The 72,089-nt window shown below is 32.7% G+C and overlaps 2 protein-coding genes across 2 annotated transcripts; both read left to right on the forward strand.

Moving 5' to 3' along the window:
- The first annotated feature begins 4,239 nt into the window (after positions 1-4,239).
- LOC123219708 (probable LRR receptor-like serine/threonine-protein kinase At1g56140) lies at positions 4,240-13,423 on the forward strand. The gene is made up of 24 exons (XM_044641695.1): positions 4,240-4,315; positions 4,866-5,046; positions 5,906-5,977; positions 6,062-6,133; positions 6,242-6,313; positions 7,051-7,122; positions 7,241-7,312; positions 7,412-7,483; positions 7,614-7,685; positions 7,777-7,848; positions 7,936-8,007; positions 8,436-8,507; positions 8,640-8,705; positions 9,397-9,462; positions 9,913-9,957; positions 10,057-10,118; positions 10,246-10,625; positions 10,701-10,896; positions 10,998-11,144; positions 11,334-11,452; positions 11,645-11,855; positions 11,979-12,210; positions 12,325-12,475; positions 12,583-13,423. Exons 1-24 carry the CDS (start codon positions 4,240-4,242, stop codon positions 12,982-12,984), a joined length of 3,054 nt encoding a protein of 1,017 aa, XP_044497630.1. The 3' UTR covers positions 12,985-13,423.
- A 6,395-nt stretch (positions 13,424-19,818) lies between these two features.
- On the forward strand, positions 19,819-53,189 carry LOC123219709 (probable LRR receptor-like serine/threonine-protein kinase At1g56140). The gene is made up of 24 exons (XM_044641696.1): positions 19,819-19,966; positions 44,530-44,710; positions 45,563-45,634; positions 45,718-45,789; positions 45,898-45,969; positions 46,707-46,778; positions 46,898-46,969; positions 47,069-47,140; positions 47,271-47,342; positions 47,434-47,505; positions 47,612-47,683; positions 48,114-48,185; positions 48,318-48,383; positions 49,059-49,124; positions 49,593-49,637; positions 49,737-49,798; positions 49,896-50,275; positions 50,351-50,546; positions 50,648-50,794; positions 50,984-51,102; positions 51,295-51,505; positions 51,629-51,860; positions 51,975-52,125; positions 52,232-53,189. The coding sequence occupies exons 1-24, from the start codon at positions 19,819-19,821 to the stop codon at positions 52,631-52,633; spliced, it is 3,126 nt and encodes a 1,041-aa protein (XP_044497631.1). The 3' UTR covers positions 52,634-53,189.
- The last annotated feature ends 18,900 nt before the right edge of the window (positions 53,190-72,089 follow it).

Below are 72,089 nucleotides of genomic sequence, written 5' to 3' on the forward strand. Positions count from 1 at the left end.
CTTTCTTTTTCGAGGAACAGTGTCCTTTGATCCAACAGGTCTATCACGCTTCTGGCTTGAGGTAGATGGATCAGTCACGGCTTGAATGGACTGTTCAACAGTCACATTGATTCTTGCTGGTGTATTAGCAGCTGGAACATGTGATCTTGTCACTTTTGCTGTATCAACAAATGCATTAGACATTTGGTTGGCAATAATTTGTAATCGCACTATCCTTTGCACTTCAGTTTCACTTTGGGATGTGCGAGGATCTAAATGAGACATGGTAGGTACATACCAAGTAAGTTCATGCCTAACTTCAGGAGGCATTTTCTTTTCCCCTAAAGATGGGAAAGTTGTCTCATCAAAGTGACAATCTATAAATCATGCAGTAAAAAGATCACCTGTTAATGGTTCCAGGTACCTAATAATGGATGGTGAATTATATCCAACATATATTCCCAAACGACGTTGGGGTCCCATTTTTGTGCGTTGAGGGGACGCAATAGGGACATATACAGTACAACCAAATATTCTCAAATGAGATACATTAGGTTGGTAACCAAGAACCAATTGTAGGGGAGAATATTGATGATAAGAAGAAGGTCGCAAGCGAATTAACGCTGCAGCATGTAATATAACATATCCCCACATAGAAGTAGGTAATTGACTTTTTAATAATAAAGTACGTGCAATTACCTGAAGTCGTTTGATAAGAGACTCAACTAATCCATTCTGTGTGTGGACATGCGGGACTGGATGTTCAACCTCAATTCCAGTAGACATGCAATAATCATCAAATGTTTTGGATGTAAATTCACCAGCATTATCTAGCCGTATTGACTTGATCGAATAATCTGCGAAATGTGCCTTTAATTTGATAATTTGTGCTAACAGTTTAGCAAATGCAACATTTCGAATAGGCAATAAACAAACATGAGACCATCGTGCAGATGCATCAATTAAGACCATAAAATAACGAAATGGCCCACTTGGTGGGTGAATGGGTCCACATATATCCCTTTGAATCCTTTACAGAAACGATGGGGATTCACCTCCAATTTTGGAGGGGGATGGTCTTATTACTAATTTGCCTTGAGAACAGGCGGTGCAGAATTGTTCACTAGACAATAAAATTTTATGATTCTGTAATGTATGCCCATGTGAATTTTCAACAATCCTACATATCATTGTAGATCCTGGGTGGCCTAAACGATCATGCCAAAACATAAATGCTTTTGGATCAACGAACTTCTGGTTCGATACTGCGTAGGTCTCAATTGCCTTTATGGTTGTATAATACAATCCAGATGATAAAACATACAATTTTTCTAGTATAAGCCTTCTTCCGGAGGCATTACTAGTTATACAGATGAATTCTGCACCATTTTCACTCATGGTTTCAAGATGATAACCATTTTTTCTTATATCTTTAAAACTTAGTAGATTTCTTCTAGATCTACTTGAATATAATGCATCATTGATGCTTAATTTGGTCCCATTGTTTAACATAATTATGGCTCTTTCGGAGCCTTCTATCAGATCAATTGATCCTGATATGGTGGTTACTTTAGCTTCAATTAATGCTAAAGATAAGAAAAATTTCTTTACTTTAAGAATTGTGTGCGTTGTTGCACTATCCACCAAACATATGTCTCCCACATCAGCTTTTGAAGTCAACGCTTCAATTTTGGAGTCCATTTCCTTTCATTTAAAAATTACGTTAGTTATAACGTACACAAAATATTGAAAGGAAGAGAACATGACAATAAAATATAAAATAATATGCATGACTCCAAAATAAATATATATGATGGATTTAATTATAAAAATTTTGGGCATTTCATACTCATAATAACTACTTCTGGTAGTTGCGTTCACTTCAGGGAACGATATATAACGAGAAAATATTAATTCAGAATTTTCTTTTCTGATATTGCTACTACAAGAGCAAAAATAAAATGTGGAGAATATTTTATCTTCCACATTCAGGAAAAGATTCTGAATATTACAGAGTTATACTAAATATAGAGTCATTGTATTCATATTTCGACTTGTAATCCTTCAGGGATATGATGCCAAAAGATAATAGCCTTGTATTTGTTCTTCTGGGATATTTTATTTAGTTAGTTTTTCAAGGCTCACAAATTCTAGGTGGAGACTCATGTAAAAAACCCATTTAATATTATCCATCTAATTTTAGGAACTTCAGGTTTAATTATTGTCATATTTACAAAACTTCTGGTTTTGTAGACAATATATATGAGTTAATTTTTGAAACTTCAGGTTCAAATATTATTTCATATTTACAAAACAGCTGATTTTGTAGGAGAAATATTGAGATTAATTTTGAAAGCTTCAGGTCCATATATTATCCCATATATACAAAACTTCTGGTTTTGTAATTAGTTTTCAGAATATTATAATACGTATTCTGAGTATGTTTTGGACTTCAAGTCCATATTTTTCACACTTTATGCAAACTTCAGGTTGCAAAGGTGATATCATTATTAAAATAAAGACTTTGATGAAACTGGGGACTTCCGGCCCATAAACATGTATTCTCATGATTTTACAAACTTCAAGTTGTAAATCGTAAAACTCGGGACTTCGGGCCCATATATATGATTTTCTCACGATTTTACAAACTTCAGGTTGTAAATCGGATATAAATAAAAATAAAGATTCAAATAAATAAATATGCGAATAATAAATATTCAAATAAATGGAATACAATAAAAATAAATATTTAAATAATATCAGGACTTCCGGTCCAGATTATTGGTTTTGTAAGCTTCAGGTTACAAATAATATTTATGACTTCAGGTCACAAATTTATAAGTTTGTAAACTTCGAGTTACGAATGATATTCAGGATTTTAGATCCAGATTCATGATATTCAGGACTGCAGGTCCAGATTTATAATTTTGTAAACTTCAAGTTACAAATAGGATTCAGAACTTTGGATCCAGATTTATAATAGTCCAGACTTCAGGTCTAGATTCATAATATTGTAAACTTCAGGTTACAAATAATATGCAGGACTTCGGGTCCAAATTTATGATATTCCAGACTTCAGGTCTAGATTCAAAAGTTTCAGAACTTTAGGTCCAGATTTACAATTTTGCAAACTTCGGGTTGCAAATATTGTATAATTATAAAGAAAAATTAAGCAGAAATATAACAGAAATTAAAAGTCAACTGGGACATCACAACTGGGATATCCGTATTTATAATATTTAAACAATATAACAACATAATATAAAGATATTATATACCTGAGCTGATCGTGTTGATAACATGTTATAAATTTAATACACAAGTATACAAAGATAAATGATTCAAGAAGAATGGAGAAGAAAAGAGAGGAAGAGCAAAAGCAATTGAAGCAATTGATTTCCGGATGAAGAAAAGAGAAGAGAAAATTTGCATATCTCATGAAGAGTAAGGGGGCAGTATTTATAGACATTTGGCTGCCCCATTAGTCAACAAATATGGCTGTAAACATAGCCAATTTTCCAAGCCAATTTTCCAAGCTAATTTAATGCATTCCCATTGCCTTTTGGCCAAAGTCAACAATATGGGGTGGAAAAATCCACCATCTGCAACACCCTCAAATTACTCACAAATTACAATAGAATTTTTTATTTTGTATAAACTCCTATTGAAGGATGAAACCTCTGGCTTCATTTGATCTAAATCGATTTAACTCGATTTAATTTGGTTTAAATTCATTTGATTCAAATTTAAGTTGAATTCAAACTAAAAGATTTGATTTATTTTTTACACTAAACCAAACTCAAGTTAGGTTATGTTTGACTTAACTCGATTTGAGTTCAGTTTGAATTCATAGTTTGAATCGATAGTTGAAATTAGTGATTTGGTTCAGTTTAAATTCATAGTTCGAACAGATAGTTTGAATTTGTGACCTGGTTCGATTCGAATTAGTGATTTTTTCTACTATTTAGATAAAACGATATCGTTTTATCAATGAAATATGAATTCAAATTATGAATCCAAACCACGAATTTGAATCATTGATTCAGAATAAAACAATAATAAATATTAAAAAAATAAACACTTGAATCAAATGAAAAAACATTAACATAAATATTGTTCCAAATAGAAAGGAAAGCAAATTATTATTATTTTTTTACAGTGAAGTCAGTATAGACCACATATTTGTATTGTATGTGGATTCGTCCTCAATATAAAAAGCATTTACTGTGGCAAGAAAAAACCTAATTTTGATAACACGTGATGTTATTTAGACCAGGTGTTGACCTGGTCAAAGAATGGATCAGTTGGTCAAACTCCAGATATCAGCATGATATCGGTATTAGCTAATTAAAATTTAAAATGGTCTTTTGCCTCGATGTCAGCATGATATCAACATGACGGTTAGACCTGACAATTGACCCGTGGTTTGACACTATTAACTGATCTAATTTTGGGACAATTCGGTCTAATGATTGAAACAGCTTTTAACTATGATCCAGACCATATTTGATACCGATTATTGGTTAGACTAAGCAATTTGATCCAAGTTTTAAAAGAGGGTGGCAAATCTTTTACAACACTAGTAGTCAAGAATTATGAAGTCAGAAGTGATAGATAAAGATGTAGGAGGAATTTTAAGCCATTGATTTGATCATCATATTGGATTTGTCAAATATTTGAAGACTTGTTTTTTTTTCAGACATCCCATTTGAAATAAATTTCTGAATCCAGCATTACAATAATAAAAATCTTAATAGTTATCCAAAGTCAAGGGTTAAACTATGTGAACTAACAATGAGTGCTAATTTGTGTAGTTTGCAGTGTTGCATGCAATTCTCTGAGCTGGTTATGAAAATTTTGATTGACTGGTTTGATGTTGTGAGCAGTGAGGGCATTGAACTCAATATTTCAACAATGGGATGCAGAGGCAGCACCAGGAGTGTGGAACATAAGTGGACAGCCATGCAGTGGAGCTGCCATCAATGCAACAAACTTGGAACACTATAATCCTGCTATCAGATGTGACTGTTCTTATGATAATGGTTCAACCTGCCATATCACTGAGCTGTACTCTCTCTTTCTCTCTACCAAATTTAGTGAAATTTTCATATTGACTTGTTTCAGGTTAATCAGTTACAGAGAGATTATACTGGTTCCTAAAGAATCCTCTTTTGAATTATAAAATTTATTTTAAACCTGCCTTTTCTGCAGAACAAAGTTTGTTTGTTTGCTTGCTTCTCTTAGGCTTCAGTCTCTAAATTTTTGAAAAAAAAAAAAATTCCCTTTTCTCACTTAGATTAAGAATAGATTTTGGGTTGACTTCGTGCTATTAGGCATTAGCATTAAATTTTGAGTTATTGACTGTTCAACCTACACTGTACGAATTTTTTGTGATGCTTTAGATAGATTTTAACTTCTGTGACTGAGTGCTCATTATTTTTGTAATTCTTTTTTCATTAAATAGTATGTTCCAATTTTCTCCCAAAAGTTGTGGTAAAACCTGTTGGGTTGTCCTACATTGGTTGGGAAGGAGCTTAGATGTTAGTATATGCTAGCTTTTGGGATGAGGGAGATCCAAAAACATCAAATAGTGGTATCAGAACCTGATTGCAACAGCTCCACCCAAAAGTCTACAAGATTAACTGCTTGACATGAAGTTCCAACCAGTATCCTATTGCTCATCCGGATGACTGGTTATGAAGAATGTTGAGCTGATGGTGTGAGGGGGAGATTGTTAGGTTGTCTCAAATCGGCTAGAAAACAGGCTAAAAGTGTGAGGGAACCACTAGCACCTAACAAAAGCTTTCCCAAGGTTGCATGTGACTATAAGGAAGTGTGTATTTTTCTGAGGCCAAGAGAGTGTACAACTGTAATCTGGTCAAATTTGAGGAGGTATGAATGAAAGTTGCCCTTATTTTTTTTCCAGGAGAGTATTTGCACTGGGCAGAACAGGAGTAATTCCAGAAGAACTGGTGGCTTTGCAATTTCTGACAAATTTGTATGGATTTTCCCTTCCATTTCCCTGAATTTGATTTGTATAAATCCACTTTGAACTTTATCATTTTCTGTTTGAACACTGCAGTAGAATTAATCGAAATTACTTCACTGGTCCCTTGCCTGCATTTATTGGAAATTTATCTCGATTGAAGTATTTGTAAGTATTGAAAAGTACCCATATGATTGAAAACATATTTTAGATTATATTTGATTATTTCTGGTAACTGAGTTTGGATTTTGTTATAATTGTGTTTCATGTGTCTAGAGAGGTTGGCCACAACGCACTTTCCGGGCCTCTCCCAAGGGAGCTTGGAAACCTGAAGGACTTAACTTTTCTGTAAGACTGGAAAACTCTCTCCTTTGATCTCTTTTGTAAAATGACAGCAAGATTTAGATAAGTCTCTACAATTATTCTTATTAAACAAAAGCATCAATAATAAGCATTCTGTAGACATACAAGCTATCTTCTGTGCCATTGTCCAGAGTGGCTGGCTTTTGCAGAATCAACAGTAGAAGTTTTATTGTTTTTATTCTGAAATTGATTACTGTTAATACTCTTAAATCTAGAAAGGAAATGGATGTCTGATACGATCCTAGAACTTGGATTCCATATTAACTTTTGGTTTAGGGTTTATATGGCTTTAGACTTTCCAATCTCTTAAGTTAGATTTTCTCATAGTTCGTATTATTTGGTATTTTGAACAGTATTTATCTCCCTACATTTCAAATGTTAGCTGTTGAGAATGAGGAATTCAAAGCTATATAAACCTCACACTGGAAGCCCTAACGTTTTAATGTGGGATCCAAGCCCCATCTCTTGCACTTTGGATCCTAACATAGTCCAAGATAAAAGAAACTGTCATGATTCTATGCGTCACATGCTACTTAGGAAAACTCAGTGTGATGGTTTAGTCATTGTGCATATATACAATTGCAATTATATTCATCCAAAAATTCTGCTTAAAAATTGTGTTTGTCACAGAAAGATTTTGAGTACTCATGTAACACAATATATGAATTTAAATAAAACACTGACAACTAAAGTGTTATATTCTTCTGGTATATGTCATGCAGGGCTATATGTTCCAACAATTTCTCTGGAGCACTTCCTGCTGAACTGGGTAACTTGGTCAAACTAGAGCAAATGTAAGTCATACTTTTTTGTTTAATATATTATATTATGTTTCTTAAGTATATCACTATTGTCTCCCCAGAGTTTCAGGTCTTATGAAATTAAGAAGTTTTCTGTTGGTGAATGTCACAGTTACATCGACAGTTCTGGACTGACTGGGGAGATTCCTTCAACACTTGCTAATCTCCAAAATATGCAAATTATGTAAGGAAAACCCTATCTGCATGTTTGTAGCTTTTTGTTTCTGCAATGGATGAAGATTACCTTGTGCCTGAACTTGGCTTGGTGAATTTTTAATTTCAGGTGCGCATATGATTGTTCATTAACCGGCAAAATACCAGATTTCATCGGAAACTGGACCAGGCTTACATCGCTGTAATATATTCAAAAATTCTTTCATATTTTTAAATTGTGTTTAGTGAATGGGAGCAGAAATTTTCTCAGGCTCTGTCTAGATTTAAGCATTCTGATTATTGTGTAAATAGTCTGTCAAATTTTTCTGCAGGAGATTTGGAGGAAACTCTTTTGAAGGTCCTATACCATCCAGTTTTTCTGACTTGACCTCATTGACCACCTTGTGAGTATAGCTATAATAATACTACAGATACCAACTACAAAAATTAACATGGCAAGATATCATATTAGTGCTGTTAGAATTATTTGTGCAGACAAATCACAGATATAAATAATGTGAGCTCGTCGCTTGATTTCATTAAAAATATGAAGGACTTAACTGAATTGTAAGTTATGCATATTCCATTCAGTTACATCTAATTTTTCGATTTCTACTTTTCTTCTCAGCTGATTCATTTTGACATTGGCCTTAGATCTTTAAGAAATTCTCTGATCAATGGTAGCATTCCATCTAACATCGGAGAATATAAAAAATTACAAACTCTGTAAGTAGTATTGTATTACCCTCTGTTCATCTACTTGTTCAATAAAACTATGTGCATAGAGTCTTGAGTATATAGATAATATATCATTATGTGATTAAATGATTTTGAATTAAGAAAAAAGTAATATCCAATCACATGATAACACGTTATTTATATACGCAATTATGTATTAAAAACTATGTGCACATATCATTGCTCCTTATTATTTATTCAATAAAATTATAAGTATATATTTTTGGTACACAATTTGAGTGTACAGATAATATATCATCATATAATTAGATATTTTTGAATTAAAGATAAAATAACATCCAATTATATAATGAGATATTATTTGTGTATTCAAATTGTATACTAAAAATGTATATACATAACATTGCTCTTGTTTATTTGTGTGTCTTTAAATAAATATTTTTCTCTTTTTGCAGGGATTTGAGTTTCAACAAATTAATTGGTCAAATCCCAAGTGCTTTGTTCAGTATTGATTCTCTTACTCACTTGTAAATTTATTGAAGCTTCCCTCCATCTATTCAACAATTGACTATTTTATTTTCGTTTTTTCATGTTATATTTTGTTCATCCTCTGTTCTTTCATTTAACATACATTAGTTTCCGTCTGGTTCAATGGCCAGGTTTCTAGGAAATAATAGTCTGTCAGGAGCCCTTCCTCAGCAAAAAGCTATGTATCTTCAAAGCATGTAAGCCCAGTTGGGAACTATGCCTATTATACGATGTTTAATTAGATGGAAATTATATGTCCATTTTTGTTGTATCTTGAAAGTTTTAGAGGCTCCAATTAAAAGAGGTATTGGGGCTAAACACTTTATGAGTAGATTAAGACAGAAAAAATAGATTATTATTTTTTTTACATATAAAGATCACTTTCTTTGATAAATAGTTTGTAATATCTTTAGTCTAATAGTATGACTTATTGTTAAAATATTATCGATAATTTTACATTTTAGCTTGCACCCTTGCTTATATATACTCAATATCTCTCTTGTACTTTGTTGATGAGAGATTTGTCTAAATATATTATATTCATTAGCTTTGATACCTTAACAGTCTGGTCCAATACTCTAGTTCACTTTTAAGATGTTTACTTTAGACAAATTTTGTCATGGTTTTCCTTTTACTTTTTGCAACCCAAAACTGGCTGTGATTGTCTGGGAGTTTATTTGCTATTTAACCAATTTTCAATTATCATTTCTAAGCAATGTGGATGTCCATACATAACCAACATTCCTCTTGTGCTTTGTCGATATGAGATTTGCTCAAAGGGTGTTACAAGATTGATTAAAACAATTGAAAGTTTTGATGAAGTTCCCTTTTAGATTTATATGCATTTATTTCCTACTCATATAGTGCTTGACATTATATTTCTTGCAGAGATTTATCTTACAAATATCTATCAGGATCTTTTCCCTTGTGGATAACTGCAGGTTCACAACAACCGTAAGTCTCTTGAACCATAATAATTTCTTTGTATTGTGGAGTTCACATGAACCCTCTTTCTTTATTTGTTTATGCTTCATAAAATTGCATGATTGTATGAAGAAATCAATAATAAAATTTATGACATTCTTGCCAATTCAAGAGAAATTCAGATGACTGTATGAGAATTTTTGAGCACTCATCATTTCAGTGGCCCAGTTCTGTCTTATTATCTGTAAATTATCTTAAAATACTTGACAGTACCCAACTAATTGCCTTGATGTGCTTGAATTTTCAACATCTGAACAAAAGTTGCTTGGAATAACCATTTGAATACCGGGGGCATAACTCATCTCTAATGCTTTTGTAATGTGGTTGGTTTTTTCTCATGTCATGACTTAATATAATACATCCCTGATAAGTATACTTCAAACGTTGAATGATAATTGATCTTACTATGGAATTGAACAGGAATTTAGTGGGCAACAATTTCGCATTTGATGACTCAAACAGCAGGTTAGTTATAGTTCCTTCATTGATGAACTAAGGTGTCAGATTTTGTTTTTGTAAAAAGGCACTGGCAAGATAACTGGTAATGTTCTCTGTGCTTGCCAGTATTATCCCTGGATTGAACTGTCTGCAGAGGAACTTCCCCTGCAATAAGAATAGTCCACGATGTAAGCTTTTTTCTTTGTACTGAAATTTATATAGATGCTGCTGTGGCTTTATAAATTGTTTCTTTATTCAGCCCCAATTGGGTTAACTGGACCATACTGATATCATATTGAGTACTTGCAATTGCAGATTCAGGTTTTGCAATCAAGTGTGGTGGTGAAGAAATGAAAGTTGATAAAATAGTGTATGAGGCTGACATCTATAATACTGGTGGAGCTTCTTTTAATGTACTTGGTGCAGAAAAATGGGCAGTTAGTGATGTGAGTTTATTTTCTAATGGACAATTTAACACACGTGTCCAAAATACTGGCTCGCAAGTGACTGGCACTGCAACCCCGGAGCTTTACCAGTATTCAAGGCAATCCCCAGGATCACTTAGATACTATGGGCTTGGTCTGCAGAATGGACCTTACAATGTGAGCTTGTCCTTTGCTGAGACAGTTTTTGACGATCAAAGCTCACACACGTGGACAAGTCTTGGAAGACGTGTTTTTGATATCTATATTCAGGTAAACATTCACTGGAAAGTTTTGGTTCTTTCCCTTACAATACATTTATAATTTCTTTCATTATTGATCCTGTAGGGAATTCTTGAGTTAAAAGATTTTGACATATCAAAGGAAGCAGGTGGGGAAAGGAAAGCAGTTATAAAGAAATTTAAAGCTAATGTGTCAGAGAACTATCTTGAAATTCACTTATTTTGGGCTGGTAAAGGGACTCGTTTCATACCTGAAGTAGGTAGTTACGGGCCATTAATTTCAGCTCTTAGTGTCATTCCAGGTAATTATTTGATTCTTTTGAACCTTCACTTAAGATGAGTTATAATAGATGTGCTTATATGCTTCTTCGTGGTATACATTTAACTGAATTTTACTTCTCAGATTTCAAACCCACTGTCGGTATTGCACATAAGAAGAACCAGACTGGGCTCATTGTTGGTATTGTAGTAGCTTTCGGAAGTTTAGGCTTCATATTGATGTTTTTAATGCTCTACATGAGAACAAAAAGAGACAATGACAATGTGGAAGGTAATTGTGCCCAAAAGATTTTAAAAATAATAATAGTTGAAGTCTCAAAAACCAAGTTTAATATAGGTTTCACAAAAGCTTAAATGTTGTACTAGTGCACATAATTTGGTTCATGAAATTGGCAAAGCTGCTGCTGTAATTTGTCTCTTAATGTTGTTATGTAATCTTTTACCTTGCTTCAATATGCAGTGCTACTTGGAATGGGACCTAAACCTAAAATTTTCAGTTACACTGAGTTGAGATCTGTAACAAAAGACTTCGACCCTGCAAATAAGCTTGGTGAGGGAGGATTTGGACCTGTGTACAAGGTAACTTTAATATCTTACATTTGCAAGTTACATACAATAATTAGTACACTGAAAACTTAGGCTGCAATGTTATATCCGCAATGCATTATCATAGTTTGACACTAATAAAAGGAAAACTAGGTGAGCTTTAGCTTTTGGATACTCACCAAGATGGAGCAGAAATGATTTATGTCTATAAATCTGATGCTGCAGGGTACGCTTTCTGATGGAAGGGTGGTAGCTGTGAAGCAACTTTCGCTTGGATCCCACCAAGGGAAAAATCAGTTTGTTAATGAGATTGCTACCATAACTGCAGTGCAACATCGCAATCTTGTGAAATTATATGGCTGCTGCATCGAGGGAACTAAGTGCCTCCTTGTTTATGAGTATCTTGAAAACAGAAGCCTTGATCAAGTGTTGTTTGGTATGAGGATGCTAATGATCTATCTCTCTAATTCCTTTATGGAGATAAATTGTCTATGCATCTTGAATTATCAACTTTAATAATTCTTGGAAGATCGTAACGATTGCAGCCACATTTTTGCAGGAAGAAGGGAGATGCATCTAGATTGGCCTACCCGGTTCAATATATGCCTAGGAACTGCAAGAGGTCTAACATATCTTCATGAGGATTCTAGGCCAAAAATTGTGCATCGAGACATCAAAGCAAGTAATATTTTACTTGACGCCAAACTCTGCCCGAAAATATCAGATTTTGGATTGGCAAAGCTGTTTGATGACACAAAAACTCACATCAGCACTAGAGTTGCAGGCACCATGTAAGTTCCTGTAATTATTCCTCGACTATCATTCTTCCTTTATTCTCCTTTTAGAGAATGTGCGGCAAAGAATTGCTTTGTATTTATGTACATTCTTCCTTCATTTTTTTGTAGTGGCTATCTGGCACCGGAGTATGCAATGCGTGGGCACCTGACGGAAAAGGCTGATGTATTCAGCTTTGGTGTTGTTGCTTTGGAGATTGTCTGTGGAAGAACAAATTCTGATACTAGCTTGGATAGGGAACAGATTTATCTTCTTGAATGGGTAAACAAAATGAACTTGAATTTTGAAATTTTTTTTGTTTGCTTTCTTCTGTGCACCCTAGTTAAAATTATTCGTTCATTAATGAGCTGTCTCTATGATATTTCTAGGTCTGGAGTCTGCATGAAAGTAACCAAAGTTTGGCACTGATAGATCCCAAATTAACAGAGTTCAATGAAATCGAAGCTCTTCGTGTAATCGGAGTTGCGCTTCTGTGCACTCAAGCATCACCAATGTTACGGCCACCAATGTCACGTATCGTGAGTATGCTTTCTGGGGACATTGATGTGGAAACTGTTACTTCAAAGCCAAGTTATTTGACAGATTGGGATTGTATGGACATAACAAACAGTCTTTTGAGCAAAGATAGTGTTACATCTTCATCTACAAGAAGTTACAGCAGAAAGAAGAACCAATGCGACAGTGCAATTGATCTTAGCCCCGGAGTTGATCCATTGCTCTCTTCAGAAGATGCCACTCAGTTCAGTGACATTATAACAGAGGGGAGGTGAGAAATTTCTTTACTCCCTGAAGCTAGTCAACTTTTTGATCAATATCCTCCAAGATACAGTAGGACTTGTAGTGTTGTGAAACTATAATATGATGAATATGATGACCATCATACTGGATTTAAAGATAGAAAAGTTTCTGATATATCAGTTGGGGCGAGGGAATCCTCAAGTGGAAGTGGAAAATCCAACCCCAATTTTAAACAGTATTACTACATGCACTAATTGTGGGTACAAATATGAGCATAAACATTGATGTATCATCATGTGATTATGTATTATTTTATTTTTAATTAAATTTTACTCAATCAAATATGATATGTTAGTGTTTATACCGGTGTTTATATACATTATTAGTGCATAAAGTATTATTGTAGTTTTTAGTATATGGGATTTTAATCCAATGAGTAGATCATAGGGTGTTGGTGGTTAAGATGCAGAACAATTTGTATATGATTGTCCATAAATGTGCTTGGATTGAATTGTTTTTAGAGAAACTTTCCCTGCAATAAGAATGCTCTGTTCTATAAGTAGCTTTCAGTCTGCCCTTTAATTCATTTCCTATAATTTAGTGTATGGCCGATTTTCCTTCTTTGGGTATTATTTTCCAGGCTCGTGAGCTTGATGAGTCAAATGCCCCTCAAATTTGAACTAAAAAATAATAGTCTTGAGCTCAAGTTTGAGCTCATTTGGGTTTATCAGAGCCAGTTCATTTTTTAGCTTGAACAAGTTGACCTAACTCTAGTCAGATGGGAGGTGAGAAATTTCTTGACTCACTGAAACCAAGTGAATAATACTCCTCCTGCAAACTATAATTCATGCAAAACTATTGAAGTAGTTAGCATTTTCAAAGTGGAAGCAACCATTGTATACAAGACAGAATTTCACTATATTTCTTAGGAGTGAGCTAAAGAACCAAACTAAAACTGTTGGGTACTCAATTTTTGGTTTTGGTAAGAACCCTTCTACCTCGGATAGGTTTTGATTCCAATTGTAGTGGAATTGATCGGCTTTAGTTATGATTCCACCTTTTGAAAAACCGAATCGAAAGCAGAACCCATCAACACCAATGGTAAAACAGTAAATTATTGCTTTCCAGGACTCTAGGACTCACCAGTTTGGTTCATTCAGTCTCTTTTTGGCGGTTTCATCTCCTGGCAAAACTTTTATTACTTTCCTCTATTTTCACCCAACACTTGAATTAGCCAGGGAAAGCTTGAGTTTAGTGAGATACTTTTCCACCAATGACCCTTGAATCTGAGAGATCTAATTTTTTTTTTTAGCGAAAATCTAAAAATCTGAGAGATCCAAACAGTCCAACTCAGTGTTGTATCGATTGGATAAGTTCTGGATAGGAGCCAAAAAAGATCATTTTTAATTTTAGTTCTTGAATTTTAGGTACCGACCTATTTTAGTTTTGATTATGATTTTTATTTTTTTAATATAAAAATTCGAATAATACACATATTTATTAATTAGGATTATAATATCTCATCTGCAGTTAGCTTATTTAAAACTTCCAGATATTGGAAAATGCTGCAACTTTCATATGATTCTCGCCAGCATTTAATTTTTTTTTGTCAACCAATGTTTTCAGAAAATTTAATTTGACATAGAATTAAAAATAATTTAATATCCATTTATAAAATTTAATATTATATGTATATATTTTTAGTATATAATTTAAATATATAAATGATATTTCATTATATGATTGAGTATTATTTTTTTTTTAATTTAAAATTATTCAATTATATAATAATACATTATTTATATATTTAAATTGTATATAAAAAATATATTATATATATATATATATATATATATATATATATATATATATATATATATATATATATATATATATATATATAATTTTATTGTTATTTTGTAGGAATCAACTTTGCAACCGTAGGTTCTTGTTTCCAAATTTAAGGAACTGGTATTGTGAGTGCAAGATATTGGTTTTACCATTTTAAGGAATCAAAACTTACTCGATAATTGGAATTGGAATTGAGAGAAAGGTTAGGGACGACAATGGAGAGGGGTGGGGTCGGATACCATATTCCCTATTCTTGTTTTTGCAAAAGATATCAATTTCTATTCTTAGTTTATCCCTTTTATGAGAATAACAAAAATTCTTCACTCTCTTCTCGAGGAAAAAATTTTCCTTCCTATCTCTTACACGCGAGAAAAAATCTTCTTCCCGTTCTCATATTTGTAGGAAAAAATTTTTTCTTCGTATTCTCTAAATATAATATAAGCATATTTAAAAATTAATTAAAATTAAAACCAACCTGTTATTTTAAATATCACAACTAATATATGTTAATATGCATAACAAAAATATAAATAATATAAAATTATAAAAGATATATTAATATTTAAATAAAAATATTAATATAAGATGACGAGTATGGAGATGGGGAAGAAGATGAAGACGAAGGTAGGACAAGACAAGGAGAGAATATATATATTCTTGTTCACGATAAAAAAAATATTTTTTATTTTTATTTATATCGAGAAATCTTTTCCCAATTAGAGGTCTTAAATTTTGGTTAAAATTATCATTTTTAAATATGGTGCCTTGTTTGGAATTGGTTTCTTTTCTTTGTCCTTATCGAGTCAACATAGTGTATTTCTCTATTTAGGCATATATAATAAAAAATTTAAAATCCTTTAGTACTTTTATTGTTGTCGTCTTTTACCTTATTGTTGTTTTTGTTGTCTTCTTCCTTTCTTGTTGTCATCCCAAACACATTCATTATTGTTGCGCTTAATGCATTACAAAATTCCTTTTTAGCCCTTCAAACATAAAATCTCCATTTTAACCTTCCACCATTAATCTGTTAGGAATTGCCTTAAGGCCTCACCTCTCACTTCTCAGTCGTTTTGATGGTTAGATTTAGGTTGGGTATGAGTCAAGCCAGTTTAGTCTTAAAAACTAACTTAATTTAGATGAATTTGATTTGAGTGTGTTTTTCCATAAATTTGGACCAAATCTAAGTTATAATATATGACTAGACTAAAAATGGAATCTAATTCAAATTATATAAAATTTGATTTGGCAAAACTTGCATGCCATTTATCAACTTGGTTCGATGCAAGTTGAGTCATGATTAGGGTTAGAGCCCATTCAGGAGGCTTAAAAATATAATAAAGATTGTCATTATTTCTGAATAATAAAACTTCTTCTTTTCTTTCTTATCGTCATGTTCTCTTACGTATCATTTTTTTATCTGATTTTCTCCTTCACACACGAAAGCTCACCTTCATCAATCGCTTTCTCTCCAGTTGCATTTTTTTTCTTCATACCTTTATTTTTATTAATCTTTCTTTCTTTTCTTCATCAGTCATTCTCTTCAGTGTTTATCTTGATCTCTCTTCGTCTTCATCTTGATTTCTCTCCTTAAAACATTTATTCTTATTGTCTCATCACATCAGCAGTCATTTTAGTTGGTAAAAATTTGTCTTAGTCAACCACGATTTTGGTTGTCGTGTTGTGGTCGACTAGTACACTATAAATATTCAGTTTTCATCTTTAGCTGTAAGAACTCTAATTAAAACGCTAATGTCTTGTTTGTTAATTAATTTGTCACAGATTCATGTTTGAGTTTATTTGATTGTTTCATAAATTTAGTGGTTGCATTTGAGCAATTGAAATGTTTGAAGACAGAAGGAAAAACGAGGGTGGGTTATTAAGAGAATGTCTTGTGATGTAGAATTTGTAATGTGAATTAATGAATATGACAGATTAAATTTATAGGATCTAATGTTTGGATTTATCAAATTTGAGCTACGAATTCTAGTAACAAACTTGATCTATAAACTTGAGCTGTAAGTCACAGATACAACCCAAAAATTTGAGTTACGAACTCGAATCAAGTCATGAATTTTAGATTTTTCTTCCGAATTGAATTCAAACCTTCCTTTGGAGTAACTTGTTGAACTTGAGCCATTGCTAACACCTTTTGAGCCGAATTTAAGTCAATTTATATTTAAGTTTGATTCAATTCGAATCTATTCCTAATTAGATTTGATTGGGACAAAACCCAAACAGGGTTAAATTTTGATTTGAATATAAAAGAATTAGTTTGAGAAAGACAAATTGAGGGTTATATTTGATTAAAAATAATTTAATTTTAAATTTGATCTAAATTAACTTAAACTTGATTTATTTTATTAGTTAGAATTTTTCTCATTCAATCTAAACTTAAGTTCGAATTCAATCAATTTGGATTGAATCCGTAGCTAATTGTTTTCTTACTATTTTTAAAAACATTGCAGGTGTCTAATGACTGTCTAAAACATAAGGGGTAGTAAAAAGTGATTAATCCATAATCTTCTTCCCTCATATCTCATCTCTAAAACGACACTGTCGATCTCATTTTGTTTGCGGTGGTGCTAGTCCTCGACTGTACCGTCTTCGATTTCAGGTGAGAGTTCAAATTCCTTCAACTTGTCTGGTATAATCAATCTTCAATCATTCACAGTATTCATCCTCATATTCTCTTGTTCAGATAAAGAAAAGCCCAATATATTTTTAATTTGATGATTTTTAAAGGATTTTGAGGCACTTTTTTCTCTGAAACTTGTGATTTGTTATCTATTGCTTTAATGTTTCAAACGGTGACGCCGATTTCAAAACAATTTATCTAATTTTCGAAAACCCTATCGAATTTTATTTCTATTAAAGGGTGAAAATTGTGGTTTTATTGGTATAAATCAGCTTGAAATTGTTGAATTTCATTGTAATCATTGACTCTTCTGAAAGAAGAAGAGAGAGAAATGGAAGAAGTTAAGGCTATGGCTTAGTAGCAGCAGTAGCAGCGTCTCTTACAACACTAGTAACAACAAGTTCAACAATAACAAAATCAATAGCAATGCCAAAATCAGAGAGAACACAGTTGGTTCAATCCAATGAACCAAATAAGCTTAAGAAAAAGAGTGTAAGAAAAGAAAAATTATTTTCTATTTCTTGTATTTACAACTTTTACATACAATGAATATATACCGTAAATTCTAATCTAAGTTTGGTAACATAATAAGAATTATACAAAAAAGGTAATGTTTTGAATGGAAGGGAATAATTCATTAATCAATGTGGAATATGATTTCCAGGGATATGATTTTCAATAATGTGGGATATGATTTCTAGGGATATTTCCAGGGATATGATTTCCAATACTCTCCCTCAAGCTTGTGGTTTGTAGATGTCATAAACGCTAAGCTTGTGTAAAAGGTAAAAATGTTGTCTGGATCCTAAAGGTTTAGTGAATGTATCAACTAGTTACTCTGATATTCGAATATGGTAAGACTTTATTATTCCTTCTTGTATCTTGTCTCTCACAAAGTTACAACTGATCTCTACATGCTTAGTTCTTTCATGAAAGACTGGATTGGTAGAGATGTTTTTTGTTGCTTTATTATCATAATAAAGGTCAACTGGTTTTGAGATTGTTATGCCCAGGTCCTTTAACAGATCATGAATCTATATTATTTCGCAAGTAATTTTTGCTATTTCCTAATATTCGGCTTCAGTTGAAGAGAGAAAGATAATGGATTGTTTCTTCGTTTTCCATGAGATAAGTGAATCCCCAAGTTTTACACAGAAACCCGTTAGTAATTTCCTTGTCATGAGACATGTACCCCAGTCTGAGTCATAGTAAGCTGTCACTTTCAGGTTTTTATCTTGAGGAAATAATAACCCTAGACTTGGACATCCTTTCAGGTATTTAATTACCTTTAAGGCTGTATCCATTGAGATTTCTTGGGTGCATGCATGAATTGACTATGAATTTGAACAACATAACTAATGTCTAGTCTGGTAATTATGAGATAGATTAGTCGTCCCACTAGTCATTGATACTCAAGATGATTTTATAGTGGTGGTTCTGCTGCTGTCTTGTTGTTATGATCATACTCTTGACTAGTGAGTTTGATATTTTGTTCTATTGGGACAATGCTTGGTTTGCAAGTAGATAATCTAGTATCTGCTATTAGTTCCAAAACATACTTTCTTTGGCTGAGAATGATTCTATCTGCAGATCAGGCAATTTCAATTCCTAGAAAATATTTTGGAAGTCTTAAATCTTTTATCCTAAATGATTTATGGAGGTGATCTTTAGCTTCTCTATGACGATTGTGTCATTTCTAGCTATAAGGATATCATCCACATAAACCGCGAGACATATGAATGAATTTTCTTGTCTTCTTATGAACAAGGCATAATCGTATCTTGACTGTTTGAAACCTAGATTGATCAATGCCTCTATAATTATGGTGTTCCATTGTTGGGATGCTTGTTTCAGACCATATAAAGACTTTCGCAATCTATATGCAAGATTCTCCTCCTATCTGTGAATTCCTGTTAGAACCTTCATGTATATTTCTTCATCTAAGTCCTTATGAAGGAAAGCATTGTGAACATCCATTTGATGAGGAGACCAGTCATGAAAAGCTACAATAGCAAGAAGTGTGTAAATAGTAACATATTTAATGACAGGTGAAAAGGTCTCTTGGTAATCAAGTCCTTCTTATTAAGTGAACCCGTTTATGACCGACGAGCTTTATAATGTTCAATAGAATTATCAGCCCGATGTTTTATCTTGAAAACCCATTTGCAACCTATAGGTTTCTTATGAGATAGTCGTGGTACTAAATCCCAAGTCTTGTTGAGGTACAAAACTTCTGGTTTATTTGCCATTGCCTGAAGCTAATGAAGTGATTGGACTACTTTTGAATATGAGTTAGGTTCATGATGTTTAGAAATGTGACTAATGTAGGCTTAGTGCTCTGGAGATAACCTGTCATAATTGATATATTAAGAAATAACATATGGTCCAGATGAAACAACACAAATATAGTCAGTGCTCCAAAATAGGGGGTTTTATGGTTCATGATGAATGTCTCAAAGGAACTTGTATAAAAATATCAGAAGTAACAGGAACATCCATGGATGATGATGAAGTTGGATCTAGGATAGGTAAGGATAAAACAGCTCCTTGTGTTGTGAGAGGATGAAACTACATCATACTTTTGTTCAAAGAATTCAATGTGAGTCATTGGTGGTGAATCGGTGGATGTTGTGTCTATAATCTCATCAGCAAAAGGAAAAACATCTTTATGAAATGTGACATCTTTACTGATGAAGAATATGTCTGTAGCCATATCATATAGGTGATATCCTTTTTGTAGAGAAAAATATCCCATGAATACATAACAAATTGCTCGGGTGTCAAATTTGTCTGCTTGTTGAAGCTTGGTGGAGTAGCAGAGACACCTAAATACTTTTAAGTTCTTGATGTCTAGTTTTTTGCCAAAGAGAAGTTCATAAGGTGATTTGCCACCCAGAACCTTGGTTGGTATTCTGTTGATTAGATAGGTTGTTGTGACCATATAATCTCCCTAGAACTTAGGTGGAAATTTGGATTGGTGTTTGAGGGCACGAGCTATTTCTAATAGATGTCTATGTTTCTATTCCATAGTACCATTCTATTGTGGTGTGTAAAGGTAGGAACTTTCATATAAAATTCCTTGAGAATCAAGGTAGGTAGTGGTGGTGTAGTTAAAAAAATCTTTTGCATTGTTTATTCAAATTTGTTGGATTTTTGTGTGGAATTGAGTTTGGACTATGGACACAAATTTCAAGAAAAAAGAATGTGTTTGAGCCTTTGAGTTCATAAGGTATAGCCACGTGGCACGTGAAAAGTCATCTACTATGGTAAGGAAATATTTGGATCCATCATAATTAGATATACTATAAGGTCCCTAGATGTCCAAATATATCAATTGGAATGGTTTTGTGGTTGTAGAAGTGCTTGTAGGGAAGGTAGTGTGAGTTTGCTTAGCAAGGGGGCAAATAAGACACTTTGGATATGGGGTAGTACTCGAATGCACCAATCTTTAATGGAAAATAAATGACATTTTATTTATCTAATTTGTATTACAATAAGAAAAAGGAATACAATTTTTATTGAATAAAGGAAATGTCTTAGGGTTCGGAGTCTAGTAGTATAGTTTATGTTGTTCTTTACCTAAGCCTATCAGATTGCCAGTCGACTGGTCCTGAAATGTGCATACAGTAGGCAAGAAGGTTACTACACATTTGTTGTCTGCTCATATCTTGGATACTGAGATGTGGTTAAAGCGGAATATGGGTATACAAAGGACATTTTTTAGTATGAATTTATCTAATTGGAAATCTCCTATTTGTTTGGCTTGAGTAGTGGTTTCATTAGGTAATTTGACAGGTGTTAGAGGAGATAGATATTTTGTGTTGGTGCAACATTCTGGGGAACATATTATATGGTCACTAGCCTTTGAATCTATTATCCATACATATGGAGAAATAAAAGTATTTAAGCAAAAAATCGTACCTGTGTAAGAGGTTAAAACGTCATTACCCTTTGGTATCTAATTTAGAAGCTGAATTAGTTGATCATATTGTTCAGATAACAGTCCTGTTGTTGATCCTAGACTGGTTGAAGCAGCTTGATTTGCCTTTGTTTTACTGGATTCAGGACGACCATGCAGCTTCTAGCAAGTATCCTTAGTATGATTACGTCATTTGCAATAGTTATAATATAATTTTCCCTTTTGTTTGGGAGGTTGACTGTGATTATTGAAACCATTTAGTGTTAGACGAAAGTTATTAATGAAAGATCGAATGGCCTAAGAGGGGGGGGGGGGGGGGGTGAATTAGGCAATTTATCTTTACCAACTTAGAGAATTAAAGCAATTTATCCAAATCAATGAATATTGCCTATTTTTAATCTAATTTATGAGAATAACAAAAATATTTCAAATAATCAATACAATCAAAATAACATAACATAAAGTATGAGTTTAAGGGAAGAGAAAATCAAACACGTGATATATAGTGATTCGGTTTAACTCGGCCTACATCCATTCCTCCAAGCTTTCTCCCTTGGAGTATTCCACTAATCTTTGGTTGACCAAAAACTCAATCAAGTTTTTCTTCACAACAAAATAGCTTTCAAGGTGCTATTAACCTTTGCAAATGCTAGAGCTCAATTTCTCTCACTAGAAATTTTCTAATCCTTCTGAGAGTGAACCTCACTCTTTTATAGTATGAATTTTAGTATGAATTCGAAGTATGATCTGTCTCAAAGAGTGTATATGAAAGATTAAACTTAGTACAACCCAATATAAATGAAATTACAAATTATATGAGCAAGGGTTTTGATTAGAGAAGAAAATTTGCAAGTGAATAGCTCAAAACTAATTTGCTCTCAAATATATAAAAGTTTTTGGTGGCAAAAGTTCTTTTCGAACGAATTTGATTGGGTTTATATAGAGGAAAATAAGGAAAGTTATCATTGTGCACAAATATTAGCCGTCTTAGTTTACTAGAAAACGTACAATTCAATTGATCAGATGTAATTCAATCAACCAGATGTGACGTGGCACTCCCGTGGTGCCTACGTGGCACTAGCCATTAGAAAGTTTAAACCAAAATTCGGTCGACCAGATTTAATTCGGTCAACCGAATTTCTGAAAGCTAGAATACATAGCTTCTGGATAATTCAGAAGCTGCCATCGAAGAATTCGGTCGGTCAAATTCGGTCGATTGAATATTATTACATTTTACCTTTTGAATTTTCAAAAATTATAATTTGACCCCTTAAAACTTTGGAAAGTGATAATTTAACCCATTTTTGAAAATTCTTTCAAAACCAACCTTAAGATATGAAATTGCAGTTCACAAAACTTCATCATTTTAAATGAATTAATAAACTTTGGTGAAAAAATTGGCATAACCCAATAAGTTTGAAAAATGACATTTTAACCCAAAATGTGAAAGATATGAGAATGAGTTTTCAAATGAGTTATCCCATGCAAATAAATATTTTAATCAAAACGAATGCTCCAAATTACAAATATATCTACCTAAACTTGAGTTCTTCTTCAAATCTTCAAGAATTCTTCACTTGAGCCTTATCTTCATTTTCATCTTGAAACTCCTTCAAGTGCATTAGATAAATTCTTACAATCTAAACTCATACTCAAGTAAAATTATTAGTTAATATGCTTAGGGATATATTAGTTTGTTATCATTAAAATAAGAGCATAATGACTTCTTGAGTCAACAATCTCCCCCTTTTTGATGATGACAAACACATATGCACTTCAAGGAATTTTATAAAATATATCAATGAATGTATTTCCTTGAAATTCAGAAACACTTGATTTTTAAAAAATTTTGCAAGAGTTCGCCTTAAAAAATCAAGTTTCCTCCCCCTAAATATATGCAAATAATAATATGTTCAACATTAATCTCATTAATCAAATATATCTTTATTAAAATATCTACAATATCTACAACATCAAAGTATCAATCGTCAATCAAACTTTTCTCCCCCTTTGTCAGTATCAAAAAGAATAAGACAATGTATAAAAAATGATATAAGCAAGGAGACAAAATAATGGAAAAGCAAATGATCACTAACAAGGCCCAAAAATAAACATTAAGGCTTAGTGCATAAATAGAATGTCTAAATAAGTATGAACATCAAAATAAGAGCATTAACAATTCAAACAAGATAAAACATCAAAGCATGTGGAAAGTCCATATACATTAAATATTACATCCATAATCATAACCAAATATATCGTAATTAAGTATAGAATATAACATGTATAACTTCTCCCCCTTTGTCATTATAAAAAAGAAAATAAGCAACATATATATCCACAAGGCATAAAAAGACTAAAATACCTTAACACATATATAGAGGATATGATTATCAAGGCTAAACCAATGACAAAAAGTCCAAACAATCATAATTATCCAAGTAAGAGTACTAATGCTTCGACAATATAAAGTATAAGTTCATGTAAAATGCACAAATATATCACATAATTATCAACTTAAATAAAATGAAGCACAAAAGTAAGTTTCGAAATGGAAAATAGAGGAGAAGTATAAATGCCATATTGAATGCAATAAAATGTGATGAAATGCACCATGGCTTCGAATGTATGTACAAGGGCAAAAATGTAAATCTACATGAACATTCACACATTTGAAATTTGAATACACACCCAAGTTAAAAATAGTGAGAGAAATCCAATGGTACAATTGAAATCCAAAAAGGATGACCAAAAGAGGTATTTTAAGACAAAAACCAAATTTTGGATGATAAAATTAGGGATTTTCGATTTAAGACTTAATTTCAAAAATTGGTAGTTAGGAAATATTAGAATGATACTAGAAGGGATAAATGTGTGTTTAATTTTATATAAAATAACCAAAATGTGGATGAATTTGAGTAAAAATCAAATTTTTAGGGTTTAGAGTTTTTGGAGATTTTGTTGAAATTTTAAGTGAACTATGATGTTTTTTTTTTTTTTAAAGAGAATTTTGGTTAGAAAATGTAGAAAAAATGTTGGGAAGCAATTTGATAAAAAAAAGTTGAAGAAACATGATGTAAAAAGTGGAGAAACATTTGCCTTTATACATTGCAGAAGTTGAAGAAAACGGTTGCTCGAATTTTGACAAATTAGGTCGACCAAATTGTTCAATTCATTAGCCGAATTTTGCAGAAATCTGGTGTATATTTTATGCACTTTGTTGTCTCATTTTGAGTATAAACAAGCCAAAATAATCCAACTATGCAATTTTGACTCAATAACATAAAGTACAATGAAATTTGATGCTAAATATGATGAAAATTAAATCAAACACATTAAAAATCAATGCAAGAAAAATTGGTACAAGAAAACTATCAAAGATAGTCAAACATGAAATGATGCATAAATCATATATTGTTACTTTTAATTCAACCAAAACACCATAATCACAATAATATTCAAGTGCAAATGCTAATGTGGTGATTCCATGATCCCAAGCTCACCTCTAATTTTGCAAAAACGTTTTTCCCCAAGAGGTTTTGTAAAAATATCCGCAAGTTGATTTTTGGTGGATACAAAGTCAAGACAAATATCACCCTTTTGAACATTGTCTCGAATAAAATGATAACTAATTTCTATATGCTTGGTTCGAGAGTGTTGAATGGGATTTTTGGATAAGCTAATAGCACTAGTGTTGTCACACAAGATTGGAGTTTTAGATAGACTAACTCTATAATCCCTAAGGGTTTGTTGCATCCACAAGGCTTGAGCACAACAACTACAAGCGACAATATATTCCGTTTCCGCGGTCGATAAAGTGACGGAGTTTTGTTTTCTTGAAAACCATGAAACTAATGCATAACCTAGAAAATGACAAGTACCACTAGTACTTTTTCTATCGACTTGGCTTTCGGCAAAGTTGGCATCCTAATAGCTCACTAGGTCAAAAGACATGTCTCTAGGATACCACAAGCCTAAAAATCTAGTGTCATGTAAATATTTGAAGATTCTTTTAAGAGCTTTTAAATGAGATTCCTTAGGACATGATTGGAATCGAGCACACTAAATATAATATCGGGTCTACTAGCGGTTAAATATAAAAGAGAGCCAATCATACCTCTATACATTTTAACATCAACGTTTGACCTACTTTCATCTTTGGTGAGCTTGATAGTTAACTCATTGGTGTGCTTGAGGCTTTTAGTCCTTCCATGCCAAACTTCTTTAATAAGTCCTTGATGTATGAAGATTGGTTGATGAAGATACCCTCTTTGCTTTGCTTGATATCAACTCCAAGAAAATACTTGAGTTCTCCTATCATGCTCATTTCAAATTCTTTGCTCATGAGATTAGAAAATTCTTCACACAAAGAGACATTAAAAGATCCAAAGATGATATCATCAACATAAGTTTGAACCAAAAGTATATCATTTTCTTTTCTCTTAATAAACAATATAGTATCTACTTTTCCAATGGAAAAGTCTTTTTCAAGCAAGAATTTACTTAAACGTTCATACCATGCTTAAGTTGCTTGTTTTAAACCATAAAAAGCTTTTTGAAGTTTAAAGAAATGGTTTGGGAAATCATGACTTTCAAACCTGAGAGGTTGTTCAACATAAACTTCTTGTATGATAAAACCATTTAAGAAAGCACTTTTGACATCCATTTTATATAAAATAAAATTTTTAGAACATTCAAATGCCAAAAACATCCTAATGGATTCTAGTCTAGCTACTGATGCAAAAGTTTCTTCAAAATCTATTCCCTCTTCTTGGTTGTAGCTTTGAGCCACTAATCTAGCTTTATTTCTAATAACCACTCCAGACTCATCCATTTTGTTTCTAAAAACCCATTTTGTGCTAATAACGGATTGATGATCCGAACGAGGGAGTAGTTCCCAAACATTATTTCTTTCAAATTGATTTAGTTCCTCTTGCATGGCTAAAACCCAAAATTCATCATTCAATGCATCATGAAATGTTTTTGGTTCAAATTGTGAAAGAAATGCTAAATTATTACAAAGATTAAAGGATGATTTAGTTTTAACACCTTAATTTTCCTCACCAATAATTAATTCTTTAGGATGAGCATTTGCATACCTCCAAGCCTTAGGAAGATCTTTATCTTTATCTTCTTCATGTTTTAGCTCTTGTTTTGCTTCATCCTTAACATCATTTAGTGAATCATGAATTTCTGTTTGGTCTCTATTTTTAACTTGATCATCATCAATATCAATTTGCACACTAGTTGAAGGATTAGATTTATAAAAAATGACATGCATGGATTCCTTAACTACTAGTGTCTTTTTGTTAAACACTCTATATGCTTTGCTAGATGATGAATATCCAAGAAAAATGCCAATGTCCGATTTTGAATCAAATTTTCCTAAGTTTTCTTTTGTGTTCAAAATAACGCATTTGCATCCAAAAACTTTAAAATAACTAATATTTGGTTTTTTGTTTTTCCAAAGTTCATATGAAGTTTTATCTAAAGATGGCCTTATTAAAACATGGTTTAGAACATAACATGCGGTGTTTACAGCTTCCACCTAAAAATATTGAGGTAAAGTTTTTTTATTTAACATGGTTCTAGCCATCTCTTGAATTGTCCTATTCTTTCTTTCAACAATACCATTTTGTTAGGGAGTTCTAGGACACGAGAATTGATGTTCTATACCATACTCATCACAAAAGTTTTCAAATAAATGATTTTCAAATTCTCCTCCATGATCATTTCTAATGCAAGAAATATGCATTTCTTTTTCTTTTTGTATTTTCTTGACAAATTTTGAAAACGCATGGAGGGCTTCATCTTTTGATGCAAGAAAAAGTACCCAAGTGAATCTTGAAAAATCATCAACAATAACAAAAACATAATGTTTTCCACTTAGGCTTGCAGTTCTTGAAGGACCAAAAAGATTAATATGAAGTAGTTGTAAAGGTCTAGATGTGGAAATATGAATTTTACTTTTAAAAATTTTTTTTGTTTGTTTGCCAGATTGACATGTATCACAAATTTTATTTTTAACACAATCTATTTTTGGAAGACCTTTTACAAGCTCTTTCTTAAAGATTTTTGAAATCAAGTCCATGCTAGCATGACCTAATCTTTTATGCCACAACTAACTATTTTCATGCAATACGGAGAATCATGCATTTTCATGAGATGCATTTTCTACGTCTATAGTGTAAACATTTCCATCTTTATTTCCTATACAAATTGTTTTTCCATCATTCATATTTTCTATAATGCAACTATTTGGCTCAAAAATAACTTTAAATCCTTTATCACATAGTTGACTAATGCTAAGGAGATTATGCTTAAAATTATCTACCAAAAGAACATTTTCAATGATAATATGAGAATTATTACCAATATCTCTAATGCCTATAATTTTACCCTTTGCATTGTCTCTAAAGGTGACATGTCCTCTATCCTTCTTGCTTATTGTCGAGAAAGTGAATTATCTCCGGTCATGTGTCTTGAGCAAGCACTATCAAGGAACCATTTGCTTTTCTTCCTTTTGTTTTTTGGTTCCTAAACACAATGGGAGATTCAAGAATTTGTTTTAGGTATCCAAATCATGTTGGGTCCTTGGTGGTTAGTTTTTGTTCCCTTAGGAACCCACACTTTCTTAGTGCCCATATAATGTTTCTTTTGAATTAGGTAAGATGATGAGATATGACCTTTATTTCCACAATAATTACAAGTTATATTTGATTCACTTGAAGTTGAGGCTTTAACAAAATAATTTTTTAAGTATTTTGCCTTGATAAAAAGTTTATAGCCAAGTCCTCTTTTGTTTAAAACTCCTCTTTACACACTAAGCATTTTATCAAGAATATCTTTTCCATTTTTAAATTTTAAAACTATTTCACTTAAATCCTTTGCTCTCATTTTTAAAACTTCAATTTCATTTTCTATAATTTATTTTTCCTTTTTAACTATACAAAGATCATTTTCAAACTTTTGTTTTTCTTTTTAAAAAGTGGGACACTTGTTTTCTTCATTTTCTTTTCCTTTAAGCTTAAAGATTTTTTAGTTAAGAGTTTCATTTTTTTTCTTTAAGGCCTAATTTTCCTTTTCCAAGTTAAAATTTTTCTTTCTAAAGGTTGCATTTTCAGACATGCAAAGAGCAAGTTTTTCATTCATCTCTTCAAGTGTATCATATAACTCTTCATATAAGGGGTTTTCATCTATCTCATTATCTACGTCATCTAAATCATCACAAGTATTAGATGAGTTAGAGTTAATTACCTCAATATTTGTAATTGTCATGAAATACATGTTGACTACTTTATTATCCTCTTTTTTGGATTCACTTTCATTGCTATCATCCCACATAGCCTTCATTGCTTTCTTTTTCAATATACCAATTTTGAGGAGAGGATAATCATATTTGATGTGTCTCGGCTTCTTGCATTCATAGCACACAACTTGTTCTCTCTTTTGTCTTTCTCCCCTTTCACCTTTAGAAACCTTCTTTTTTATGAAGTTTCTATTTCTTCTTAGCTTTCTATTCCTTAGAAGTTTTCCAATCTTTCTAGTCAAGAGTGCAATGTCTTCATCTTCATCATTTGATGTCACCTCTTCTTCTTCTAGGAACTTTTCATTCTCTTTGATGGATGATTTGAAGGTGATACTTTTTTTCTTCTTCTCCACTTATTCAATTTGTCGTTGCTTCATAGTAAGCTCATGAGTGAGAAGTGAACCTAAAAGCTCTTAAAGAGGTAAAGTCTTGACATCTTTTGCTTTTTCGATTACCATCACTTTGGGATCCCAAGGGGAAGGCAAACACCTAAGAAGTTTCTTGACATTTTCTTGGTTAGTATAAACTTTACCAAGATTTTTCAATTCATTCACAATAGTAATAAATCTATCAAACATGTCATTAATGGTTTCATTTTCATTCATCTTAAATAACTCGTATGAGTGTGTAAGCATGCTAATTTTAGTCTTTTTGATTTGTGAAGTCCCCTCATTTGACACTATCAATAATTCCCAAATTTCTTTAGCCGAGGTACAAGCTTGTACCTTGTTAAAGTTATATTCATTTAATGCATAATATAACACATTCATAGCTCTAGCGTTAATGGCAATATTTTTCTTATCTTGAGGGGTCATTTCTTCCCTAATTTTGGGCACTTGTTTTCCATCTACTTCTTTCATAGGAACAAAAGGTCCATCTTGCATTACATCCCAAAATTCATAATCACTTTGAAGGAAAATCGACATACAATTTTTCCAATGGGCATATTCGGTGCCATCAAACAATGGCGGTCTATTAGGGGCAAACCCTTCACTAACGACATGAGATTTTCCTAAGTTCATGGCCATTGCTCTAAACGGTTAAGTTTATGAGAATGAGCAACCAAACTCTGATACTAATTGAAGGATCGAATGGCCAAAGAGGGGGGTGAATTAGGCAATTTAAAACTATCTTTACCAATTTAGAGAATTAAAGTAATTTATCCAAATTAATGAATATTGCCTATTTTTAATCCGATTTATGAGAATAACAAAAATATTTCAAATAATCAATACAATCAAAATAACATAACATAAAATATGAGTTTAAGGGAAGAGAAAATCAAACATGTGATATATAGTGGTTTGGCTTAACTCGGCCTACGTCCACTCCTTTAAGCTTTCCTCCTTAGAGTATTCCACTAATCTTTGGTTGACCAAAAACTCAACCAAGCTTTTCTTCACAACAAAATAGCTTCCAAGGTGCTATTAACCTTTACAAGTGTTAAAGCTCAATTTCTCTTACTAGAAATTTTCTAATTCTTCCAAGAGTGAACCTCACTCTTTTATAGTACGAATTTTAGCATGAATTCGAAGTATGATCTCTCTCAAAAAGTGTATATGAAAGATTAAGCTTAGTACAACTCAATACAAATGAAATTACAAATTATATGAGCAACGATTTTGAATAAAGAAGAGAATTTACAAGTGAATGGCTCAAAACTAATTTGCTCTCAAATATATGAAAGTTTTTGGTGGCAAAAGTTCTTTTCGAACGAATTTGATTAGGTTTATATAGGGGAAAATAAGGAAAGTTATCGTTGTGCACAAAGACTAGTTGTTTTAGTTTACCAAAAAATGCACAATTCGATTGATCGGATGTAATTCAATCAATTGGATGTGACATGGCACTCTCGTGGTGTCTATGTGGCACTAGCCGTTAAAAAGTTCAAACCAATATTTGATCATCGGATTTAATTCGATCAACCAAATTTCTAAAAGCCAAAATACATGGCTTCTTGGTAATTCGAAAGCTGCCATCGAAGAATTCGGTCGGTCAAATTCGGTCGACCAAATGTTATTACATTTTACCCCCTGAATTTTCAAAAATTATATTTGACTGCTAAAACTTTGAAAAGTGACAATTTAACCCATTTTTTAAAATTCTTTCAAAACCAACTTTAAGATATGAAAATGTAGTTCACAAAACTTCATCATTTTAAATGAATTAATAAACTTTGGTGAAAAAATTGGCTTAGCCCAATAAGTTTGAAAAATGACTTTTTAACCCAAAATGTGAAAGATATGAGAATAAGTTTTCAAATAAGCTATCCCATGCAAATAAATATTCTAATCAAAATGAATACTCTAAATTATAAATATATCTACCTAAACTTAAGTTCTTCTTCAAATCTTCAAGAATTCTTCACTTGAGCCTTGTCTTCATTTTCTTCTTGAAACTCCTTCAGGTGCAATAGATAAATTTTTGCAATCTAAACTCACACTAAAGCAAAATCATTAGTTAATATGCTTAGGGACATATTAGTTTGTTATCATCAAAATAAGAGCATAATGACTCATTGAGTCAATAATTAAAAGTTTGGGTTCCAATTTAATTTTGTGTTGTGCATGCATGTGGGCCATTAGATCGCTTGGCTTTATCTTGTTCGTTTATTCTACCATATAAATTAAGCATTTTAGATAGCCCTAATTCATTCTTTTCTTCTCTAGCCACCTACATCTTTTGATAAACATTAAGGGCAACAACTCCCTTTTCTTTATCATGCCCAATGTTCCTCTGACATTCATGTTAAATAGCGAGATGATATGCTCATTGTAGCGATGACGCCTTTGCAAAGGTGAGTATATAGGTTCTAAAGGCGACGAATCCCTCATTCAACCCCATAAGAAAGTGAGTCAGCCTTTCTCGTTCCTTTGCATGTTGGATTTGTCTAAGAACTTTTATTGGTGTAACGATTGACTCTTCAACGGTGTCTAACTCTTTCCATGTAGCAGAAAGTCTATTGAAATAGTTTGTGATACTCTGATTTTCTTATCGAATCTCGACAAGAGTTTTTGAATGCTATAGATCTTTGCAAGACAAAATCAAGATTGGGGCAATAGAAAAGAAAACCAAGAAAAGTTCGAAAGAGAGAGAGAATATATTGCTACAATACTTTCTGTATCTTCATTAGATTTTTCTTAACTAAAGTAGTGTTAGTTACATGTGTTTTATACAAGTCTTAGCTCGCATGTACATAAACAGAAACATATGTGTACATTATTTTACTTTTCTACCCATTTCTCTTTCACTGTTGTACCAACATCCCCTATAAACAAGATTTTTTATAAGTCCTAACACCAGATCAACAATTTTTAGATTCTTTATTCCATTGCAGTTTCATACAAATTCAGTTCTGATTTAACTTTAGTCAACTTCTGCTAATCATTCATACTCAAATGCAGTGACTACTAATCAACCTCAAGCATAAATTAATCAACATTATGCTTGCTGCTACACTATCAACAATTAACTACAACTACTAAAAAAATAAATTAATGTAGCCATCTAGCTACTTCCATAATATCAGAACTCAAACATTTTACTAAAAAAAAATCAACTATTGCTACCACCTATCAACTACCATAATATAAGAACTCAAACATTCCTAAAAAACCAATATTAATTGTAACTACTTAAATCATTCAGATGAAAACTACAATCACCCCATTAAACATAACACAACTTATGACATTCTTAATAGGACTAAAATTATTCACTTAGCCTCGGATAGTAGCTTTAGATGATAAGTTGACCAACTCAGTTTTATATTCAACCAAGTAGACATTTCCTGGTGTGAAGTGTAAACCAAAACTAAGGGTTTCTTTAATGCACCTGAGCACTCTCTTACAAGCTTGCCATTGTGTATGAGTGGGTTTTTACAAAAATTGACTTAGCTTGTTCACAAAAAATGCTACATTTTGGTTTGGAAAGTGTCAAGTACTAAAAAACACCCACTACACTTCTATATAAGGAAAGATCATCAAAGGTAGGGTTGTCATCTAATGTTAGCCTTGAACTAGTGGCAAATGGAGTTGTACAAGGCTTGACATCTCCCATTTTTGCCTTTAACAGTAAGTCTTGAGCATACTTGGTCTGATTCAAGTGAAGACCAGTAGAGAACTTTGTAACTTCAAACCCCTAAAAAATAGTGTAGTAACCCTAGAATCTTGAGAGCAAATTTGTCATTTAGGTGTTGAACTAACTTGTCAATAAGTGCCATATCATTGCTAGTTAGCAGGATATCATCAACATATACCAATACATAGATTACCTTGCCACTCTTATTATACAAAAACAAGCTTTTATCCATGACAACACTTACAAACCCCAAGCAAGGAGTGCAGACTTCAATTTGTCAAACCAAGCCCTAGGGGCCTGCTTCAAACCATATGGGGCCTTATTTAGCTTGCATATTAATTTATTTTTCTTGCATTTAGTGATGAATCCCTCTGGCTGAGACATATATACCTGTTCCTCTAAGTCACCATTTAAAAAGGTATTATTGATGGCTATTTGTTTGACATCCCAACCAAATTGCACAACTAAACACAAAATAATCCTTATAGTAGCTGCTTTAACTATTAGGTTGAAAGTCTCAAAATAGTCTACCCCAACAGTTTGTTGAAAGCCTTTGGCAACACACGTGGCTTTATACCTCTGAATTGTGCCATTTAGATTATATTTAATCTTATATACCCACTTACATCCCACTAAATACATGTCAGCAGTGTGAGGTACCATGGTCCAAGTATTATTGGTTATTAAAGCATCGTATTCAACTTTTATAGTAGCCTTCCATTCAAGATTTAAGAGAGCTTCACTAATAGTAGTAGGTTCTATTAGTGAAGCTCTCTCAAAGGTTTGTAGGTTGAAAGAGTGGTAAGATAGGGGAAAGGGTTATAGTGTTTTGAAGTATGCTGTTATTACAAGATGAAACAAAAAATTCAGTGGGTTCAGTTAAAGCTATAAGTGTACATAATGTATTGGCTACCGAACGATTAGGTTTAAAATCATGTGTTGATGCAATGCTATACTGATTATGTGAAATAATAGGACTAGACATTGGGGACAGTACACTAGAGTAAGATGATGATTCATGACCAGTCTTAGAATTTAGATTAGAGTTAAATTGAGTAACTGAAAGTTCCTAACTTCTAATATCTATATTTGGAGAATATTTGGGTTGAGTACAAACTTTAGTGATAGAATACAAGCCTAAAGACTGAAAATCAGGGTCATTTAATATAGAAAACTCATTTTCATGAAACTTTGGTATAGGAACAACATACAACCTACCATTAGAATCCACGCATTTATAACCCTTGTGAAACATACTGTACCCAAGAAAGATACATTTTGTGCAGTGATAGGCAAATTTTTAGGTATGATAAGGCCTAAAGTAAGGATACACTGTATAACCAAACACTCTCAACTTAGAATAATTAGGATATTTGTCAAACAATTTATGAAAAGGAGTATCAAGATCAAGAATAGAGGATGACACCCTATTTATGAGATAGACAGTAGTTTGAAAGGTATGCCACCAAAGTTTAAGGAGAAGTCCAATTTGTGTTGAAAGAGTAAGGCCTATTTCAGCAATATGCCTATGTTTTCTTTCAGATTTACCATTTTGCTAATATGCATAGAGACATGGATGTCTGAATTCAACTCCTAGACTACTGAGTAAAGGTACCAAGCTTCTATACTCCCCTCCCCAATTAGTTTGCAACATTTAATTTTCAAATCAAATTGCCTCTCAACCAGATTACAAAAAATAGTGAAAATGTTTTAGTTTCAGACTTATTTTTGAAAGGAAATACCCATGTAAACTTACTAAAATCATCTATAAAATGTATATAGTACTTATAGCCATCAAGTGTAGTAATAGAAGAGGGTCTGCAAAGATCTAAATGAATGAACTTTAAAGGTTTATTTTTTTTTGAATTTGATTTGGGAAAATTATTTTGAGACAATTTTCCTAATTGACAAGCATGGTAAAAAGAGAATATATCATGAGAAGCAATTCTATTATTGATAATTTTCAAAACTTTTATTGTTTGAATAACCTAGTCTTGCATGCCATAAATTTACATCAGCTCTTGAGGCAACAAAGGAGCTTATTCTAGTATTTGTATTAGCAAAATGTAAATCATTTGAAAGAGAACCAACATTCACTTCTGATGAGATACTGTTACTTTTATTTTCAATACAAGTGGAGACAATAGACTTGAAAAAAGTAATTTTTGAAGGTTGAATGGTAGTAGAATTACTAATAGCTTTTGAGCAGGGATGAGCAGGAAGAACAGGTTTGACTTTTGAGTTAAGCTGAAAGATTGGGTAACTGGGAATGAGCAACTGGTTTAAGCCATCCTTAAGATACCTTTGCAGTAGAATTGCCTAAGAGTACTTGTCCTTAATAACACATGTATGAACATATAATTCAACAATAACATGATTATCTTTTGTGATTTTTAAAATGCTAAGTAAATTTTTGGTTATATAAGGTACACATAAAACATTTTTTTAGATACAGGGCTTTGGAATGAAATTTGCTAGGGACTAAGACATGACCAATGTGAGTTATGTTTAAGGACCTATTATTTCCAACCTAAAGCTGTTCATCTCCCTTATAGTTAGTTGTAACATTTAGTTGAGAGAGGTCAAGGGTAACATGGTCATTTACCTTTGAATCCATGTACTAAACAAGATCCTATACAGTAGCAGAAGTGGCTATTTAGGCTGATGGTTGAGTAAGCTGAGCAAAATGTTAAGTAACATAAGCTTGAGTTTTGGAATTTAATGTGTGAGGTTGGTTTGTAGGTATAAGATTGGTGTAAGAATTATTGGTGTAAGGTTGGGTGGTTTGAGGTTGATAGGTTGATAAAGGTAAGTATTAAAGAGTATTGGATTATGATAAGAAACCTCTTTAAGGTGAATTATTATAATGAGATTCTTGGTAGAACACAGGTCTTGAGATTGGTTGAGGTAAGTTGGGTGAATTAGTGAAATTGGGGTAAAATGGACAGGTTGTTATAGTTGATATTGAATCTATAGTAGCATTGAACAATAGTGTGTCTAACTTTATTGCAAACTCGACATGTCACCTTACCTTTGCTAGAAAACCTTCCTCTACCTCTTCCAGCATGATTAATAGATGGATAACTATTGTGATAACCACCCTAATATTGATGAGGCCATTGATGGTTCATATAAGTTTGAGTTTTAGATTGGTAAGTGGATCTAGAAGGATTCTGAGATTCAAATAATAGAGGTAGCTTACTATAGAACTGCTCATAAGCTAGATTACCAACAAAATGACTCGACTACTCACCATATTGACTACTAATGTTACTAATATTTTGTGGTTTAACAAGACTTATGTGTTGACTATGCCACTATGATAATCTATAAGAACTACTGAATTTAGTGCAACTGTCATTTTGTCTAGCTTTATTTCATGTTTCTGAAGGATATATATGGCATCTTGAAGATAGAGGGTTTCAACACTTGATTCTATTCTATTGTCAGGCTTGCCACCATTACATCATGCTCAGGGCCTAACCTATCTAAAATGTGATTAATGATCTCAATGTCACTAACAAACTGCCCTTTAGATTCTATAATTTCTATATTTCATTTTTAATGCATAACTCTCTATGCTTAGATTCTTTTTCTTAGTTGTCTGTAGCAGATCTTTAATGTGCAACATGCATGTTTTAGAAGCACATACAAATTCCTTTTCCAAAAGTATTCCAAATTTCTGAAAATGCATAACATTTAGAAATTATAGGGAAAATTTCTTCAAAGATAGATGCAACAAGCCAATAAACAAGTATTTTATCAAATTTCTCCTAAAGCACATATTCAGGGTTCACATTCTTTTCTATTACAGTAGAGGAGTTAGGACCTTCAGATTTTACATGGACAAATGGTGCTGGTTGAGGTAATACACCAACTAAGTGTTCTTCTAAATCATCAGATGCAATTGTGGAAAGAACTTGATATTTCCAGAAAGAGTAATTTGACCTCATAAGCTTTGGTGAGATCATTTGCAAACTAGAAGACGAAATTGAAGAGACAGTGATCCTCTCTATGAGCTAGGGTTTGTAGAGTTGGTTGATGAATCAATCCCTCGCTCAGGGATAGTCAAACAATCAAAAATTAGATCTTGTGAATTTGCCATTTTCAATGCGTGTTTGATGGCTCTAATACCATGAGAGTAATAGTGATTCAAAAAGAAGCAAGACAAAATCAAGATTGGGGCAATAGGAAAGAAAACCAAGAAAGGATCGAAAGAGAGAATATATTGCTACAGTACTTTCTATATCTTCATTAGATTTTTGTTAACTAAACTAGAGTTAGTTACATGTGTTTTATACAAGTCTTAGCTCACGTGTACATAAACAACAGGTTTGTTTGTTGTTTAAGAGTTTCATTTTATTTTTTGCATTATTTTATCAACTATTTGGTGAAAGGTTAGGAATTGTACATATATGGGATTTTCCTATCGTTGTAGAATTTTGCGTTTATATTTGTCAGAGTTTCATTACTTATTGTGGTCTATGTAACAATGAGTTTTGCTTTGAAAAATTTAACTAGGTGTGAGTAACATTTTACGTGGCATAACATTATTGTCAAGTATTGAAAAGATTCCAATGGATGTGAGAATAATTTAATGAATAGTTTAGTTTGTCGGTTTTAAGGACAATTTTAATTAAGTATTTGAAATACTGTACCATATTTGTTTCGCAATGATGTTGATTACATAATGTTATTGTGGTCAAGTTAGAAATGTGAATAATTTTAATTGAATTTTTCATTTTTTTATGTTATTGGAAGTTTCAACATTTGGATACCGGTAAAATGCTTTTGATTCAATAGAAGGTATATGTGAAGTATTTCTTTTGGTAAGTAAGTAAATGCATTGAAAAGAAAGGAAATACAAAATGCACTCATCAATGTCGAATTGTATTTCAAGAGCCTTTGATAACCTAGTAAAAAACCTAACCCTAAACAAATTCACAACATAACTTGTATATTGATCTCTACAAAGGCAAGATAGAGTATGAGATGGTCCAAAAACCATACACCACCCTAGCAGTGCACTTAAGATCCATTAACTCAGACAATCCAAATTGACTATTAGAGTACCCATATCTTTAATGGTAGGCACACCAATGATTTCAAAGAAAATGGAGCTAAAAAATTCAATAGCGCATGCCTCTAATTCACTAGAAATAATAAAATAAAAAGCAAATTTAGAGTTGGATCTATGGGAACTAGCCAAAGAACGAACAACTATTTGATTAAACCAAGTAGAATACCATGCTCTTCCAAAGGTTATCTCCACAATTGGCAGTTGGGAGATGTAACAATTTCTTTAGTTGGGGCACATGCATGCACGAAGATGTAACAACTAGATGATTTGGAATTGACTATTTATAACTAGTCAACTTGGAAACATGGGTCAAGGAACTTCCTAAGTAAACACATAACTTGTAAAAAGGAACATTTTATTATTAGAAATCAGCTCCTAATCTCTGGAGCACTAAGTTAGCCTATGCTTCTTTCCCACAGTTGCACCTTAATCCTCTCATCCCATATCTTTTCCTCTCCTTCGCATATAGGTTGCTCGATCTCCTCTTTCATCTCTAAAAATACAATTTGACGACCTCCATTTGTTGGCGATTCTCCAATTTTCATTAGTTTTCTTCAACTTGGTTATTTCCATCATCTTTTCCCTTACCAAGTTTTTAATTTGGTTTGCGAAAGTGGAAGCTTTCATGTGTTCATTAGAGTAAGTCCTATTATTCCTTTCTCTCCATACCAAATAAATGGTAGCCCCTCGACTTAGCTTCCTTTAGAGCTAATTCAATTTCATTCCTTTCCATCTTCAAGCTAAATGATCAATATACTCACGCTGAGGTTGATCATTATAACTGAGTTCACTAGTCTCAAGAACCTTTTTCCATAACTCTATGGTAAAATCACACTAAAAAAAGAGGTGTCATTTGGATTCAACTAGAGAGCTATGCAAGCAATGTCTTTCGTTATCTTGTACATGGCCAACTTATCTTTCATTTTTTAGTTTCCTTTTGATAGCCAACTACAGGTTGAAAGCATGCATAGGTATATATATATACATATACATACATATATATACATATACATACACACACACACACACACACACACACACATATATATATATATATATTCTCCGCTAATTAACTTTAGGTTTCTCTCCTCTAATTTCCTCTCAAGCCAATTTCACCTTGAAAATGCTAGACGTTGTTAGAAGCCAAACCATCATATCTTCTCCTCCTTTGGGTTTTAGATTTAATGTCTCTTTTAATTCATCAATCTCTCTCAAGTTAGCCCTCAAAAAATTTCAATCTTACTCTCTCGCTATTTCTTTGACTTTCACCTCCTTACCAATTCCGCGTCATAGATTAATCTCAATCGAATCATTTAGCTAAGGGGCCTAATGGGTGTAAATTATCAAACCATATAGAGGTATATTCTCCATTACCAATAATATATTGTATTTTCTCCTTAGTTACGCCTCTGCACTTAAGAATATTTCTCTAAGCTCACGTTATAAGGAATCCTAATTTCCTAAATACTCATATTCTTAAGAATGTATCTCTTCACTCAATTAGTCCAAGTGGAATCACTATTAATTTGAGCTAAGTTCCAAACATGTCGAACCATGGCTGTTGTATTATGTTTTCTTGATCTCATTATTACAAGCCCTCATTTGTTTTTTAGCATACATACATCAGCCCTCCCTACTTTGGCTTTGGTCTTAATGGCCAACAAAGAATTTTACACGACTCCATACATACTCTTTGAACATTGCATGCCTCATATTCAAATCTCTTCAAACGCACTTCAACATTCCTTATCTTGTAGTTTGTTTCTCTTTCTCGAGCTTCATTCTCAATGTTCCATTACGTGAGTTTCTACAAGAGCTCATCACCAAGTTGTGGATATAAAAATGTATTCAAATAGGAAGATTCCACGAAAACTTTAGGAAAATATAATCAAAATTTTCAGAAGATTTTCGACCAAGGAGTTGATGAAAATCGATGCCAATGAAAATTTTGTTTGTTATTTGGGTTCACAATACGAGGAAACGAAATGAGGGTCATGAAAAATCTTCGCGATTTTAGGGATATCACTAACATCAAAATGACATCATTTTGTGCTTTAAAAAAGGTCATTTGATGCTTGGATGGTTCTAGAAAAAATATAAGTTGGATGGAGATAAATGAAATACGGGATAGTTTTGGTTCCTTATTGAGAAGAATTAATCTCGGATTTAGAACCTGATTCCACTATATTACTGCCTAAATTTTATCATATTTCTATCTATTCAAGACAGAAATCAGAATTGACTAGGAATCAGAATCAATAGTTGGATATCCGACAGTTCTAATTCCTAATATGTAATTTGCTCACTCTTTATCGGTATATCAACATAAATGTTGGTAAGACCATACATATTTAACGTGGGAATGATTGTATTGAACTAAAACGGTGTATAAATATCTAGTGGTGTAGAAGCATGGTCCTTATACAAATTTATTAAGACTCCTAATTGAAAATTTTTTCTTTGTAATAATAATAACACTTTAATGGGGACATATAATTATATCAAGGCCAAATGACTAATTTTCACCCAAGGTTTAATGACATCCCAATTTCTTACCTTTAAGTTCAAAAAATTAAATTCTCACTTATCATTTATTTTTCGTTTGTGAATTGCATTGAACTTGCTAAGAAATTATTATTGTACTCTTTTATTGAATTTATGAAATTACCATAAACACCTAAATAAATATTCAATTACCAATATATCCTTACTTATTTAAAGATTTATCATTTAAACCCTTAAAATATATAAAAATTCTAATCAACTTTAAAATGTTATGTTTTGTTAAGTTCTTTGAGGGTCTTATTGTCATTTTTAAAACTACTATGGAATATGGTGAAATTTAAAAAATTTTTAAGACACCCCATACTTTTTCAAAAATTATAGTTTACTTCTTAATATATATCGTTTTGAAAAGAAAAAATAGAATAGAAAACTAAACAAAATGACTTTTAAACTTTTTCACTGAATGAAATTCTTTAATAAAAATGGATAATTGATGAAAATTTAGCTTTTTGAAACTTATAGAGTAGAAATTTGTCACTTCAGTAAACCATGGGTGGGCAATAGTTTTTGGCCTTATATCAACATCACTTTTTAAACTTTACAGGTAGTGCTGGGACATCCGCGGCACTGCCTAATAAATTGAAATAATATGTTACAAATAATTTAGGGCGAAGAGAGTGTTGAATTTTTAAATAAATGTGAGTATTCTCCATATATAAGATTAGAAAAACCTTCGGAATGGTAGTGACATATATATATATATATATATATATATATATATATATATATATATATATAACTTATCTTTAAACACAAATACACTGTGAAAACATCTTTCATGCTCCAACAATAAAATAAAATTCTAAATAGAAAAGTGGAATCTTTCATTGCACTAGCATAGATCTTTGTATGCTGATTTTGTATGTGTGAATTCTCTATGAGTAATAATAGACATGTAAATTATATAAATCTATTTATATGTGATAATATCTAATTAATTGATTTTGAAGTGAGAGAAAAAATAAACAATCAGATCACTCAATCATAAATTATTATATCAGTTTATACAGTTTATTTGTACACATAATTTTATTCTTTTTTTATTTACTTATTCAGACACATATGTAATCGTAACTCCATTAGTATAAATTTAAGACAATGGGAGTGACACTTCTAGTATATCCTATACTGGCATCTATGTCTTCTAACACTGTAATATCACTGCTCTCTTTAAATCACTCAGCTAATATCGTCTCCGTGGACGTAGACTCTTGTTTATTGGCCGACGTCTAGATGAGAGGAGCATATTGTCAACATGGAAATTAAGATTTTTCCATATATAATTGAATGCACGCGTTGGTGTCTACATCAGTTGACTTGGTTAGCAACATCAAAGGGGTGTTGATACTACGTCGTCAAACCAATGTAGACTTAGCATGCCTTATCGTTTCCACCAGGGTGGGCTCTTCAAATCGTGTTGACTTGTCATCTTTATATGACAATTCAACAGTCGAAACTGAAAGTGAATTTAGATTATACTTTTATATAACATTGTATTTTAAACAGAAACTTGCGTTACTCAAAACGAAAAAAACTTGGTCTATATATGTTAATCACTGATCATATCGTAAATTATATATACACGAGTTTAATTAAAGAAGGGTTTTAATAGTATAATACTCTTGTTAGTTTTTCTTGTCTAAACAAGGCATAGATAATGCATTTCTGATGAGGTCATACTACAGTAAAAGGGAAAATATTAATATTATTCTAGTACGTTTTATTATTTCACCTTTAACCCACTTCAGTCTCTCTCACTTGTCTATATAACTGAGTTGAGATCCATCGTCTCTTCATTATTCTCCTGTAGACCAAATGAATATCATGACTTCCATAACGAAGCTGCAGCGGCTTCCTTCTTCAGGATTTCTCCATCGTCTTTTACGTATTTGCTTCTTTATTATAATCTTCCTTGTAATCCAGAAATCCAGTGCGCAAAGAAATAATCCCACTACTGACCCCAGTGAAGGTACTGTCTTCTTTATTTCTTTGTATTTTTTATTTCACTTCTTTCTGTGTTTCAATATTTATAGGTTTTAAAAACTAACACTTCACCTTATTTTCAAAGTTTAAAAAATTTAGATTTCATTCATAGGTTTATTTTCCTTCTTCGACTACCACTATTTCGACTGACGGACCTATCTTCTAGATCTAGCCACAAAAGACAACAAAGAACAACCACCCACAATGACAAAGGACAACGAAGTGTCGTCATTTGTTGTTTGAAATACACGATGAAGGATGACTTTTTGTTGTCCAGACATAACAATGAAGGACTCGTGTCATCCAAACAATTCGTTGTGGCGCTAGACAACATGACAAAGGACGATAAAGTGCTTCTTCCCTTGGTCGTCCTTCGTCGGAGAAGACCATCGTTTCTTTTCGATCACTAATCGAACCTAAGCTATTAGAGATGAAACCTAGAAAGGGAGGAAAGTGAATTTTTCAATGTTTAATTAAGAGGTAAAATGATATAAATTTTAAGATTTTAGGTTTTATGAATAATATGATGATTCTCCCTCTATCCCTTACTGAAAATTTTGACAGTAGTTAGTCTATGAGTGACTATTTGAGTTTTTTATCTGTAGTGGATGTGATTTTGAGATTGGACTAAAACTTGGGTAGAAAGTTATCCTTTTCCCATTTATAAAACACATTAGGCATATGTGTTTTTAAAAAAAAAAAAAAATCTGCATACGTTTAAAGGAATACAAGTTGGTATGTAATCTCTTTTGGTCTAACTCTAATTTTGGTTAAGTACTGCGTTAACAATATTCATTACAAATATTCTTTTTTCCCGTCACATTCACCAACTTTTACTCCCTTTTTACCTGCTATGAAAATAAAATAAAACATTATCCTAACGATTAGGTAGAAACAGATAAATCTATTAAAACTGTTCAGAAAATAAAATAAAATTTTATCCTAATAATTATGTAGAAATAGAAATATCTATTAAAACGGGAGATTATTTCCCGTCAAATTACTCACAAATTACAATAGAATCTTTTATTTTGGATAAACTCCTAATGAAGGATGGAAGCTCTGGCTTGATTTGATCTAAGCCGATTTAACTCGATCTAGTTTAGTTTAAATTTATTTGATTCGAATTTAAATTAAATTCCAACTAAAAGATCTGATTTATTTTTTATATCGAATCAAACTCAAGTTAAGTAATGTTTGACTTAATTCGATTTGAATTTAGTTTAAATTTATAATTTGAATCGATAATTCAAATTAGTGATCCGGTTTAGTTTATTATTTTTGTACAGTGAAGACAATATAGTCCACTTATTTGTATTGTATGTGGATTCGTACTCAATATAAAAAGCATTTAACCTTGACAAGAAAAAACCTAATTTTGATAACACGTGGTGTTATTTAGACTAGGTGTTGACCTGGTCAAAGAATGGATCAGTTGGTCAAACTCCAGATATCAGCATGATATCGGTATTAGCTAATTAAAATTTAAAATGGTCTTTCGCCTCGATGTCAGCATGATATCAACATGACGGTTAGACCTGACAATTGACCCGTGGTTTGACACTATTAACTGATCTAATTTTGGGACAATTCGGTCTAATGATTGAAACAGTTTTTAACTATGATCCAGACCATATTTGATGCCGATTATTGGTTAGACTAAGCAATTTGATCCAAGTTTTAAAAGAGGGTGGAAAATCTTTTACAACACTAGTAGTCAAGAATTATGAAGTCAGAAGTGATAGATAGAGATGTAGGAGGAATTTAGATGGAGTGAAAAAATGAAACAGTTGGTAGAATATTTTCTTAGTTGTTAGAAACAAGTAGTTTTCAATCAAATTTATCACCAAACAAACAAACGTAGTAGGATTCTTGATTCGGTTTGAATTTTAAGCCATTGATTTGGTCATCATATTGGATTTGTCAAATATTTGAAGACTTGTTTATTTTCTGAAATTCCTTTTTCAGACGTCCCATTTGAAATAAATTTCTGAATCCAACATTACGATAATAAAAATCTTAATAGTTATCCAAAGTCAAGGGTTAAACTATGTGAACTAACAATGAGTGCTAATTTGTGTAGTTTGCAGTGTTGCATGCAATTCTCTGAGCTGGTTATGAAACTTTTGATTGACTGGGTTGATGTTGTGAGCAGTGAGGGCATTGAACTCAATATTTCAACAATGGGATGCAAAGGCAGCACCAGGATTCTGGAACATAAGTGGGGAGCCATGCAGTGGAGCTGCCACTAATGCAACAAACTTGGACGACTATAATCCTGCTATCAAATGTGACTGTTCTTATGATGATGGTTCAACCTGCCATATCACTGAGCTGTACTCTCTCTTTCTCTCTACCAAATTTAGTGAAATTTTCATATTCACTTGTTTCAGGTTAATCAGTTACAGAGACATCATACTGGTTCCTAAAGAATCCTCTTTTGAATTATAAAATTTATTTTAAACTTGCCTTCTCTGCAGAACAAAATTTGTTTGTTTGCTTGCTTCTCTTAGGCTTCAGTCTCTAAATTTTAAAAAAAAAATCCCTTTTCTCACTTAGATTAAGAATAGATTTTGGGTTGACTTAGTGCTATTAGGCATTAGCATTAAATTTTGAGTTATTGACTGTTCAACCTACACTGTATGAATCTTTTTGTGATGCTTTAGATAGATTTTAACTTCTGTGACTGAGTGCTCATTATTTTGTAATTCTTTTTTCATTAAATAATATGTTCCAATTTTCTCCCAAAAGTTGTGGTAAAATTTTTTGGTTGTCTTACATTTGCTGGGAAGGAGCTTAGATGTTAGTATATGTTAGCTTTTGGGATGGGAGAGATCCAAACACATCAAATAGTGGTATCAGAACCCGATTGCAACAGCTCCACCCAAAAGTCTACAAGATTAACTGCTTCACATGAAGTTCCAACCAGTATCCTATTGCTCATCCGGATGAGTGGTTATGAAGAATGTTGAGCTGATGGTGTGAGGGGGAGATTGTTAGGTTGTCTCACATCGGCTAGAAAACAGGCTAAAAGTGTGAGGGACCCAATAGCACCTAACAAAAGCTTTCCTAAGGTTGCATGTGACTATAAGGAAGTGTGTATTTTTCTGAGGCCAAGAGAGTGTACAACTGTAATCTGGTCAAATTTGAGGAGGTATGAATGAAAGTTGCCTTTATTTTTTTTCCAGGAGAGTATTTGCACTGGACAGAACAGGAGTAATTCCAGAAGAACTGGTGGCTTTGCAATTTCTGACAAATTTGTATGGATTTTCCCTTCCATTTCCCTGATTTGATTTGTATAAATCCACTTTGAACTTTATCATTTTCTGTTTGAACACTGCAGTAGAATTATGCGAAATTACTTCACTGGTCCCTTGCCTGCATTTATTGGAAATTTATCTCGATTGAAGTATTTGTAAGTATTGAAAAGTACCCATATGATTGAAAACATATTTTAGATTATATTTGATTATTTTTGGTAAATGAGTTTGGATTTTGTTATAATTGTGTTTCATGTGTCTAGAGAGGTTGGCCACAACGCACTTTCCGGGCCTCTCCCAAGGGAGCTTGGAAACCTGAAGGACTTAACTTTTCTGTAAGATTGGAAAACTCTCTCCTTTTATCTCTTTTGTAAAATGACAGCAAGATTTAGATAAGTCTCTACAATTATTCTTATTAAACAAAAGCATCAATAATAAGCATTCTGTAGACATACAAGCTATCTTCTGTGCCATTGTCCAGAGTGGCTGGCTTTTGCAGAATCAACAGTAGAAGTTTTATTGTTTTTATTCTGAAATTGATTACTGTTAATACTCTTAAATCTAGAAAGGAAATGGATGTCTGATACGATCCTAGAACTTGGATTCCATATTAACTTTTGGTTTGGGGTTTATATGGCTTTGGACTTTCCAATCTCTAAAGTTAGATTTTTTCAACATTCATATTATTTGTTATTTTGAACAGTGTTCATCTCCCTACATTTCAAAAGTTAACTGTTGAAATTAAGGAACTCAAAGCTATATAAACACTATATTAGAAGCCTCTACGTTCTAACATGGGATCCAAACCCCATCTCTTGCACTTGGGATCCTAACATGGTCCAAGATAAAAGAAACTGTCATGATTCTATGTGTCACATGCTACTTAGGAAAACTCAGTGTGATGGTCTAGTCATTGTGCATATATATAATTGCAATTATATTCATCCAAAAACTCTGCTTAAAAATTGTGTTTGTCACAGAAAAATTTTGAGTACTCATGTAACACAATATATGAATTTAAATAAAACAATGACAACTAAAGTGTTATATTCTTCTGGTATATGTCATGCAGGGCTATAGGTTCCAACAATTTCTCTGGAGCACTTCCTGCTGAACTGGGTAACTTGGTCAAACTAGAGAAAATGTAAGTCATACTTTTTTGTTTAATATATTATATTATGTTTCTTAAGTATATCACTATTGTCTCCCCAGAGTTTCAGGTCTTCTGAAATTAAGAAGTTTTCTGTTGGTGAATGGTCACAGTTACATCGATAGTTCTGGACTGACTGGGGAGATTCCTTCAACACTTGCTAATCTCCAAAATATGCAAATTATGTAAGGAAGACCCTATCTGCATGTTTGTGGCTTTTTGTTTCTGCAATGGATGAAGATTACCTTGTGCCTGAACTTGGCTTGGTGAATTTTTAATTTCAGGTGGGCATATGATTGTTCATTAACAGGCAAAATACCAGATTTCATTGGAAACTGGACCAAGCTTACATCGCTGTAATATATTAAAAAATTCTTTCATATTTTTAAATTGTGTTTAGTGAATGGGAGCAGAAATTTTCTCAGGCTCTGTCTAGATTTAAGCATTCTGATTATTGTGTAAATAGTCTGTCAAATTTTTCTGCAGGAAATTTGGAGGAAACTCTTTTGAAGGTCCTATACCATCCAGTTTTTCTGACTTGACCTCATTGACCACCTTGTGAGTATAGCTTTAATAATACTACAGATACCAACTACAAAAATTAACATGGCAAGATATCATATTAGTGATGCTAGAATTATTTGTGTAGACAAATCACAGATATAAATAATGTGAGCTCGTCGCTTGATTTCATTAAAAATATGAAGAATTTAACTGATTTGTAAGTTATGCATACTCCATTCAGTTACATCTAATTTTTCGATTTCTACTTTTCTTCTCAGCTGATTCATTTTGACACTGATGAACCTTTATTTTTTTGGCCTTAGATCTTTAAGAAATGCTCTGATCAATGGTAGCATTCCATCTAACATTGGAGAATATAAAAAATTACAAACTCTGTAAGTAGTATTGTATTACCCTCTGTTCATCTACTTGTTCAATAAAACTATGTACATAGAGTCTTGAGTATACAGATAATGTGTCATCTAGTGATTGGGTGATTTTGAATTAAGAAAAAAGTCCTATCCAATCACATGATGACATATCATCCATGTACGCAATTGTGTATTCAGAATTGTGTGCACATACTATTGCTCCTTATTGTTTATTCAACAAAATTATACGTATATATTTTTGGTACACAATTTGAGTACACAGATAATATATTATCATGTGATTGAATTATTTTAAATTAAAAATAAAGTAACATCCGATTATATAATGAGATATTATTTGTGTATTCAAATTGTGTACTAAAAGTGTATATATATATAGTATTGCTCTTGTTTATTTGTGTGTCTTTAAATAAATATTTTTCTCTTTTTGCAGGGATTTGAGTTTCAACAACTTAATTGGTCAAATCCCAAGTGCTTTGTTCAGTATTGATTCTCTTACTCACTTGTAAATTTATTGAAGCTTCCCTCCATCTATTCAATATTTGACTATTTTATTTTAGTATTTTCATGTTATATTTTGTTCATCCTTGTTCTTTCATTTAACATACATTAGTTTCCCTCTTGTTTCAATGGCCAGGTTTCTAGGAAGTAATGGTCTGTCAGGAGCCCTTCCTCGGCAAAAAGCTGTGTATCTTCAAAACATGTAAGCCTTAATTTCAGTTGGGAACCATGCCTATTATATGATGTTGAATTAGATGGAAATTATTTGTCCATTTTTGTTGTATCTTGAAAGTTTTAGAGGCTCCAATTAAAAGAGGTCCTGGGGCTAAACACTTTATGAATAGATTAAGACAGAAAAAATAGATTTTTTTTTTTTTTTTTTTAGTATAAAGACCACTTTCTTTTGACAAATAGTTTGTATCATCTTTAGTCTAATAGTGTGACCTATTGTTAAGATATTATTGACAATTTTACATTTTAGCTTGCAACCTTACTCATATATACTCAACATTTCTTTTGTATTGTGTGTTATATTCATCGGCTTTGATACCATAACAGTTTGGTCCAATACTCTAGTTCACTTTTAACATATTGTCTACTTTGGACAAATTTTGTTACAATTTTCCTTTTTGGTTTTTCAACCCATCATAGCCTGGGAGTTTACTTGATATTTAACTAATTTTCAGTTACCATTTCTAAGCAATGTGGGATGTCCATACATAACCTACATCCCTCCTGTGCTTTGTTGATATGAGTTTTGCCTAGAAGGTGTTACATGATTGATTAAAACAATTGAAAGTTTTGACTGAAGTTCCCTTTTAGATTTACATGCATTTATTTCCTACTCATATGGTGCTAAACATTATATTTCTTGCAGAGATTTATCTTACAATTATCTATCAGGATCTTTTCCCCCGTGGATAACTGCAGGTTCAGAGCAACTGTAAGTGTCCTGAACCATAATAATTTCTTTGTCTTGCGGAGTTCACATGAACCCTCTTTCTTTATTTGTTTATGCATCATAAAATTGCATGATTGTACGAAGAAATCAATAATAAAATTTATGACATTCTTGTCAATTCAAGAGAAAGTCAGATGACTGTATGAGAATTTTTGAGCACTCATCTTCATGCCAACACTCATCATTTCAGTGACCCAGTTCTCTCTTATTATCTGTAAATTATTTTAAAATACTTGACAGTGCCCAACTAATCGCCTTTATGTGCTTGAATTTTCAACATCTGAACAAAAGTTGCTTGGAATAACCATTTGAATACCGAAGGCATAACTCATCTCTAATGCTTTTGTAATGTGGTTGGTTTTTTCTCATGTCATGACTTAATAAAATACATTCCAGATAAGTATACTTCAAACGTTGAAGGATAATTGATCTTACCATGGAATTGAACAGGAATTTAGTGGGCAACAATTTCGCATTTGATGACTCAAACAGCAGGTTAGTTATAGTTCCTTTATTGATAAACTAAGGTGTCAGATTTCGTTTTTGTAAAAAGGCACTGGCAAGATAACTGGTAATGTTCTCTGTGCTTGCCAGTAATATCCTTGGATTGAACTGTCTGCAGAGGAACTTCCCCTGCAATAAGAATAGTCCACGATGTAAGCTTTTTTCTTTGTACTGAAATTTATATAGATGCTGCTGTGGCTTTATAAATTGTTTGTTTATTGATATCATATTGAGTATTTGCAATTGCAGATTCAAGTTTTGCAATCAAGTGTGGTGGTGAAGAAATGAAAGTTGATAAAATAGTGTATGAGGCTGACACCTATAATACTGGTGGAGCTTCTTTTAATGTACTTGGTGCAGAAAAATGGGCAGTTAGTGATGTGGGTTTATTTTCTGGTGGACAATTTAACACACGTGTCCAAAATATTGGCTCGCAAGTGACTGGCACTGCAACCCCGAAGCTTTATCAGTCTTCAAGGCAATCCCCAGGATCACTTAGATACTATGGACTTGGTCTGGAGAATGGACCTTACAATGTGAGCTTGTCCTTTGCTGAGACAGTTTTTGGTGATCAAAGCTCACACACGTGGACAAGTCTCGGAAGACGTGTTTTTGATATCTATATTCAGGTAAACATTCACTGGAAAGTTTTGGTTCATTCCCTTATTATACATTTATAATTTCTTTCATTATTGATCCTGTAGGGAATTCTTGAGTTAAAAGATTTTGACATATCAAAGGAAGCAGGTGGGGAAAGGAAAGCAGTTATAAGGAAATTTAATGCTAATGTGTCAGAGAACTATCTTGAAATTCACTTATTTTGGGCTGGTAAAGGGACTTGTTGCATACCTGAGACAGGTAGTTACGGGCCATTAATTTCAGCTCTTAGTGTCATTCCCGGTAATTATTTGATTCTTTTGAACCTTCACTTAAGATGAGTTATAATAGATGTGCTTATATGCTTCTTCGTGGTATACATTTAACTGAATTTTACTTCTCAGATTTCAAACCCACTGTCGGTATTGCACATAAGAAGAACCAGACTGGGCTCATTGTTGGTATTGTAGTAGCTTTCGGAAGTTTAGGCTTCATATTGATGTTTTTAATGTTCTACATGAGAACAAAAAGAGACAATGACAATGTGGAAGGTAATTGTGCCCAAAAGATTTTAAAAATAATAATAGTTGAAGTCTCAAAAACCAAGTTTAATATAGGTGTCACCAAAGCTTAAATGTTGTACTAGTGCACATAATTTGGTTCATGAAATTGGCAAAGCTGCTGCTGTAATTTGTCTCTTAATGTTTTCACGTAATCTTTTACCTTGCTTCAATATGCAGTGCTACTTGGAATGGGACCTAAACCTAAAATTTTCAGTTACACTGAGTTGAGATCTGCAACAAAAGACTTCGACCCTACAAATAAGCTTGGTGAGGGAGGATTTGGACCTGTGTACAAGGTAACTTTAATATCTTACATTTGCAAGTTACAAACAATAAATAGTGCACTGAAAACTTAGGCTGCAATGTTATATCTGTAATGCATTATCATAGTTTGACACTAATAACAGGAAAACTAGGTGAGCTTTAGCTTTCGGATACTCACCAAGATGGAGCAGAAATGATTTATGTCTATAAATCTGATGCTGCAGGGTACGCTTTCTGATGGAAGGGTGGTAGCTGTGAAGCAACTTTCGCTTGGATCCCACCAAGGGAAAAATCAGTTTGTTAATGAGATTGCTACCATAACTGCAGTGCAACATCGCAATCTTGTGAAATTATATGGCTGCTGCATCGAGGGAGCTAAGTGCCTCCTTGTTTATGAGTATCTTGAAAACAGAAGCCTTGATCAAGTGTTGTTTGGTATGAGGATGCTAATGATCAATCTCTCTAATTCGTTTATGGAGATAAATTGTCTATGCATCTTGAATTATCAACTTTAATAATTCTTGGAAGATTGTAACGATTGCAGCCACATTTTTGCAGGAAGAAGGGAGATGCATCTAGATTGGCCTACCCGGTTCAATATATGCCTAGGAACTGCAAGAGGTCTAACATATCTTCATGAGGATTCTAGGCCAAAAATTGTGCATCGAGACATCAAAGCAAGTAATATTTTACTTGACACCAAACTCTGCCCGAAAATATCAGATTTCGGATTGGCAAAGCTGTTTGATGACACGAAAACTCACATCAGCACTAGAGTTGCAGGCACCATGTAAGTTCCTTTAATTATTCCTTGACTATCATTCTTCCTTTATTCTCATTTTAGAGAATGTGCTGCAAAGAATTGCTTTGTATTTATGTACATTCTTCCTTCATTTTGTTGTAGTGGCTATCTGGCACCGGAGTATGCAATGCGTGGGCACCTGACGGAAAAGGCTGATGTATTCAGCTTTGGTGTTGTTGCTTTGGAGATTGTCTGTGGAAGAGCAAATTCTGATACTAGCTTGGATAGGGAACAGATTTATCTTCTTGAATGGGTAAACAAAATGAACTTGAATTTTGAAATTTTTTTTGTTTGCTTTCTTCTGTGCACCCTAGTTAAAATTATTCGTTCTTCATGAGCTGTCTCTATGATATTTCTAGGTCTGGAGTCTGCATGAAAGTAACCAAAGTTTGGCACTGATAGATCCCAAATTAACGGAGTTCAATGAAGTCGAAGCTCTTCGTGTAATCGGAGTTGCGCTTCTGTGCACTCAAGCATCACCAATGTTACGGCCACCAATGTCACGTGTCGTGAGTATGCTTTCTGGGGACATTGATGTGGAAACTGTTACTTCAAAGCCAAGTTATTTGACAGATTGGGATTATATGGACATAACAAACAGTCTTTTGAGCAAAGATAGTGTTACATCTTCATCTACAAGAAGTTACAGCAGAAAGAAGAACCAATGCGACAGTGCAATTGATCTTAGCCCCGGAGTTGATCCATTGCTCTCTTCAGAAGATGCCACTCAGTTCAGTGACATTATAACAGAGGGGAGGTGAGAAATTTCTTCACTCCCTGAAGCTAGTCAACTTTTTGATCGATATCCTCCAAGATATAGTAGGACTTGTAGTGTTGTGAAACTATAGTATGATGAATTTGATGACCATCATACTGGATTTAAAGTTAGAAAAGTTTCTGATATATCAGTCGGGGTGAGGGAATCGTCAAGTGGAAGCGGAAAATCCAACCCCAATTTTAAACAGTATTACTACATGCACTAATTGTGGGTACAAACATGAGCATAAACGTTAATGTGTTATCATGTGATTAGGTGTTATTTTATCTTTAATTCAATTTTACCCAATCAAATATGATATGTTAGCGTTTATACTGGTGTTTATATACATTATTTGTGTATAAAGTATTATTGTAGTTTTTAGTATATAGGATTTTAATCCAATGAGTAGATTATAGGGTGTTGGTGGTTAAGATGCAGAACAATTTGTATATGATTGACCATAAATGTGCTTTGAGTAGATTAAGGGTGTTGGTGGTTAAGATGCAGAACAATTTGTATATGATTGTCCATAAATGTGCTTGGATTGAATTGTTTTTAGAGAAACTTTCCCTGCAATAAAAATGCTCTGTTCTGTAAGTAGCTTTCATTCTGCCCTTTAATTCATTTCCTATAATTTAGTGTATGGCCGATTTTCCTTCTTTGGGTATTATTTTCCAGGCTCGTGAGCTTGATGAGTCAAATGCCCCTCAAATTTGAACTAAAAAATAATAGTCTTGAGCTCAAGTTTGAGCTCATTTGGGTTTATCAGAGCCGGTTCACTTTTTAGCTTGAACAAGTTGACCTAATTCTAGTTAGATGGGAGATGAGGAATTTTTTGACTCACTGAAACCAAGTGAATAATACTCCTCCTGCAATCTATGCAAAACTACTGAAGTAGTTAGCATTTTCAAAGTGGAAGCAATCATTGTATACAAGACAGAATTTCACTATATTTCTTAGGAGTGAGCTAAAGAACCAAACTAAAACTGTTGGGTACTCAATTTTTGGTTTTGGTAAGAACCCTTCTACCTCGGATAGGTTTTGATTCCAATTTTAGTGGAATTGATCGGCTTTAGTTATGATTCCACCTTTTGAAAAACCGAATCGAAAGCAGAACCCATCAACACCAATGGTAAAACAGTAAATTATTGCTTTCCAGGACCCTAGGACTCACCAGTTTGGTTCATTCAGTCTCTTTTTGGCGGTTTCATCTCCTGGCAAAACTTTTGTTACTTTCCTACAATTTTCACCCAACACTTTTCCACCAATGACCCTTGAACATGAGAGTTCTAATTTCTTTTATTTACATGAAAATCTAAAAATACGCAACCAAACAGTCCAACTCAGTGTTCTATACTGGGTATTCAAAACCGGAATTAGAATCGATTGGATAAGTTCTGGATAGGAGCCGAAAAAGATCATTTTTAATTTTAGTTCTTGAATTTTAGGTACCAACCAATTTTAGTATTGATTATGGTTTTTATTTTTTTAATATGAAAATTCGAATAATACACATATTTACTAATTAAGATTATAATATCTCATCTGCAGTTAGCTTATTTAAAACTTCGAGATATGGAAAATGTTGCAACTTTCATATGATTCTCCCCAGCATTTAATTTTTTTTTTTGTCAACCAATGTTTTCAGAAAATTTAATTTGACATAGAATTAAAAATAATTTAATACCCATTTATAAAATTTAATGTTATATATATATATTTTTAGTATATAATTTAAATATATAAATAATATTTCATTATATGATTGAGTATTACTTTTTCTTTAATTTAAAATCATCCAATCATATGATAATATATTATCTATATATTTAAATTGTGTATAAAAAATATATAATATATATATATATATAAATAATTTTATTGTTATTTTCTAGGAATCAACTTTGCAATGGTAGGTTCTTGTTTCCAAATTTGAGGAACTAGTATTGTGAGTGCAAGATATTGGTTTTACCATTTTAAGGAATCAAAATTTACTCGATAATTGGAATTGGAATTGAGAGAAAGGTTAGGGACGACAATGGAGAGGGGTAGGGTTGGATACCATATACCCCATTCTTGTTTTTGCAAAAGATATCAATTTCTATTTTTAGCTTATCCCTTTTACGAGGATAACAAAGATTTTTCACTCCCTTCCTGAGGAACAAATTTTCCTTCTTAGCTTTTACAAGCGAGAAAAAATCTTCTTCCCGTTCTCGCACTTGTAGAAAAAATTTTTTTCTTCGTACTCTCTAAATACAATATAAACATATTTAAAAATTAATTAAAATTAAAACCAACATGTTATTTTAAATATCATAGCTAATATATGTTAATATAGATAACAAAAATATAAATAAATTAAAAAAATATAAAATTATAAATATATATTAATATTTTAAATAAAAATATTAATATAAGATGACGAGCATGGAGATAGGGAAGAGGATGAAGACGAAGGTAAGACAAGACAAGGAGAGAATATATATATTTTTGTTTACGATAAAAAAAATATTTTTTATTTTTTTTATTTATATCAAGAAATCTTTTCCCAATTAGAGGTCTTGAATTTTGGTTAAAATTATCATTTTTAAATATGGTGCCTTGTTTGGAATTGGTTTCTTTTCTTTGTCCTTATCGAGTCAACATAGTGTATTTCTCTATTTAGGCATATATAATAAAAAATTTAAAATCCTTTAATACTTTTATTTTTGTCGTCTTTTACCTTATTGTTGTTTTTGTCGTCTTCTTCCTTTCTTTGTTGTCATCTCAAATACATTCATTATTGCTGTGCTTAATGCATTACAAAATTCCATTTTTAGCCCTTCAAACATAAAATCTCCATTTTAACCTTCCACCATTAATTTGTTAGGAATTGCCTTAAGGCCTCACTTCTCACTTCTCGATCATTTTGATGGTTAGATTTAGGATGGGTACAAGTCAAGCCAGTTTAGCCTTAGAAGCTAACTTAATTTAGATCAATTTGATTTGAGTTTGTTTTTACATAAATTTAGATCAAATCTAAGTTATAATATATGACTCGACTAAAAATGGAATCTAATTCAAATTATATAAAATTTGATTTGACAAAACTTGCATGCCATTTATCAACTTGGTTCGATGCAAGCTGAGTCATGACTCGGTTAGAGCCCATTCAGGAGGCTTAAAAATATAATAAAGATTGTCATTATTTTTGAATGATAAAGTTCTTCTTTTCTTTCTCATCGTCATTTTCTCTTACATATCATTTTTTTTTATCTAACTTTCTCTTTCACACACGTAAGCTCACCTTCATCAATCGCTTTCTCTCCAGTTGTATTTTTTTTTCTTCACACCTTTATTTTTATTAATCTTTCTTTCTTTTCTTTATCAGTCATTCTCTTGGATGTTTATCTTGATCTCTATTCGTTTCCATCTTGATTTCTCTCCTTCAAACATTTATTCTTATTGTCTCATCGCATCAACAGTCATTGTAGTTGGTAAAAATTTATCTCAGTCAACCACGATTTTGGTTGTCTTGTTGTGGTCGACTGGTACACTATAAATATTCAGTTTTCATCTTCAACTGTAAGAACTCTAATTAAAACCCTAATGTCTTTGTTTGTTAATTAATTTGTTACAGATTCATGTTTGAGTTTATTTGATTGTTTCATAAATTTGGTGGTTGCATTTGAGCAACTGAAATGTTTGAAGACAGAAGGAAAAACGAGGGTGGGTTATTAAGAGAATGTCTTGTGATGTAGAATTTGTAATGTGGATTAATGAATATGACAAATTAAATTTATAGGATCTAATGTTTGGATTTATCAAATTTGAGTTCCGAATTCTAGTCACAAACTTGATCTATAACCTTAAGCTATAAGTCACAGATACAACCCAAAAATTTGAGTTACAAACTCGAATCAAGTCATGAATTTTAGATTTTTCTTCCGAATTGAATTCAAGCCTTCCTTTGGACTAACTTGTTGAACTTGAGCCATTGCTAACACCTTTTGAGCCGAATTTAAGTCAATTTATATTTGAGTTTGATTCAATTCGAATATATTTCTAATTAGATTTGATTGGGACAAAACCCGAACAGAGTTAAATTTTGATTTGAATATAAAAGAATTAGTTTGAGAAAGACAAATTGAGGTTTATATTTGATTAAAAATAATTTAATTTTAAATTTAATCTAAATTAACTTAAACTCGATTTATTTTATTAGTTAGAATTTTGCTCATTCAATCTAAGCTTAAGTTCAAATTTAATCAATTTGAATTGAATCTGTGGCTAATTGTTTTCTTACTATTTTTAAAAACATTGCAGGTGTCTAATGACTGTCTAAAACATAAGGGGTAGTAAAGAGTAATTAATCCACAATCTTCTTCCCTCATATCTCATCTTCAAAATGACACTGTTGATCTCGTTTCGTTTGCGGTGGCGCTAGTCCTCGACCATACCGTCTTCGATTTCAGGTGAGAGTTCAAATTCCTTCAACTTGTCTGGCATAATCAATCTTCAATCATTCACAGTATTCATCCTCATATTCTCTTGTTCAGGTGAAAAAAACCCAATATATTTTTAATTGGACGATCTTTAAAGGATTTTGAGGCACTTTTTTCTCTAAAACTTGAGATCTGTTATCTATTGCTTTAATGTTTCAAACGACAGCGCTGATTTCAAAACAATTTATCTAATTTCTGGAAACCCTATCGAATTTCATTTCTGTTAAAGGGTGATAATTGGGGTTTTGTAGGTATAAATTAGCTTGAAATTGTTGAATTTCATTGTAATCATTGACTCTTCTGAAAAGAAGAAGAGAGAGAAATGGAAGAAGTTAAGGCTATGGTTCAGCAGCAGCATCTCTTACAACACCAGTAACAACAACTTCAACAACAACAAAATCAACAGTAGTGCCAAAATCAAAGAGAGCAGAGTTGGTTCAATCCAATGAGCCAGAGAAGCTCAAGAAAAAGAGTGTAGGAAAAGAATAATTATTTTCTATTTCTTGTATTTACAATTTTTACATACAATGAATATATACTGTAAATTCTAATCTAAGTTAGGTAACACAATAAGAATTGTACAAAAAAGGTTATGTTTTGAATGGAAAGGAATAATTCGTTAATCAATGTGGAATATGATTTTCAAGGATATGATTTTCAATAATGTGAGACATGATTTCCAGGGATATGATTTCCAATACTCCCCTTCAAGCTTATGGTTTGTAGATGTCATAAACCCCAAGCTTGTGTAAAAGATAAAAATGTTATCTAGATCCTAAGGGTTTAGTGAATGCATCAACTAGTTGCTCTGATGTTCGAGTATAGTAAGACTTTATTATTCCTTCTTGTATCTTGTCTCTCACAAAGTGACAACCGATCTCTATATGCTTAGTTTTTTCATGAAAGACTAGATTGGTAGAGATGTCCTTTGTTGCTTTATTATCACAATAAAGGCCAATCGGTTTTGAGATTGTTACACCCAGGTCTTCTAACAGACCATGAATCCATATTATTTCACAAGTAGTTTTTGCTATTTCCCGATATTCAACTTTAGTTGAAGAGAGAAAGACAATGGATTATTTATTCATTTTCCATGAGATAAGTGAATCCCCAAGTTTTACACAAAAGCCCGTTAGTGATTTTCTTGTCATGGGACATGTACCCCAGTCTGAGTCATAGTAAGTTGTCACTTTCAGGTTTTTATCTTAAGGAAATAATAACCCTAGACCTGGACATCCTTTCCAGTATTTAATTACCTTTAAGGCTGCATCCAATGAGATTGCTTGGGTGCATTCATGAATTGACTAAGAATCTGAACAACATAACTAATGTCTGGTCTGACCATTATGAGATAGATTAGTTATCCCACTAGTCGTTGATACTCAAGATGATTTTGTAGTGGTTGGTCTTCTACTGTCTTACTGTTGTGACCATACTCTTGACTAGTGAGTTTGATATTTTGTTCTATTGGGATGATGCTTGGTTTGCAAGTAGATAATCTAGTATTTGCTATTAGTTCCAAAACATACTTTATTTGGCTAAGAATGATTCCATTTATAAATCGGGCAATTTCAATTCCCAGAAAATATATTAGAGGTCTTAAATCTTTTATCCTAAATGATTTATAGAGGTGATTCTTCAGTTTCTCTATGACGATTGTGTCATTCCCAGTTATAAAGATATCATCCACATAAACCATAAAACATATGAATGAATTTTCTTGTCTTCTTGTGAACAAGGCATAATTGTGTCTTGACTGTTTGAAATCTAGATTGATCAATGCCTCTATAATTATGGTGTTCTATTGTCAGGATGCTTGTTTCAGACCATATAAAAACTTTCGCTGTCGATATGCAAGATTCTCCCCTTATTTATGAATTCCTGGTGGAACCTCTATATATATTTCTTCATCTAAGTCCCTATGAAGGAAAACATTGTGAACATCCATCTGATGAAGAGACCAGTCATGAGAAGCTGCAATAGCAAGAAGTGTGCAAACAGTAACATGTTTAATGATAGGTGAAAAGGTCTCTTGGTAATCAAGTCCTTCATACTGAGTGAACCCTTTTATGACCAATCGAGTTTTATAACGTTCAATGGAACCATCAGCCCGATGTTTTATCTTGAAGACCCATTTGCAACCTATGGGTTTCCTATAAGATGGTCGTGGTACTAAATCCCAAGTCTTGTTAAGGTATAAAACTTTTAGCTGATTTGCCATCGATTGATGCCACTAAGATGATTGGACTACTTCTAAATATGAGTTAGGTTCATAATGTTCAGAAATGTGACTAATTTAGGCTCAGTGCTTTAGAGATAACTTGTCATAATTGATATATTAAGAAATAGCATATGGTTCAGATGAAACAACACAAACATAGTTAGTGCCCCAAATGAGGGGTTTTATGGTTTATGATGAATGTCTCAAAGGAACTTGTGTAGGAACATCAGAAGTAACGGGAACATCCATGGATGATGATAAAACAGCTCCTTGTGTTATGAGAGGATGAAACTATATCATACTTTTGTTCAAAGAATTCAATGTGAGTCATTAGTGGTAAATCGGTGGATATTGTGTCTATAATCTCATTAGCAAAAGGAAAAACATCTTCATGAAATGTGACGTCTCTACTGATGAAGAATATGCCTATAGCCATATCATATAGGCGATATCCCTTTTATAGTGAAGGATATCCCATGAATACACAACAAATTACTTGGGTGTCAAATTTGTCTGCTTGTTGAAACTTGGTGGAGTAGCAGAGACACCCAAATACTCTTAAGTTCTTGATGTCTAGTTTCTTGCCAAATAAAAGTTCATAAGATGATTTGCCACCTAAAACCTTAGTTGGTGTTCTATTAATTAGATAGGCTGTCGTGACCATACAATCTCCCCAAAACTTAGGTGAAATTTTGGATTGGTGTTTGAGGGCACGAGCTACTTCCAATAGTTGTCTATGTTTTCGTTCCATAGTACCAGTCTATTGTGGTGTGTAAGGGTAGAAACTTTCATATAGAATTCTTTGAAAATCAAGGTAGGTAGTGGTGGTGTAATTAAAAATATCTTTTGCATTGTTTATTCAAATTTGCTGGATTTTTGTGTGGAATTGAGTTTGGACCATGGACACAAATTTAAGGAAAAAAGAATATGTTTGAGCCTTTGAGTTCATAAGGTATAGCCACGTGGCACGTGAAGAGTCATCTATTATAGTAGGGAAATATTTCGATCCATCATAATTAGGTGTACTATAAGGTCTCTAGATGTCTAAATGTATCATCAATTAGAATGGTTTTATGGCTATAGAAGTGTTTGTGGGAAAGGTAGTGTGAGTTTGCTTAACAAGGGGGCAAATGGGACACTTTAGATATGGGATAGTACTTGAATGCTCCAATCTTTTATGGAAAATAAATGACATTTTATTTATCTGATTTGTATTACAATAGGGAAAAGTAATACAATTTTTATTTAATAAAGGAAATGTCTTGGGGTTCGGTGTCCAGTAGTATAGTCTATGTTATTCTTTACCTAAGCTTATCCGATTACTAGTCGAATGGTCCTAAAATATGCATACAGTAGGCAAGAAGGTTACTAAACATTTGTTATCTGCGCATATCTTGGATACTGAGATGTGGTTAAAGTAGAATATAAGTATACAAAGGATATTTTTTAGTATGAGTTTATCTAATTAAACATCTCTTTTTTGTGTGGCTTGAGTTGTGGTCTCATTAGGTAATTTGGCAGGTGTTGAAGGAGATAAATATTTTGTGTTAGTGCAGAGTTTTATGGAACATATTATATGGTCACTAGCCCCTAAATCTATTATCCATACATATGGAGAAATAAAAGTAATTAAGCAAAAAATCGTACCTGTGTAAGAGGTCGAAACGTCATTACCCTTTGGTATCTAATTTAAAAGCTGAATTAGTTGATCATATTGTTTAGATGACAGTCCTGTTGTTGATCCTAGATTGGTTGAAACAGCTTGATTTGCCTTTGTTTTACTAGATCTAAGACGACTATGTAGCTTCTAGCAAGTATCATTGGTGTGATTACATCATTTGTAATAGTTACAATATAATTTTCCCTTTTTTTGGCAGGTTGACTGTGATTGTTGAAACTATTTAGTGCTAGATGAATGTTATTAAAAGTCTGGGTTCCAATCTAATTTTGTGTTGTGGGTGCATATGAGCCATTAGATTACTTGGTTTCATCTTGTTCGTTTATTCTACCATATAAATTAAACATTTTAGATAACCCTAATTCATTCTTTTCTTCTCTAGCCGCCTACATCTTCTGATAAACATTAAGGGCAACAACTCTCTTTTCTTCATCATGCCTAATGTTCCTTTGACTTTCATTTTGAATAGCGAGATGATATGTTCGTTGTAGCGATGACGCCTCTGTAAAAGTGAGTATGTGGGTTCTAAAGGCGATGGATCCCTCGTTCAGCCCTATAAGAGAGTAAGTTAGCCTTTCTCGTTCCTTTGCATGTTGGATTTGTCTAAGAACTTCTATTGGTGCAACGATTGACTCTTTGATGGCGTCTAACTTGTTTTATGTAACAGAGAGGCTATTGAAATAGTTTGTGACACTCAGATTTTCTTGTTGGATCTTGACAAGAGTTTTTTGAATGCTATAGATCTTTGCAAGATCTAAAGCCTTATACATATCTTTGATGAATCCCTATAACTCGTCGACATCTTCAGTAGGTGGTAGACCAGCTGTGATTTCCTCAGTCAAACAGTTGCTAATCTAGGCTCTAGCAAAGGTATTACATCATACCTAAAAATGGGTAAGGTCAGGTTTAGACGACATGGGTATAATATTGTCAATGAATTCAATTTTGTCTTTTGTAATGAGTGCCCTTTTGAAATTTCTAGCCTATTATGCATAGTTCTCGGCTCTAGTTAAAGTTTGTTTGATTAAAATGAGTTCTGGCCCATTTAATAGTGAAACATAAAAGACATTTCTAGGTTCTGGTTTATTTTTGTTTGAAGGAATCAGGCAAAAGGTTGGTATCTATTGTGAACTACCATTTGGTTCAGAACCTTAGTTCACCATAGATGTTTCAGCAATTGATTCTAGTGACATAGGATCAACAGATGTTGGTTTGATTGGCTTCATCTAATTCAGATATTACTTTTTTTTGTGCAAATTAATGGAACACAAGTGAGATTATCTTATATTGGAGTTAGAACAGAAGATTAAAAGAAGAGCAATTTAGAACCTTGCTTTGATACCATGCCAAAATCAGAAAGAGCAGAGTTGGTTCAATCCAATGAATCAGAGAAGCTAAAAAAAAAATAGTGTAGGAAAGAATAATTGTTTTCTATTTCTTGCATTTACAACTTTTACATACAATGAATATATACTATAAATTCTAATCTAAGTTTGGTAACATAATAAGAATTGTACAAAAAAAGTTATGTTTTGAATGGAGGGGAATAATTTGTTAATTAGTGTGGAATATGATTTCCAATAAGTAGCAACAATTTCTTCTGTTATAGCAACTTCAACGATAAGCACAATAATAGGTGGCTATCTTTTGTTTCTCTTCAAACATTGATGCCCACCTTCGCCTACTTGGTGTCCACCGTCCTATCACTCTCCAATAACAAAATCCTAACCTTAACCCAAATGTTAATGCTAATAATGCTAATTCTAATTTGTAGCAACAGAATCAGTAAAGTTCACAACAGACACAACAACAACAATAATAACAACAACAGAAAAGGATAAGGCCATTGAACCAAATGGAGCTCTAGATAACATACCAGGATGCCCGTTCACGTCATTTAAGGATGTTGTTGATAGGTAAGAGTAATAGTGATTCAAGAAGAAGCAAGACAAAATTAAGATTAGGGCAATAGAAAAGAAAACCAAGAAAAAATCGAAAGAGAAAGAGAATATATTGCTATAATACTTTCTGTATCTTCATTAGATTTTTGTTAACTAAAGTAGTGTTAGTTACATGTGTTTTATACAAGTCTTAGCTCGCATGTACATAAACAGAAACACATGTGTACATGATTTTACTTTTTTACCTATTTCTCTTTCACTATTGTACCAATATCCCCCTATAAACAGGATTTTCTATAGGGGAAAAGGACTATTTCCCACTTATTTTTTAGGTCGATCTCAAACTGATATCCATGAGAGATGAAAAACCCTTTCTCCCACCCATGACCAAACTGCCGTCCAATTTCTTAGTTAGGCACAGGGGCAAAATTGAAATTTTACTGTTTAAAACCTCAAAACTTTAAAATTTCACCATTTCCCCCTCCAGGTTTTAAAAACTAACAACTCAACCTATCCTTAAAGTTTAAAAAGTTTAGATTTCACCCCTAAGGTTTTCTTTATTCTCCAGCCACCACTAACGACCGATGTATTTCACTGATCTCGTATCTTTAACTACAAAGGATGATGAAGGACGACCTATCGTCGCCTAGATCTGGATGACAAAGCGTCATCTAGATCTAGAAGAATAGATGAAGGATGATGTTTCGTCGTCGTGTTTGGACGACGCGATGAGTGATGAAGGATGATAAAGCATCATACTTCGTCTTCTGGGTAGAATGATGAAGAGAGACTTCTTCGTCGCACACGGTGGTACAACTAAGAGATTTCTGTCTCTTAGTCATATCGTGCGATGAAGAAATCTTCGTCTCTTCATGGCACCGTGTGACGAGGAGATGAAGATCTCTTTATCGCACCAATGTTGTCACACCAGGAGAAGGAAGAGGCCGATAATGATACTGGAGAGGACGTTGGAAGATGAAGTTAAAGAATGGGGGTGAAACTGATATTTTTGAAAGTTATAGGGGATGATTGTGTTTTAAAAAATATGAAAACCCTAGGTTTAGTGGTGAAAATGTTAGTTTTCAAAGTTTAAAAACTTTGGTTAAAGATGAAATGTTAGTTTCTAAAACCTAAAAGGGGTGAAAAGTAATAAGTTTTATAACATTTTAATATAAACAGTAAAATATCGATTTTACCCCCATCCCTAACTGAAAAATTAGACAACAGTTTGGTTATGGGTGGGAGAAAGGGTTTTTCATCTCCCGTGGGTATCAGTTTGAGATAGGCCTAAAAAATGGGTGGGAAGTAATCCTTTTCCCTTTTCTATAAGTCCTAACACCAGATAAACAATTTTTAGATTCTTTATTCCATTGCAATTTCAGACAAATTTAGTTCTCATTCAACTTTAGTCAACTTCTGCTAATCATTCATACTCAAATGTAGTGACTACTAATCAACCTCAAGCATCAATTAATCAACATTATACTTGCTACTACATCATCAGTAATTAACTACAACTATTAAAAAAAAAAACTAATGTGGCCATTTAACTGCTCCTATAATATCAGAACTCAAACACTTTACTAAAAAAAAATCAACTACTGCTACCACCAAGCAACTACCATAATGTCAGAACTCAAACATTCCTAAAAAACCAATATTAATTACAGCTACTTAAATAATTCAAATGAAAACCACAATCACCCTATTAAACATAACACAACTTATGACATTCTTAGTACGACTAAGATTATTCACTTAGCCTTAGATAGTAGCTTCAGATGATAAGCTAACCAATTTAGTTTTGTATTCAGCCAAGTAGATGTTTCTTAGTGTGAAGTGCAAGCCAAAACTGAGGGTTTCTTTAATGTACCTGAACACTCTCTTACAAGATTGCTATTATGTATGAGTGGGTTTTTGCAAAAATTGACTCAACTTGTTCACAAAAAATGCTACGTTTTGGTCTAGAAAGTGTCAAGTATTAAAAAACACCCACTACACTTCTATATAAGGAAGGATTATCAAAGGTAGGGTTGTCATCTAATGTTAGCCTTGAACCAGTGGCAAATGAAATTGTACGAGGCTTAACATCTCCCATTTTTGCCTTTAATAGTAAGTCTTGAGCATACTTGGTCTGATTTAAGTGATGACCAATAGAGAACCTTGTAACTTCAAACCACAAAAAAATAGTACAGTGACCTTAGAATCTTGAAAGCAAATTTGTCATTTAGATGTTGAACTAACTTATCAATAAGTGTCATATCATTGCTAGTTAGTAAGATATCATCAACATACGCCAATACATAGATTACCTTGCCACTCTTATTATACAAAAACAGGCTTGTATCTATGACAATACTTACAAAACCCCAAGCAAGGAGTGTAGACTTCAATTTGTCAAACCAAGCCCTAGGGGTCTGCTTCAAACCATATGGGGATTTATTTAGCTTGCACACTAATTTATTTTTCCTACATTCAATGATGAATCCCTCTGGCTGAGACATATATACCTGCTTATCCAAGTCACCATTTAAAAAGGTATTATTGATGTCTATTTGTTTGACATCCCAACCAAATTGCACAGCTAAACACAGAATAATCCTTGTAGTAGTAGCTTTAACTACTGGGTTGAAAGTCTTAAAATAGTTTACCTCAACAGTTTGTTGAAAGCCTTTGGCAACAAGTGTGGCTTTATACCTCTGAATTATGCCATCTAGATTATATTTAATCTTATATACCCACGTACATCCTACTAAATACATGTCGGCAGCGTGAGATACCATGGTCCAGGTATTATTGGCTATTAGAGCAACGTATTCAACTTTCATGACAACCTTCCATTCAAGATTTAAGAGAGTTTCACTAATAGTAGTAGGTTCTATTAGTGAAGCTCTCTCAAAGGTTTGTAGGTTGAAAGAATGGTAAGATAAGAGAAAGGTTTGTAGTGTTTTGAAGTATGCTATTATTACAAGGTGAAACAAAGAATTCAGTGGGTTCAGTTAAAGCTATAAGTGTACATAATGAATTGGCTACCGAAAGATTAGGTTTAAAGTCATGTGTTGATGCAGTGCCATGCTAATTATGTGAAATAAAGGATTAGACATTAGGGACAGTACATTAGAGTAAGATGATGATCCATGACCAGTCTTAGAATTTAGATTAGAGTTAAATTGAGTAACTGGAAGTTCTTAACTTCTAATATCTATATTTGGAGAATATTTGGGTTGAGTGTAGACTTTAGTGATAGAATACAGGCTTAAAGACTAAAAATCAGGGTCATTTAATACAGGGAAATCATTTTCGTGAAACTTTGGTGTAGGAACAACATACAACCTACCATTAGAATCCATGCATTTATAACCCTTGTGAAACATACTGTACCCAAGAAAGATACATTTTGTGCAGTGATATGCAAATTTTTAGGTGTGATAAAGCCTAAGGTAGGGATGCACTGCATAACCAAACACTCTTAACTTATAATAATTAGGATATTTGTCGAACAATTTATGAAAAAGAGTATCAAGATCAAGAATAGAGGATGACAACCTATTTATGAGATAGACAGTAGTTTGAAAGGTATTCCACCAGAGTTTAAGGGGAAGTCCAACTTGTGCTAAAAGAGTAAGGCCTATTTCAATAATATGCCTATGTTTTCTTTCAGTTTTACTATTTTGCTGATGTGCATAGAGACATGGATGTCTAAATTCAACTCCTAGACTACTGAGTAAAGGTACCAAACTTCTATACTCCCCTCTCTAATTAGTTTGTAAGCATTTAATTTTCAAATCAAATTGCCTTTCAACCAGATTACAAAAAGCAATGAAAATGGTTTTAGTTTCAGACTTATTTTTCAAAGGAAATACCCATGTAAACTTACTAAAATCATCTATAAAATGTATATAGTACTTATAACCATCAGGTGTAGTAATAGAGGAGGGTCCACAAAGATCTGAATCAATGAATTCTAAAAGTTTATTTGTTTTTGAATTTGATTTGGGAAAATTATTTTGAGACAATTTTCCTAATTGACAAACATTGCAAAAAGAGAGTATATCATGAGAAGCAATTCTATTATTGATAATTTTCAAAACATGTATAAGAATTTTATTGTTTGAATGACCTAGTCTTGCATGCCACAAATTTACATCAATTTTTGAGGCAACAAAGGAACTTATTCTAGTATTTGTATTAGCAAAATGTAAATAATTTGAAAGAGAACCAATATTCACTTCTGATGAGATACTGTTACTTTTTTTTTCAGTACAAGTGGAGACACTAGACTTGAAGAAAGTAATTTTTGAAGGTTGAATGGTAACAAAATTATTGATAGCTTTTAAACAAGGTTGAACAGGAAGAACAGGTTTGACTTTTGAGTTAAGCTGAAAGATTGAGTGACTAGAAATGAGCAACTAGTACAAACCATCCTTAAGATACCTTTGCAGTAGAATTGCCTGAGAGTACTTGTCCTTAATAACACATGTATCAACATATAATTCAACAATAACATGATTATCTTTTGTGATTTTTAAAATGCTGAGTAAATTTTTGGTTATATAATGCACATGTAAAACATTTTTTTAGATAAAGGGCTTTGGAATGAAATTTGCTAGGGACTAAGACATGACCAATGTGAGTTACGTTTAAGGTTTCACCATTGCCAACCTAAAGCTGCTAATCTCCCTTATAGTTAGTTGTAACACTCAATTGAGAGAGGTCAAGGGTAACATGGTCATTTGCCTCTAAATCCATGTACCAAACAAGATTCTATATAGTAGCAGAAGTGGCTATTTAGGTTAATGGTTGAGTAAGCTGAGCAAAATGTTGAGTAACATAGGCTTGAGGGTTGAAATTTAATGTGTGAGGTTGGTTTATAGGCATAGGATTGGTGTAAGAATTATTGGTGTAAGGCTGGGTGGTTTGAGGTTGATAGGTTGATAAAAACAAGTGTTGAAGAGTATTGGATTATGATAAGAGAGCTCTTTGAGGTGAATTATTGTAATAAGGTTCTTGGTAGAACACATAGTTGAGGTAAGCTGGGTGAATTAGTGAAATTAAGGTAAAATGGAAGGGTTGTTATAGTTGGTATTGAATCTATAGTAGCACTGAACAACAGTGTGTCCAACTTTATTGCAAACTTGACAAATCACCTTATTCTTGCTAGAAAACCTTCCTCTACCTCTTCCAACATGATTAATAGATGGATAACTATTGTAATAACCACCTTGATACTGATAAGGCTATTGATGGTTCATATAAGTCTGAGTTTTAGATTGGTAAGTGGATCTGGAAGGATTCTAAGATACAAATGATGAAGGTACCTCAGTATATAACTACTCATGAGCTAGATTACCAATAAAATGATGTGACTACTCACCATATTGACTACCAATGCTACTAATATTTTGTGGTTTAACAAGACTTACTATGTTGACTATGCCATTATGATGATCTGTAGGAACTACTAAATTCAGTGCAATTGTCGTTTTGTCTAACCTTATTTCATGTTTTTGGAGGATATATATGGCATCTTGAAGATTGAGGGTTTCAACACTCGATTCTATTCTATTGTCAGGCTTGCCACTATTAGATCATACTCAAGGCCTAACCCATCTAAAATGTGATTAATGATCTTAATATCACTAACAAACTGCCTTTTACATTCTAGAAATTCTATATTTCATTTTTAATGCATAACTCTCTATGCTTAGATTCTCTTTCTTAGTTGTTTGCAGTAGATCTTTAACGTGCAACATGCGTGTTTTAGAAGCACATACAAATTCCTTTTCCAAAAGTATTCCAAATTTCTGAATATGCATAACATTTAGAAATTATAGGGAAAATTTCTTTAGAGATAGATACGATAAGCCAATAAACAAGCATTTTATCAATTTTCTCCCAAAGCACATATTCAAGGTTCACATTCTTTTCCATTATAGTAGAAGAGTTAGAACCTTTAGATTTTACATGTATAAATGGTACTAGTTAAGGTAATACACCAACTAAGTGGTCTTCCAAATCATCAGATGCAACTATGGAAAGAACCTAATATTTCCAGAAAGAGTAATTTGACCTCGTAAGCTTTGGTGAGATCACTTGCAAACTGGAAGACGAAATTGAAGAGACAGTGGATCCTTTCTATGAGCTAGGGTTTGTAGAGTTGGTTGATGAATCAATCCCTCACTCAGGGATAGTCAAACAATCAAAAATTAGATCTTGTGAATTTGCCATTTTTGATGCGTGTCTGATGGTTTTGATACCATGAGAGTAATAGTGATTCAAAAAAAAGCAAGTCAAAATCAAGATTATGGTAATAGAAAAGAATACAAAGAAAGGATCGAAAGAGAGAATTTATTGCTACAATACTTTCTGTATCTTTATTAGATTTTTGTTAACTAAACTAGAGTTAGTTGCATGTGTTTTATACAAGTCTTAGCTCACATATACAAAAACAACAGGTTTGTTTGTTGTTTAAGAGTTTCATTTTAATTTTTGCATTATTTTATCAATTGTTTGGTGAAAGGTTAGGAATTGTGCATATATGGGATTTTCCTATCGTTGTAGAATTCTGAGTTTATATCTATCAGAGTTTCATTACTTATTGTGGTTTATGTAACAATGAGTTTTGCTTTGAAATATTTAACTAGTTGTGAGTAGCATTTTACGTGGCATGGCATTATTGTCAAGTATTGAAAAGATTTCAATGGATGTGAGAATAATTTAATGAATGGTTTAGTTTGTCGGTTTTAAGGACAATTTTAATTAAGTATTTGAAATACTATACCATATTTGTTTCGCAATGATGTTGATTACATAATGTTATTGTGATCAAGTTAGAAATGTGAATAATTTTAATTGAATTTTTCCTTTTTTTATGTTATTGGAATTTTCAACATTTGGATACCAGTAAGATGCTTTTGATTCAATAGAAGGTATTTGTAAAGTATTTCTTTTGGTAAGAAACTAAATGCATTGAAAAGAAAGGAAATACAAAATGCACTCATTTATGCCGAATTGTATTTCAAGAGCCTTTGATAACCTAGTAAAAAACCTAACCCCAAACAAATTCACGACATAACTTGTATATTGATCTCTATAAAGGCAAGATAGAGTACAAGATGGTCCAAAAACCATACACCACTTTAGCAATGCATTTAAGATCCATTAACTTAGAAAATCCAAATCGACTATTAGAGTACACATATCTTTAATGATAGACACACCAATGATTTCAAAGAAAGTGGAGCTAAAAAATTCAACAGCGCATGCCCCTAATTCACTAGAAATAATAAAATAAGAAGTAAATTTAGAGTCGGATCTATGAGAACTAGCCAAAGAATGAACCAACTATTTGATTAAACCAAGTGAAGCACCATGCTCTTCCAAAAGTTGTCTCCACAATTGGAAGTTGGGAGATGCAATAATTTCTTTAGTCGGGGCACATGCATGCACGAAGATGCAACAACTAGATGATTTGGAATTGACTATTTAGAACTTGTCAACTTAGAAACATGGGTTAAGGAACTTCTTAAGTAAATGCATAACTTCCAAAAAGGAATATTTTATTATTAGAAAACAACTTCTAATCTTTGGAGCACCAAGTTGGTCTATGCTCATTTCCCACAGTTGCACCTTAATCCTCTCATCCCATATCTTTTCCTTTCCTCCGTATATAAATTGCTCGATCTCTTCTTTCATCTTTAAAAAAACAATTTGATAACCCTCATTTGTTGGCGATTCTCAAATTTTTGTTAGTTTTCTTCAACTTGGTTATTTCCATCATCTTTTCCTTTACTAAGTTTTTAATTTGGTTTGCTGAGAATGGAAGCCTTTATGTGTTCATTAGAGTAAGTCCTATTATTCCCTTTTCTCCACACCAAATAAATGGTAGCCCCTAGACTTAGCTTCCCCTAGAGCTAATTTAGTTTCATTCATTTCCATCTTCAAGCTAAGTGATCAATATACTCATGCTGAGGTTGATCATTATAATTAAGTTCGCTAGACTCAAAAACCTTTTTCCATAACTCTATGGTAAAATCACACTAAAAAAAGATGTGTCATTTGGATTCATCTAGAGAGCTATGCAAGCAACATCTTTTGTTATCTTGTACAGGGCCAACTTATCTTTCGTTTTTTAGTTTCCTTTCAATAGCCAACTACAGGATGAAAGCATGCATAAGTATACATATATACATATACACATAGATATATATATATGTATGCATACATATATATATATATATATATATACACGTATGTATGTATATTTTTCGCCAATTAACTTTAGGTTTCTTCTCTCTAATTTCCTCCCAAGCCAATTTCGCCTTGAAAATGCCAGATGTCGTTGGAAGCCAAACCACCTTATCTTCTCCTCCCTTGGGTTTCATATTCAATGTCTCTTTTAATTCATCAATCTCTCTCAAGTCAGCCCTCAGAAAATTTCAATCTTACTCTTTTGCTATTTATTTGACTTTCACCTCTTTACCATCCCCACGTCATAGATTAATCTTAATCGAATCGTTTAGCTAAGGGGCCTAATGGGTGTAAATTGTCAAACCATATGGAGGTATATTCTCCATTGCCAATAATATATTATATTTTCTCCCTAGTTAAGTCTCTCAACTTAAAGATATTTCTCTGAGCTCACGTTATAAGGAATCCTAATTTCCTAGATACTCTTATTCTTAAGAATGTAGCTCTTTACTCAATTAGTCCAAGTGGAATCACTATTAATTTGAGCTAATTCCAAACATGTCAAACCATGACTGTTGTATTATGTTCTCTTGATCTCATTATAACAAGCCTTCATTCGTTTTTTAGCACACACATATTGCCCAACGCTACTTTGGCTTTAGTCTTAATTAAATCCAATCTAGACCTAAGGAAAACCCTCAAATTACTATCTATAACCTCATGGATCTTTGCTTAGAGGAAGAAGAGAGAAGACCAAAACACTTGTATACTAAAGAGGATGAAGTTAATAAGAGTGAGAACCAACAAATGATAGGAATTTGTTTCTCAAAGAGGATATTGTTCCTAAAATTCTCTTAACCAAGGTTTTGCATCCATTAAAGGTGAGTCTAGTATAAATAAGAAGCACTCCAAGATTTTTTATCAGAAGCTTACCTTCTACAAACTGGCCTATGCACATTAATTCCCTCTTCTTAGCTTTAGAT

The sequence above is a fragment of the Mangifera indica genome, chromosome 6 (assembly GCF_011075055.1).
Source record: "Mangifera indica cultivar Alphonso chromosome 6, CATAS_Mindica_2.1, whole genome shotgun sequence".
NCBI classification, from domain to species: Eukaryota; Viridiplantae; Streptophyta; class Magnoliopsida; order Sapindales; family Anacardiaceae; genus Mangifera; species Mangifera indica.

Excerpts from the sequence above, each read along its gene's own strand:
- LOC123219708 (XM_044641695.1), top strand. The coding sequence starts at position 4,240 with ATGTTATTTAGACCAGGTGTTGACCTGGTCAAAGAATGGATCAGTTGG. Across the intron at positions 8,008-8,435 it reads TATAAAAAATTACAAACTCT|GGATTTGAGTTTCAACAAAT; the intron begins GTAAGTAGTATT and ends CTCTTTTTGCAG. Across the intron at positions 12,211-12,324 it reads ACTAGAGTTGCAGGCACCAT|TGGCTATCTGGCACCGGAGT; the intron begins GTAAGTTCCTGT and ends ATTTTTTTGTAG.
- LOC123219709 (XM_044641696.1), top strand. The coding sequence starts at position 19,819 with ATGGTCCAGATGAAACAACACAAATATAGTCAGTGCTCCAAAATAGGG. Across the intron at positions 47,684-48,113 it reads TATAAAAAATTACAAACTCT|GGATTTGAGTTTCAACAACT; the intron begins GTAAGTAGTATT and ends CTCTTTTTGCAG. Across the intron at positions 48,384-49,058 it reads GCTGTGTATCTTCAAAACAT|AGATTTATCTTACAATTATC; the intron begins GTAAGCCTTAAT and ends TATTTCTTGCAG.